General features: G+C 47.9%; 5 protein-coding genes, 1 long non-coding RNA gene and 1 pseudogene across 7 annotated transcripts in view; all 7 read right to left on the bottom strand.

Annotated features, from left to right (window-relative positions):
- LOC136542494 (protein FREE1-like) overlaps window positions 1-5,655 on the bottom strand; it is a 6,689-nt gene extending 1,034 nt beyond the window's left edge. The window contains exons 1-7 of one of the 2 annotated variants that reach the window (XM_066534965.1): window positions 4,687-5,655; window positions 4,384-4,470; window positions 4,149-4,280; window positions 2,103-2,237; window positions 1,655-1,720; window positions 1,458-1,568; window positions 473-565 (exon numbers count right to left, since the gene is read on the bottom strand). In XM_066534965.1, coding sequence (XP_066391062.1) covers window positions 473-565; window positions 1,458-1,568; window positions 1,655-1,720; window positions 2,103-2,237; window positions 4,149-4,280; window positions 4,384-4,470; window positions 4,687-5,487 — 1,425 coding nt within the window. In that variant the 5' untranslated portion in view covers window positions 5,488-5,655. The remainder of the gene's footprint in view (window positions 1-472; window positions 566-1,457; window positions 1,569-1,654; window positions 1,721-2,102; window positions 2,238-4,148; window positions 4,281-4,383; window positions 4,471-4,686) is intronic. The other variant, XM_066534964.1, reaches the window with a different exon arrangement.
- Window positions 5,656-32,278: 26,623 nt separating this feature from the next.
- Window positions 32,279-32,683, bottom strand: LOC136544466 (uncharacterized). The gene has a single exon (XM_066536622.1). The coding sequence runs from the start codon at window positions 32,681-32,683 to the stop codon at window positions 32,279-32,281; it is 405 nt and encodes a 134-aa protein (XP_066392719.1).
- Window positions 32,684-35,315: 2,632 nt separating this feature from the next.
- Window positions 35,316-36,651, bottom strand: LOC136542492 (uncharacterized). The gene has a single exon (XM_066534962.1). It carries the CDS (start codon window positions 35,845-35,847, stop codon window positions 35,512-35,514), a length of 336 nt encoding a protein of 111 aa, XP_066391059.1. The 5' UTR covers window positions 35,848-36,651; the 3' UTR covers window positions 35,316-35,511.
- Window positions 36,652-36,809: 158 nt separating this feature from the next.
- On the bottom strand, window positions 36,810-41,407 carry LOC136542493 (adenylyl-sulfate kinase 3-like; annotated as a pseudogene).
- A 3,745-nt stretch (window positions 41,408-45,152) lies between these two features.
- On the bottom strand, window positions 45,153-45,583 carry LOC136547012 (uncharacterized). Its single transcript, XM_066538979.1, has one exon. It carries the CDS (start codon window positions 45,581-45,583, stop codon window positions 45,230-45,232), a length of 354 nt encoding a protein of 117 aa, XP_066395076.1. The 3' UTR covers window positions 45,153-45,229.
- A 3,096-nt stretch (window positions 45,584-48,679) lies between these two features.
- On the bottom strand, window positions 48,680-49,547 carry LOC136547011 (small ribosomal subunit protein uS15y-like). Its single transcript, XM_066538978.1, has one exon. The coding sequence runs from the start codon at window positions 49,454-49,456 to the stop codon at window positions 49,001-49,003; it is 456 nt and encodes a 151-aa protein (XP_066395075.1). The 5' UTR covers window positions 49,457-49,547; the 3' UTR covers window positions 48,680-49,000.
- A 3,287-nt stretch (window positions 49,548-52,834) lies between these two features.
- LOC136547010 (uncharacterized) lies at window positions 52,835-53,116 on the bottom strand. Its single transcript, XR_010781463.1, has 2 exons — window positions 52,951-53,116; window positions 52,835-52,865 (listed from the first exon to the last, which is right to left on the bottom strand). It is a non-coding gene; the product is annotated as an uncharacterized lncRNA (long non-coding RNA).
- Between the last annotated feature and the right edge of the window lie 18,013 nt (window positions 53,117-71,129).

The following is a 71,129-nucleotide window of genomic DNA, read 5'->3' as shown; positions in this document are numbered from 1 at the left end:
AAAAACCAAATTTGGATCTGAAAATTGTCCATCCACAATCTGGTCATGCTTTGGCAAAAGATTATATAGGACACATCAATAAGGAAATGAAATCCTGCCATATTTCTGGCAGTGAACCAAATGCTCCCCCCCCCCCCCCCCCCCATATCTTTTTATAAGGCCTATTAGGATTTCAGAAAATTTTTGAAGGCATACTAGACCATTAGTTCCTCTTACAATATATTATCAATTATATGTGAGGTATGGTACAAATCTATTGATGCATAACATTGGCACTAAACATACATATATTTTGACAGTTGACAGACTGATGGTCAAACTTTACTATGTTTGTCTTTATTTGAATTCTAATATGCCTAACATTTCTGAAATGTAGTACTTTCACAACTCTTGGCTTCAAACCAAGCATGCACAATTAATTCAAGTGCACAGCCACTTAAACGAATATATGACAGGAAAAGCAATATATTACCTTCAGTTTTCTTGCAAGATCTTCATGACTTTGCACAATTGCAGATCTGTTGGCAGCTTCCGTAGCAATGCTAAGCCTTTGAGTGACCTCGGCCTGTATGACATAAGAACTACTATGAACAAATGGCATGCAACTTCACCAACGGAAAATCATAGTTTCCATATAAACCTATCAGAAACTCCTGAACCATTTGATGCAGCTAGGAACTTAATAAAACAGAACTTACAAGTAGCAAAGCAAGAATAGACAAGATGTATTTAAGTTGATACTTGATAAGGCTAGGGAACTGGCTGTTTATTGATGGGATTATTCAACAATGGCTAAACCTAGCAATGGCAGCAGCGGTAGAGCTAGTTCACCCTCCCTGGGAGGCTCTGAACAAGCCGACTCTACTTCTGCTTGACTCCCCTAATCAGACGGCCCTTAGTTATATCCCTTAATGGCCGCGGCTGAGCACTAACAAACTGTGAACCAATCTCCTATTTTCACTCTCCAGATCCTAACTTGTAGCAACAGCCCCCCTAACAGATAACTATGGCCCATAATTAGCCACTAGAGGCTGCTGGCGCCTTCTATCTTCCTGCCGTACTGCTTCCCAATGAAAGCGTCCACAACAATACTAACAAGTAACAATCCAGAAATACATTCTTAAACAAGAATTAGGAAGTAATAATTAGGCAGAGAGAACTGCAATAACCAAATAACCTTATCTATATAGGGTGGGCCCACTCTGAAGTAACATTATGAAAGAAATCAGCAAGACACGCGATATATATAACAGGCAATCCTGGTTCGAAACAGCTAGCAACGAAGAAGTGATGACTAAACTAACAACTACTGGGTAATCTGTTCTAATAATGCTAGTGCCCATAAAATTGGAGTTGAAGCAAAGAGCTAACGGTATAAAACAAACATTGAAGCAAAGTAATTCCAATCAATGTAAGAATAAAGAAATTATAAGTAACAATTGAGTAGCAGAACCTACCATGCATCTATCACAAACTCTGACAAGTGGAGCATTATCCTCAGCTGTCAGAGCAATTCTTCCCTGACTGCATTTGTCACAAAAGATTTCACCACAGTTCCGACAATGATGCTGCGAGAAAGGAACCCATCTCCAGGCATTAGAATTTTACCATAAGAGATAATGAATGCAAGGACAAATATGCTAATATAGATTACCCTGCGATTGAAAGGGCTAAAATCAACGGCACACGAGTGGCACTTCTTGGCAACCTCATCTGGGACCTATAAGGTACAAAATTAAATGTATTGCAGAAACTTAACAAAATTACAAGTGAAGAAAAAAAAATCATAAGATTAGAAAGGGTGATACATTGATACAATATAATAAATATTGTCAAGAACTTGGAATAAGATCAATAACACCGACATATTAACATATAATTAATAGAACTGAAGCACAAACATGAGCTGACAAAATGTTCAATGAAAGGTTAGAAAATACAGATAGCCAACTATATGCATGTAGCAGTAGCAGGGAAGCAGACATTCTTATAAAAAATAACATGCAAACAATATAAGCGATGAAATAGCTTAAACCACAATGGTTCCAAGAATATTGAAAGTATAAGTAGTCAACGCATAATACAGCTCAGGCTCAGCATACCCAATGGTCTTTCACTTCATCAACAGGTTTTGTAAACATCCAATCAAAACCTTTCTTTTTCTCATTTGATTGTACTGAAGGTTTGCCAGTTTCCACTGCTCCTTTGCTTCTTGCATCTCCACCTATCTCCTTAAACTAATTATACGGAAGCACAAAGTTAAGAAGTGCTGCTCAATTCATCAAAAGGCAAAATTGCTTAAAGCATTGCATGAATAAATAATCCACTGAACAAAATAGACCGCCAGGAAAATAATTTAAAGTTTTCTGCAGCCTATATTTGTGCTGAAAATTACATAATAAAAAACAGGACCGTTTCTATAGAAAAAAGATTAAAATCCATCTGATATCCAAGTCATCCAATTTGTATCCCTTTTAAAGGGCGTACCCAGTGCAGAGAGCTCCCGCTCTGTGCGGGGTCTGGGGAAGGGTGTCAGTGGCAAGCCTTACCCTCACTTGTGCAATGCGAGGAGACCGTGACTCGAACCCGGGACCTTCCGGTCACAGGCAGTAAGATTCTACCGCTTGCACCAGGCCCGGGAACTAAGTTATACATGATCCAATGAGTATGAAATTTTTACTACAGTTCAAGCATACAATAATTCGCCCACCATAAAAATTTCACCACAATTGGACCATAGAAGCTACAACTATGAATTATTCTAATTAATTACAGAAAAGCATAGATCTAAAACTACAACAAAAACTTTGTACTAAATCATACCATATTATATGTTCACTGTGTAGATCTACTCATGTGGAGTTCAACAGAATTGGATTTTCCATTTTATGATTTTTCTGTGATTTACTATGATTTTTCAAAGATTCAGCGAAAATAAATAAAAAAAAAAGACAAAACTACGGTCACTGTAGCAAAACCACCGTCCAAAACCGCTTGGGGGGTTATTTGACCGGTTTTGGAAATTTCAAGGGGTTGAAAATCCGGTTTTATAGTTTGGGGGTGAAGTAGTCCACCTTGAATAGTTGAGGGGGTTATGTAGACTTTTTCCTTACAGGTTATGTGTTACGTCTCATTTAGCAATGTGGAAAACTAGAATACAATTTTATCTGCTTTATAGAAGTTTATTTGGAAACTATTTAAGTTTTGTTTTCTCCTCTAACTACTATTCCTATTGATTACTTTTGGTATTGAGGAGATATAAATTTATACAATCCATAATCAATAGGGGTAAACCATGAAAAGAACTAAAACATGAACTCCTTACTTAGTATATATGTGAAAGATGATAAACATGTTGGACTAGATGAAGTTCCATCTTAAAATTGATGCATGCTAGCAGATAGGATTAAGGCCCCGTTTGGCAGAGCTTCCCTTCACTAGTGAAGCCAATTTTTTTGGCTTCAACTCCACGAACAGCTCCACCAGTGGAGCTGAAGCGGTTTTAGTAAACCATTTGGCAAAATGGCTTCCCTGTGAGAGCATGTTTTTAGGGGCCTGGAGGAGGAGCCGGGAGAAGCCACTTTTTTTGGCTCCATCCCACCCCAAATCACTGTGAGAGCATGTTTTTAGGGGCTTCACCAGTGAAGCTATTTCACTTTACCCCGTTTGGCAGAAAACGGCTCCTGAAGCCGGTGGAGAAGCCCTGCCAAACGGGGCCTAAATCTTCCGGCTTCTCATTACAGATTTAGTTCAGATATGAAGCAACAACAAAGACAAATAAGACTGGAAGCAAAAAGATGTATATATAAAGAAACTAAGGCATCATCACAGAAGCATCTTGCTAGTAGGAAATATGAGGCTAAGGGCGCATTTAGTTCCGAAATTTTTTGGCTTTTGGCTACTGTAGCACTTTCGTTTGTATTTGGCAAAAAATGTCCAATTATGGACTATTTAGGCTTAAAAGATTCGTCTCGCCAATTACAGGTAAACTGTGCAATTAGTTATTCTTTTTACCTACATTTAATGCTCCATGCATGTGCCGCAAGATTTGATGTGACGGGAAATCTTGAAATTTTTTTGTTTTTGGGTGGGAACTAAACAGGGACTAAATACTATCAGGGACAGGAAAAACAGTGTTGCTGCAATACCTGCACTGTTGCTGCTGTCACAGTGTCAAGCATAGTATTGGAAGTATAACTGCTTGACTTCAGCCTAATTCTCTTTGGTTCAACATCCACTGATGTCTTCGCCCAGAATGCAAATGTAGTTGCATCCAAAACCTAAATTAGCAGAGCAAACAAACAATAATATAAAAACTGTAATGAATTTGTGTTGTACAAAGATACAAATATCGTCTTCATAAGAAGAAGTTGGCCAACTCACCTCCCATCTTGTCAGTGAATCAAGCAGATAAATCCTTAGGGTCCTGCTTGTAATCGGATCAAGCATGCGAATTCCATCGAGACCAATCTGCAACACCACCGTCAAGACATTACATGTACCAAAATGGCAGTTGCTTTTATTTGTTATAATTTATAAACAACAAATACTAGATGTGGGTTCAATGAGTTACAGGAATTCCCAAGGAAAATTAGTGAATTCTAGAATAATATCATCAAGACCTCCCAGTCTTCAAACAAATGTTGCCAATGATGCATAATTTCATCAAGATTATTATCACTGTACCTGGCAAAGCACATCAGTAGGGTTCCCAGCACCCTCTGGCAGCAGCTTAACCCGAAACTTCTGTGCACCACCACTCGCATCCTCATGTGTTTCGGCCTTTGGAAGGGCCTTTGCGATCACCCCGTAGCTCCCACCCTCTCCGCCACCGCCACCGCCACCACTGCCCCACGATTGCTCCTCCCATCCAGATGGGGCACTAATCGACCGCCCATAGTCATCAGATGGGGCACTGATAGACCTTCCGTAGTCATCAAACAGGGCGGATCCCGACCGCGCAGGGGCCGTGCCGCGCGCCCCGTACGGCTCCGAGCCACCGCCGCCGCTGTACGCGTACGCGCCCTCGTTCAGGTAATCCTCGTTGTCGTACCCCGCGGCCGGCGGCTGGTACCCGCCCCCGTAGTACGGGGCGTCGTAGGGCAGCGGCACGGGGTTGGGCTCCGGAGGCGGCGGGGCCGTGGTCTGGATGGGCGGCGGCGTGTAGGTGTAGTACGCCTCCGGCGGGTAGGTCGTGGGGTTGGTGTTGTAGGGCGGGTACCCGGCGCCATGCTGGGGCTGGGGCGGCGGCTGCGCGTATGCCGGGGCGGAGGGTGGTTGCGAGTAGGTTGGGGCGGAGGGCGGCTGGTCGGGGTAGCCGCTGCCGAGAGAGTAGGGTGGCGCGGAGGCGTAGCCCCCCGCCACTGCACCCGGCGCCGGGGCGTCGGTGGCTGCTGGATAGGGGTTCGAGCCGGGAGGCGCGTACTGGTGCTGGTAGTAGTGGCCGGAGGGGGCGGAGGACGCGTAGTCGCCGCTCCCGTGCTGCATCTCCGGTGGCTGATCGGACGGGGGGCTTGGGCTCGAGGCCGGTGGCGCCTTCGCCGACGAGGGGGATCCCCCGACGAGGTGGACGGCGAATTTGATTCGATTCGTTGGGTCTCGTTCGCGTTTGCGTTTGTTGCACGGGGAAAGGAAGGCGGAAAAAAGGTGGGGTTGCTTCGGGAGGGGGAGGTTGACGTGTTGGTTTTCAGGCTATCCGCTCACTCGTTCGTCTCTATTTTCATATCTTAAAAAAAATATTATATTCTAGTCATCGAGATTTTCTATTTTACTCATTTTTCTCGTACCCGTCTTATCTCTATCTCATACTCTATACCCACTATTTCATATTTTATTCCCCTCCCTCCCCTTTCTCTCTCTCCACTACAGTGCGCTATAGTGTTTAACGCGCCTCCCTCGCCTGCGCTGTCTGTAGCGGTGGCAGGCCCGGTCGGTACGCTAGCGCGCGCGTTGTAGGCGCATGGTACGCCACCGCTAGCGTACCGGCCGTTTTACCAGGCAGTGGTGCAGATAGCCTCAGCTCTGGGATTTTTTATTCGTTTTGGAGCGTGACGTTCGTGATAACCGTTTGATTTGGCCGGATGGTGGAAGTGGACGGTGGTGATTGATTTGTGGTGGATTCAGTCTCGCTCTTCGCGGGAGTTCGCCTGTCGCGTCGTCGTAACCTTTTTTTTGCAATTTGGCCCTTTTTTTAATAAAATTTACGTTTAACCCCATGGGCGACGTTAAATGATCTTTAGACCCCTGGGGTTGGCGCCGTTGCCTATGGCGTCGAGATAACACATCTCGGCGCCGTAGGTCTTGGCGTCGAGATGCCTCATCAGGAAAAACGGGGCATCCAAGTGGCGCTGACGTGGCAGGTAGGTCGACGCCACGAACCCTAGAGCCGAGGTCGGAGCCACAGATCTTGGCGCCGACCTCGGAGCCATAGGTCTCGGCGTCGACCTCGGAGCCATAGGTCTCGGCGTCAACCTCGAAGCCAAGATCCACAGCGCCGAGCTCGGATTCAAAACCCACGCCAAAGTTTCCCTAGCCAAGGCTCCTTTCATTTCTTCCTTCTTGTTCTTGGGTTTTTCTCTCCCCAAACCACCAAATCTCTTGAATCAGGCAATTTGATCTTAGAAAGTTGGATTTGATCCATAGATCTTCAAGAGCAAGGTATGTTCTCTCCCTCCTCATTTTTTACACATTGGTTTTGTATATATTATGTGTATTTTGCAACCCTAAATACATTAGTACTTATTGTTTAAAGTGATTATTAATTTTTTGTATTATATAATGGTAGGACGCCAAGGCATGGTAAAGTTAGTAAACCAAGGTAATCTTTGTCAATCGTGTTATATTATTGGTTCATTTATGTGCAACAAATAAAAACTCCTAGGTTTATGGTTTAATGGTTATTGCTTTCGGTTCTTAGAACAAAATTGGTTTATTTGTTGTTATGGCCGGATGACCGGAAATGTCTTTAACCCATTGCCTCTGTCTAGTGGTGTTCCATTGTCCATGTGCTTTTGCGGTGATCCTTACAAGGTAGTGAAGTCCGATGAAGAGGACACGTATAGACAGAGGTATTCGATGTGTGTCAATTTTGTCTTTGAGCCTACACTTCGTCAGCGCCGCATTAACAAGATGGTGGGAAATTGATGTTGTGTAATAATTATTGAGTCTGTCTACTACACAACCATGTGTTTTATGCAGTTTCAACATATATTTTTTTTTCACCATAAGATTAAGATCCAACAACATTTACACTTCTTCTACCTCCAGCCTCCAGCCTCCACAGATCATAGATCATAAAAAAATCTATGGAAGGACGAATCATAGATCCACCGCCGCCGCCATGGCCGACGCGGGTGCCACCGCCACTGCCATGGCCGGCGCGGGTGCAAGCGTCGGGGTGAGCTCGCCGGTTGCCGTCGCCGACGCCGGTGGTCACCGGTGAGAAAGAGAGAGGGAGAGATACAAAAAAATCCATGTGTTTTTTTGCTAAAACACACGTATGTTGTATAGCATTTCTATAATTATTTTGTCATATAAAGTCATGCATAATTTATTTGGTGTGTAACATTTGAATGTATTGAAAACCCTCCACCGCTCTGTGATTTTGAGCACTGGATCGACACTGAAATCAAGGCAGAAGACAAGAAGTGGATACAGAAACTCTTACGGTGGGAGGCAGAGGACAAGGAGTTGATTGAGAGGAGACACAAAGAGGTGGCTGTAGAAAAGGAGCACAAGGAAGAGGAGGAAAGGAGGCGTGTTGCTACGTACAGGGAGGAGAGGAAGAAGAAGCTTGAGCGTGCGCGCTGAGCGAAATCAGCGATGGTGGAGAATCCTGATGCCCTGAGGAAGGGAAAGTGGCCTCGTTGCACTCAGTAATCTCCATGACTTACAAGTTGTATGGTTTATTAATCAACAATGTTGTCTAGTCTTGGACTTTTTATTATGTTGTCATGTACTGCACTTTAATTATGGACGTACTTAGGATATTTACTGCGTTATTTAGTTTGTCGGCATATACTTCTATTATCAATGTGTCGTGTAATATGCCCTAATATTGGACTTTTCCTTGTGTTGTTGTTTTTATTATTTATGGTCATAATATTTATTTTTATATTGCAGAGGTAGTGAAATGAGTTCATATACTGCAAATAAAACATAACGAACTAGTGCATTACATGATTCGACACACACAACATATGAAATGGCATGTGAGAACATGTGTCAAACTAGGGTACAGAGGTCCTCAACTAAACCTAACATGCCTTAGGTGATTGAAGCGAACAACAAGCACATGAAATGGCATGAGAGAACATGTACCAAACAAGGGTACATAGGTCATTCGACTAAACCTAACATGCCTTAGGTAATTAAAGGAATCAACAAGCACATGGATGTGGCATGTGAATAAGATAGGTTCCTCCTAGTAGTGTGGCCACATAGCAAATTGTGTTGCACCTTCTCCATAGTATCCTCCCATTGTTGGTGGTGGTGGTGGCGGGGGTGGCGGCGGAGTCCCCTGTTCTTGTGATTAGGGCAGGTCTAGTATGGATCATTGCAGAGTGCCTCCCGTGAACCAGTACCATTGTTGTTGTCGTCGTCTTCATCGTCCTTGTAATCGCTACTAACTTCCCTTTCTAGCTCGAAGATACGGTTCTGCAGGTAGTAGATGTACTGCTGATGCGGATAAATTAGACGATGATTGACCCACCTAGTGAACCCACAATTTTCTTTGGACTCGAAAGACTACATTAAGTATGTCATGTAAGTTGTAGTGCAATCGAGAAACATATTTAACAAACAAATAGTAATAGTAATTATCCATGCTCGCGGGCATTTGAAGAAGCGGCAGCCTCCATCCATTCCCTCGGTGAACATCTGCACTAAGCAGTCCTCACCATGCATGCATTTGTGCCAATCTTCTTTTCGGTTATCGTATCATCTGAGAGGACACTCTTTGATAAAATCACTCTTGCTCTCGGGGGGAAATTGACTAACCGGTTCCTCAAAGAAATCAGGACCAAGAGACCCTCCCACACTATAGGAGTTCCCTTCATCCCCCCTTCCCCCCCCCCCACTGTTGAAACCCTTTCCTCTAGAAGACCCTCCAGACATTCGTACTCCAATGAAAATAAATACTAGTTTTGGTTTTGGTTAGCAATGCATCCCGCAACACATATATATATAGGCGGAGACAGGTTTATTATCCGTTGTATTGTGTTGTAACTGTTCTTGGAAAGCCTACTTAGAATCACTGAAAAGTCTACATCAAAGGACACTGAAAAGCCTAGATTTCTTGACTGAAAGCCTACTCAAATTCACACTTCAATCACTGTTTCAAGGCAGACTAAAAAGCCTATTTCAAAGCTCAACTGAAAAGGCTACATTCGTATGCGCAATCAATGCATCTGTAAAACTCTGTGTATGATACGACGGTGACATGTTAAATCACTATAAAGGCTAGATGCTATAGGTGTACTGCACACATGTACTTTAGCTAGAAAATTTCGGTAGAGTTTCTCCTATTTTTTGATGCAATCCATACACAAATATGACATGAATATATAACCTCAATACAACATGTTCAGATATACAAATATATACAACATTCATCTCAAACCATATACATGAGCATATTAATAGTGTACACAATCCATAATTATAGTCCATAAAGTTCATAGTAGTCCATACAGTCCATAATAATAGTCCATACAACACATAATAGTTCAAAATAAAAGTCCATAATAGTCTATAATAACTTCTACCACAAAATCCTACTACAAAGTCTACCACAAAGTCTACCAAATGCCCTCAATGCCTTCTAGTCTTCCCCTTACCCTTGTGGCTAAGAGAGTCGGTGCCTAGAGTCAAAGGGTCAAGCGGACGGCGTCGCCTAGTGCCTGCAGGTTGCGTAGGTTGAGTCGACAGAGCATCCTATAGCTGAGATGGTCCAAGCTCCTCATAACCACGCTCCTCCTCATCCTCGTCCTTGCCTTTGTGGCCCTAAAAAGTATCCACAGCAGCACGGGACGAGCTCTGGCCTCCCGAAGAAGTACCTCCATGAGTTGAAGTACCGAGCCATACACTCATGTCCGAGAGTCCCGTGGCTGGTGCGTGTGCCTCCATCGTCGCTCTAGTCCCACAACCACAATGAGCAGTAGCACGGCCCAGCCGACGTGCTAACCTCTAGAGTTCAAAATTTTATTAGTCACGCACAATTCAATATGGTTTGCATGTCAAACTAGTGGATGTTGCTATTCAAACTTATTGTAAGTTTCGTGTCATTGCCCTATCGTGCACGCCTGTTTTTTAGAAGTGTTCGATGTCAAGCATGGACTATTTTAAAGTGTTGTCCTGCAAACAACGGCATTAACCGTTACACCGCTAAAATTAGAGGAACCATGGTCTATATGCATTGCTATTAAGTGTTCATTCGCTAAAACTATAGATATCATGGTCTTTATGTGGTACCAGTAAGTTCTAAATCTCTTAAAACATGGCTATCTTGGTATTAAGTGTTGATTCACTAAAATTATAGATATCATGGTCTTTATGTGTTACCAATAAGTTCTAAATCACTAAAAACATAGCTATCTTGGTATTAAGTGTTGATTTGCTAAAATTAAAGATATCATGGTCTTTATGTGTTACCAATAACTTCTAAATCTCTAAAAATATAGCTATCTTTGTATTTAAATGATGGGATTAGAGTTGACATTATCACTCAGTCCAAGATCGGTGTAGCCTCCATCTGTGTCCCTGCCCTCGTTGCAAGGTCACACGACATATCTTCATCATCCGAGGACTCAATGTCAGCATAGTCTACTTGGGTCCATTGCCCCTTTAGCTTGGTCCTTGTTGCAGGTGTGTACCAAGATAGGTATGCTATGAAGTTGTTGTTCATGTGCGGCTGGTTGTTGATGTACAAGTTCTCATGTAGGAGGTCCCACTGGTCGATGTAGTCACAACTCACAATGGAAGGTCTCGAAGTCCGTCTCCTTTTTCTACTTCTGGCGATCGATCCTGTAGGTAAACATAAATGAATATGCAAATTTTTAGGCCCAAACACGATATCTTAACAAAATAAAATCAATTGAAGACAATAAACTTATAGAGGATAACATTACGCATGTCTTAAAAAGCAAATAATTTTTTGAACAGTTTGAAGATGCTTACTTGCGTAAGTCTATGGATGTCGTGAATGGCTCCATGGGTCACTCCTGCCTCAACCCAAACTAGCGTGCAACCCTGTGTGGCAGGTGGAACTCAACCACATAGAAATAGTTCAGCGGGCACCGCATCAGGTACAGGTCTTCGTCCTCGCTGCACATGGTGCTCAACCCAATGTGCTGGAACTGTTGGTTGTCGTACGGCTCCCAAGTAACCTACGAATGATTTATTAGTGAATTAGTGCTTACATTGCAAAACCAAATTAGTATGTCAAATGCAACTAACTCACCATCCCCAGCGTAAAGTGTGTCAAGCTCATTGCCGAACTCGATGTAGGCGCATTTGCTTTAGGCGAAGGGACCCTTCACCTAGTCTCAAAGGTACGCATACGTCGAGTGACGTCACGTGCCAGGCACCTGGAACCAGTCATGAGGAGGCAGAACTGTGGGCTGTCCCACCGGTAGATGTGACCACATCCAAAGCTAAAGCAGTTAAACATAGCCTCCTAGCGAGGAGTTCTGCAAACTTCGGCGGCACGCCTCGCAAAGCTGGTAGAACAGGAACCCCAACACTCTAGAAGCCCAGCTATAGCCCCTTGCCGTGTCCCAATCAATGAGACAAGGGAGGTACATCCACAACGTGGTGTCTCCCGTCCTATTGTAGAAGAGAACACAACCAAACAGGTGCATGATCCATGCCCTGCAGTAGTAGGTAACAGTCTACTCATCTACAAAGTCAGGACACTGACCAAAGTTCTGCCTTAGCCAGCTGATGTGTACTTCGGAGGTGCGAGTACTCAGTGTCTATGGAGGAAGCTCTCTCCCGAGGAAGAGCTACACATGAGCTCTCCAACCACTAGTAGCGCACCGGCTGATAACTGCCCAACCTCTTATACGGAGACCGAGGAACTTCTACACGTCCTGAAGAGTAACAATCATCTCACTGCAAGGAAGGTGGAAGCTATGAGTCTCTAGCCTCCACCTATAAAACAAAGACCAAGTACTATGATCATGTGCTCATCGATAAGCGAAAATATAAGTGTAAGTGGATTAGTTCATAGTTATTTTACCTGTCGACTAGAGCTAAGATTGTCGCGGGGTTGATGGCGGGCAACCAACGGCGAACCTAGAACGATACAATGTCCAGGCCATCCCTCTCAAGGAGAGGAGTGTACCTATCATCGTATCACTTGTCCTCGAACCTATCATGGGTTCAAGGATGAAGAGGGTGTAGCTCCTATAAACAACGGAATTTATTAGATTAATACATGAACATAAATACATATGCAGTGCAAAAAAAATAAAGAAGCGGAACTGAATAAGTTACCTCCCCCTCTGTGGTAAGTCGTCCTTAGTGGTGCTCCTCGTAGTATGGATCCAGCAGGTGGAATGGCTCCATCTTACAAAAATTTGAGAAAGTCCAGATTAGTTAAATGTAAAGAAAAAAATGAACTCTTCCATACTAGTAAACATGCTTATCAAATTGGACAATTAAAAAATGAAGTACATTGAACAACATTGACAATTCATAAATGAGGTTCTAAAAGGATCAAGATGCCAAGGAGGGGGTGAATTGGGCTAATTCTAAATTTTCTTGCAATAATTAAAGCCTACGGTTAGCCCAATTAACCCCTTGTGCCTAGAAAAGTGTTTATATTAATCTAACGCACAAAAGACTTGCAACCTATGTTCCAAACTTACTCTAGCATGGCAATTCTATGAATGTAACAACAAGTATTGAATTGCTCAAAGTAAATAGAGAGAGAGGAACGCGGTGATGTTTTGCCGAGGTATCAGAGAGTCACCACTCCCCACTAGTCCTCGTTGGAGCACCCGCATAAGGGTGTAGCTCCCCCTTGATCCATGCAAGGATCAAGTGCTCTCTACGAGTTGATTCTTCGACACTCCGTCGCAGTGAATCACCCACAACCGCTCACAACTTGAGTTGGGTTACCCACAAGCTCTGCTGGGTGATCACTAAGCTCCCAATCACCACCAAGCCGTCTAGGTGATGGCGATCACCAAGAGTAACAAGCACGGACTCTCACTTGACCATGTGAAGCCTAATGAGAACGATGGATGCACACTTTGCTAATCTTGATTCACTAATGTGGCTACTCTCTTGGATTCTCAAATCTCAATCATCTCACTAGGACCTTGCTCTTCTTGGCACTCACAAACATGTTTCTCAGCTGTTGTGATGAGGACATCCTCCACTATTAACCGCTGGCAAAGACGCAACAAAGGGGCCAAGTGGCCTAGTTGTAGTCGGGCGGCGACCGTGTGAGCCTCTGAATAATCCCACATTGCTTAGCTTGGGAGGAGGAAGCCACCTTAAAAGGGAGAGCCACCCTTCCCCTATTGGACTAGTCTTTTAGGGACATTGGGCCTTTCCCCGAGTGGGTGTGCCTGAGAACTGTTGGGGTCTGGGTAGCCTTAATTTATTGGGCCTCGGCCAACCCCACTTGGGCCAGATGCATCATTTGGTATCAGAGCTGGGCCCTTGTTTAAGGGGGTGGGAATGATGAGGACATCCTCCACTATTAACCGCTGGCAAAGATGCAACAAAGGGGCCAAGTGGCCTAGTTGTAGTCGGGCGGCGACCGTGTGAGCCTCTGAATAATCCCACCTTGCTTAGCTTGGGAGGAGGAAGCCACCTTAAAAGGGAGAGCCACCCTTCCCCTATTGGACTAGTCTTTTAGGGACATTGGGCCTTTCCCCGAGTGGGTGTGCCTGAGAACTGTTGGGGTCTGGGCAGCCTTAATTTATTGGGCCTCGGCCAACCCCACTTGGGCCGGATGCATCATGTTGGAATGAGCAAAAGTAACTCCACACACAAGTGGAGCTTCTATTTATAACAAGGGCTGAAAAACGAACCGTTATGTGCCTCTGCGGGGTGACCGGACGCTCCGGTCAGTTCAACCTGCACACCAGTGATTAAGTGTTGACCGGACGCTCGCAGCGTCCGATCATCACTGACCGGACGTGTCCGGTCGCATTTAACCCTCACTGGAACCTTACTGTACTCGACCGGACACTGAACCCCCAGGGTCCAGTCAGTACTGACCGAACACGTCCGATCGTAGATTTTCCCTTCCGAAACCTTACTAGAGTCGACCGGACGCTGGCCCTCAGCGTCCGGTCACTCGACCACTCAGCTTCCGATCACGCCAGACGCAATCTCCTTGGTCAAATGAACTAACCAGACCCTGCAGCCAGCGTCCGGTCTGACCGGAGCCAGCGTTCGGTCAGCATTTGACCCTCCATTCACTTCTAACTCTCGATCATATGTGAATAAAGTTTGCTCCAAAGGATCTTAGGCATATGTAGGAGCTACCTAGTGCTAGTTTTAATAAGTGTGCACCACACCTAACTCACTAGACTCATTTAGGTCAAGCTACCCGTCCATACCCCCCTTAATAGTACGGCCAAAGGAAAAACAAAGTCCTAAACTACTCTAAGTGTCTCTCCAACTCCAATCGACACTTAAAACTAGTCATCCTTAACCTTGACGTCCATCCTTTGAAAACCGAAACAATTTCCATCGTAGGGGCATGACCACCTTGATTGCCCAATTGATCTCCATTACCATGACCTAACTTAATTGCCTCTACAAAACACACATTAGTCATAATAATCTTGTATTGTCATTAATCACCAAAACCCAACTAGGGGCCTAAATGCTTTCAATCTCCCTCTTTTTGGTGATTGATGATAATACCACCTCGAGTATGTGAAAGAGTGAGGTTTTTGACATGCTTGGTTCATATAAGCTTTTGTCAATAAGAACAAAGTAGTTAGGCAAGCTTATATGACCCAAGCCAACACGATGTACTCAAAAGATATGAAATAAGAATGAGGACAAGTGGTGAAGCTCATTTGCATCGGAGTAAAGCGCGAAAGCAAAAGCAAATGAGCATAACACAAGTGATATGACATATAAAGGAATTCAAAGTAGAGAGCACAGATGTCATATATTACAATCACATAGATATTACTATCACATAGATATAATAGTATGCATGAAGGTAGACACACGAATGCATAATAGTAATAGTGTATCACACAAATAAAACTCCAAATGTATATAATAGACTAATAGCTAACTAAGCTCCCCCTAAAAGTCGCTCCCCCTGAGTCTACATACTCAAACCCTCTCCCCCTTTGGCGTCAAACACCAAAACCTAAGGGTCGGTCAGTGGGGCTACAACGGACGAGCCAGGCGCTGAGGTATGAGGGGCAAGCTAGAACTGGGCGCCATCATCATCTGACCCTGAGCTCTGTACTGACTGACCCTCTATGGCTGGAAGCATCACTGAAGCGGTCTGGGTCTGAGGGGGTAGGTGCTGCCTGTGATGTTGCTGGTATGTCTATCGTAGGATCTAAAGATGCGACAGAAGAAGGGAGCCTCTAAGTAGTCACGTCAACGGGAGCTGCTGTAGAAGGACCTGGGACATGCATATGTGGCGGTGTAGGCATCCCTATCAACTCGCTAAAAGATGCTCCAAGACTCCTGGAGACTGACGTGTTAGGCACAAATAGCGAGGGTGACTGATCCGGTGTGAAGCCCGTCTAAAGTGGTGTGAACTGCGGGGCTACCACTAGCGAGGATAACCACTGGGACACTTGTACTGTGGGAGAAGCAAATGGAGCTAGAGGTTGTCCCTGACTCTGAAGCCCACTAGGCTATACTGCTAGAGTCGTCATAGTGGTAGTAGGCTGACCAATCTAGGGCGAAGGCTGTGGCTGTGGGGCCCCAATGGCTGTCACTACATGCTGCATGAATCCCAAAAGTTGCTGCTACATGAGTAACTGCTACTGATGCATCTGCTGCTGCTGCTGGAGGACCTGCTGCTATCGCTAGAACTCGTCCTAACGAGCCTGAAACTGTGCAAAGTTGGTAGCGATCTCCTGAGCCTGTCTAGCCTGATCCTGCTGCATCCGCTCAAGGATAGCAATCAAAGCGGGGTCCATCTACGGTGCAGGTGGAGCGGAGCTGGAACTATCGGCCTCTGCATCATGTCTGCGTGGAGGCATCTGAGGAATAGGTAGGTAGTTGTCATCCGAACTGTCACAAGACTCACTCCTCTCCTCCTGAGCCTCAAGCTGCTCCTCCTCAGTAGCTGCTATGTTCCTGATAATCTCGTCTTGCTGAGCTATAGACTCTAGTATATCTGGATGACGGCGAGGCTGACTGGGTGCCTGTGGCGTGCTATGCCTGATCCTCTATGCCATGTTATAAGCAGGAAATTCGGTGGTGGCACCTCTGTACTCTACAACCATATCTAGTGACCTAACTGTCACTGCCTTGAGGATAATGAAAGTGATCTAGTGAGCATAGGGTAGCTGCCGGCGACCCTTGAAGCCCTCAACTATCGTGTCCTCCATCTCAGACAGAAGAAGATCCCAAATATCAAACACTATCTGCTGCATCAGGGCGTTGAGGAGCCATAGCTAGATACGAGTCAAGCCCTCTCTGTATCCCATCCTAGGAAGCAGTGTCCTCCTTATAATAGCCTCTAGTACTCGAGCAGTCAGAGTAAGGTCACTGGGGTTCCTGCGCGAGCCCTCGCCAAAAGGCTCCTTGAAGCAGTGGCGAACCAAGTCCGTAGGGGGCACATTGCCACCATGAGGATGCCTGGGAGGCTCTGTCTGTCCATAACAAACCTCATGTAACTTGATGGGCTGCTCTTATAGCCTTAATATCTCACTGACCCTCTGACTCATTAGTTGGTAGTCTCCGCCTCTTAATGCAAAGTGAATATATCTATGGTGTGGGTCAATATAGAGAGAAGCATAAAACTGACGAACCCAAGATGAAACATATACTCCAGTCCATCCAATCAAATCTGTCAGCCCCGGCAGATATGCAAGGTAGGGGTGAATATGCTCTCCAGCTGCTGCGACTATAGCCTCAATGCTGCAAACCCGCTGAGATCTGAAAATTGCCCCACTGTTCAGATATGCATTGTAGAAGTCTTCCTAGAGCGGTGTGTAGAATCCCTCAGATGCTCTCTCATCCCTCCTTAGAGGAAACCATACATCAAACTCTGCAAACCTTAGCTGCTAAACCTGCTTGGCCGTGGTGGCCCTCAAGTCAAGGTGGGTCACTAGAGACAGACCCTATGGTCTAGGCGGTGGACATGATCCTCTGCACTGAGTGGCTGGCCTCGGTGAAACTGGGACATGAGTATGACCAGAGTGGCGTAGCTGTGGCTGAGGTGCCAGCTTTGTCTCCTCGGCCTGTTGGACTTGCTCACCCTCCTGAGACTGCTGTGACGGCTGTCCCTCCTATGTCTCCTGAGCTGGCTGAGGCTCCTGAGTCTGCTGTGGCACCTACTGTGTCTCCCCATATAGCTGACTCTCATCAATAGCATGATGCCTTCCTGCAACCGTGATAGTCCTAGGTGTACCACCATGAAGGCACTCAACTAGCTCGATTCTAGCCCTTGCTTCCGGTGAAAGCGGCTGATCTGCAATGACAACTCCACTACGGGCACCTCCTCTCTCGGCACGCTCTATGGCCTCTGCAACTGCTGCTGCTCTCACTGTCTCTGCATCAGGGTACTTACACTTCTTTGATGCAACCTTCTTCATCACCTTGCCTTTAGGACCTATAGGCAGGCGAGGTGGAGGCCTCTGATCATCATCTCCTAGACCACCACCAATATTCTTGGTACAAGCCATCAGATCTGACTAGAACCACTACCGCTGACAAGATCAACTGTCCACTAACACTTTCGAGGCTTGGCCTCGATCCGTACTTGCGAGCTTGGCTCCGAGTTAACTGACAACAGCACCTGTCACCTCAACAGCACCGACTCGCTGCACAATGGAATAGATAGATATACGAATAAATATGATATTTCTAATAGATGCAAAACCCTAAGAGAGCAAGCAATTTAGATATGGAATTGAAATGCGGGCATGCTACCTGACGAACCGGCGATCCGAAAAGAAGAGAAACGACTCATGGGGAACCACCGAATCTAGGGTTAGGTAGAGCAGAGAATTGAAGGCCCTAAATGCAATAGAGATCAATGTGGTGATGAATAGCTAGGTCACAACAAGATTGCGATATGGATTGCTAGGGCATGGTAGGGCCTTACCACTGCTGTAACAACAGTGCTGGTGAAGAGGATGAGCTCGACTGCGTGGAAGCACGGCGGCGCTGGACTAGATCGGCGAGCTCGGCTTGACCGGCGGTGCTGATGCGGAGCTTGCAGCGGCCTGGGGAGCTTCGGCAGCGCGGCGAGGAGCTAGGTGTGGGCGCGGATGACTAGGATGCGGTGGCTGCGTTGCACGCGAGCTGGCGGCGGCGCGGAGCTCGGGCGTTGCGTCTGACGGCTTGCGGCTAGGGCAGGGAGTGGATGCGGGATGAAGTATGGCACGCGGTCAAATAGGGTGGCCCCAGCGGATCAGAAAAGGAAACGAAGAAGAGTTCTGAAACCGTACGAAATCTACTGACCGGACGCTCCGGTGGTAGCGACCGGACGCTACCACCCAGCGTCCGGTCGATTCTAGAGAGGTTCAATTCCTCTAAAATCATGATCGGATGCGTCTAGTGGACACCGACCGTACGCAGCCAGAGGTCGGTCACCTAGCCTTGATGTTCTTCACACGACCGGACGCTAAGATGTCTTCTGATCGGACACTAAAAGCCAGAGTCCGGTCACTCCTTTGCAGTGAGTTCACCTCCTGTGAACTGACCGGACGCTGGACTGCAGAGTCCGGTGCAGCGTCCGGTCACTCTTTTCCAGCAAATCCTCAATGATCCTTCGTGCTGCTTGTTCCCAATTAAGTCCCAACTCAAATAAGATCCAAATAAACACCAATTGGGACTGATGTGAGTGATCTCTCTCAAACCCTCATATTTTTCAAAATATTTTGCCTTAGGCTATAATTCTTTTTAAGAAAATAGGCAATAAGAGGGCAAATGGAACAAAACAACAAAACAACATCTAAGCATATGCAATACTTGTAAGTAAATCTAGTTGCTTGTCAAGTTTGATCCAAGGTTAAGCTTCTTCACACGCTTTTCGGCGGTTATTTTAACCATGTTAGACAAGCCCTATATGCATTTCCAAGAATTAATCATGTTGTATATTACAATGCAATGCAAGGGACAACAAAAGCTTATCTTTTAGTGAAGTTACTAAAATCAAGTACATTGAGCTCATTCTGCAATCTACAAAATGTAGCCTCATCTAGCGGTTTAGTGAAGATATCCGCTAATTGATCTTCGGTTCTTACACCTTCTAGTGATATATCATTTTTAGCAATATGATCTCTTAGAAAGTGATGGTGGATATCTATGTGCTTGGTGCGAGAGTGTTGAACTGGATTATTTGCAAGTTTTACCACACTTTCATTGTCGCACAAAAGAGGTACCTTTTCTAGAACTACACCATAGTCTAGCAAAGTTTGTTTCATGTATAATATTTATGCACAATAAGCACCCGCGGCAATGTATTCCGCTTCGGTGGTGGACAAAGCCACACTATTTTGTTTCTTGGAGGACCAAGACACAAGTGATCTACCAAGCAAATGGCACCCTTCGGATGTGTTTTTTCTATCAACTTTGCAATCGGCATAATCCAAATTAGAATATCCAACTAGTTCAAATATAGCTCCTTTGGGATACCATAGGCCAATGTTTGGTGAGTGCTTAAGATACCTAAGGATTCTTTTTACGGTAATAAAATGTGTTTCCTTAGGATTAGCTTGAAATCTAGCACACATACACACACTAAACATGATGTCGGGCCTAGATGCGGTTAAATATAACAAGCTACCAATCATGGAACAGTAGAGAGTTTGATCAACTAGGTTACCTCCCTCATCTAGGTCAAGATGTCCATTAGTAGGCATTGGTGTCTTGATTGGCTTACATTCATCCATCTTGAATCTCTTTAGAAGATCTTTTGTGTATTTCTCTTGAGAGATGAAGATGCCTTCTTTCATTTGCTTGACTTGAAAACCAAGAAAGAATGTAAGCTCACCAATCATCGACATCTCGAACTCCTTTGACATCAATTCACCAAATTTTTTGCACGAGTCTTCATTTGATGATCCAAAGATGATATCATTAATATATACTTGACAAATGAAGATATGCCCATCAAGCTTCTTGGTGAATAGTGTGGTATCGACCTTCCCAATGATGAAGCCCTTCTCAATGAGGAAGTCCTAAAGGCGCTCATACCAAGCTCTTAGGGCTTGCTTAAGCCCATATAGTGCCTTGGACAACCTATAAACATGATTAGGATATCTAGGGTCTTCAAACCCAGGAGGTTGATCAACATAGACTAGTTCATTAATAAAGCCATTTAAAAATGCACTTTTCACATCCATTTGATATAGTTTCATTTCATGATGTGATGCATATGCAAGTAGGATACGGGTTGCTTCTAATCTTGCAACCGGTGCAAAGGTCTCTCCAAAATCCAAACCTTCAACTTGGGAGAACCCCTTTACAACTAGTCTTGCCTTGTTTCCTCACAACAACACCTTGATCATCTTGCTTGTTGCGGAACTCCCACTTTGTTCCAATGACTCTTGCACCTTTTGGTCGCTCTTCAAGAGTCCAAACTTTATTGCGAGTGAAGTTGTTCAACTCTTCATGCATGGCATTGATCCAATCTGGATCTTTAAGAGCTTCTTCTATCTTGGTAGGCTCATAGCAAGAGACAAAAGAGTGATGAGCAATAAATGAAGCAAGTTTTTTAGATCAAGTCATTACACCCTTTGATGGACTCCCTTATGATGAGATCTTGTGGATGATCTTGTAGGAGAGGTGTATTTCTTCTATTGACCACTTGAGGAGGAGGTTGTGGAGCATCAACATCTTGTGCTTGTACCACCATTTACTCATGGGAGATATGAGTATCTTCATTTTCTACTCTTCCATCTTTTTCACCATCTTGTGGCACACTTGATGAAGAGGTTGATCAATAATTGTATATCATCTTCATCATCTTTTGGCTTGATGTCTCCCACCAGAATATTCTTCATAGCCTCCCTCAATGGTTCATCACCTATATCATCAAGATTCTCATGTGCTCCTTGGGAGCCGTTAGATTCATCATCATATGTTTCTTCAACCAAGCCGGTGGCATGATTAAATACTCTATATGCTTTGGACTTTGATGAGTAACCAACAAGAAAACCAATATCACAACGTCTTTGGAACTTCCCTAGGTGTTGCCGCTTCTTATAGATGTAGCATTTGCAACCAAACACCCTAAAGAAGGAGACGTCCGACTTCTTCCCATTGAGCAACTCATAAGGTGTCTTGCCAATAAACTTTTGAAGGAATAGGCAATTGGATGCATAGCATGCGGTGTTGATTGCTTCCGCCCATAGAGCTTCGGGGGTGTTGTAGTCATCAAGCATTATTCTTGCAAGAATGATCAATGTTCGGTTCTTCCTCTCAACTACACCATTTTGTTGAGGAGTATAAGTTGCGGAGACTTCATGTTTGATTCCAACTTCATCACAATAGGCTTCAATGTTTATGTTGTCAAACTCTTTGCCATTATCACTTCTAATCTTCTTGAGCTTCACTTCAAATTCATTTTGTGCTCTCTTGGCAAACTTCTTGAAGCAAGATGCAACTTTGGATTTGTCATGAAGAAAGAATACCCATGTATACCTTGAATAGTCATCAACAATCACAAGACAATAAAGATTTCCTCCCAAACTCTTATATGTTTTTGGTCCAAATAAATCCATGTGAAGGAGTTCTAGCACTCTTGTGGTTGACATGAAAGCTTTGGTTGGATGAGTATTTAGCAACTTGCTTGCCGGCTTGACATGCACTACAAAGCTTGTCCTTCTCAAACTTCACATCCTTCAACCCTCTCACCAACTCATTCTTCATTAGCTTCTTGAGTGAGCTCATCCCAATATGAGCAAGTCTTCTATGCCATAGCCACCCAAGTGTTGTTTTGGTGAATAGGCAAGTCTTCAAATTTGCATCTTCGAGGTGAAGTCCACTAGATATAAGTTGTTGTATCTAAATCCATTGAATATCACTTGATTATCATCTACCTTAGGATACAACAATCTCCTTCTCGGTGAACAAGCATTGGAAGCCAAGATCACACAATTGTCCAATGGATAGCAAGTTGAAGCTCAATGAAGCAACATAAAGCACATTGGAGATGGAATGATTATTTGATATTGTCCACTTTGCCCAATCCTTTAACCTTGCCCTTTGAGTTATCTCCAAATGTTATTCTCTCTTGTCCATCTACCTCTTCATCTAGTGAGGTGAACATATAGAGGATCACCGGTCATATGTTGAGTGCAACCACTATCAATAACCCAATGACTTCCACCGGTCTTGTAGTTCACCTACACACAAGAGATTCAAGCTTTAGGAACCCAAACTTGTTGAGGGCCCTTCACCTTCTCAACAAGTGACTTAGCCACCCAAATCTTCTTAGGTCCTATTCTTGTTAGGGGGTCCTAAGAACATGACTTTCATCTTTCCACTAGAATCATTTCTAAGTATGTAGTGAGCATTGAAGGCAAAGGGTCTAGCAATGCTTGGGCAAGGGTTGTGGCGGTGGAGTTTGGCACTCATGAGCAAAGTGGCCTTCTTGTCCACACTCAAAACATCTCTTTGGCTTTGGCTTTGGCTTTGATTATTATTGTTGAACTTGAGCCTTCTTCTCTACACTCGCCACATATCTAATGCCACTTCTATCCATCTTCATGATGGTGTTCATGAGTAGCTCACTTTGGAGATGCTTGCCTCTTGCAAACTTGCTCAATCCCATCTTGAGATGCTCTTTCTCCATTTTATCTTCTTGTTCTCTTCCTTGAGAATATCATTGTTCTTCTCTTCCTTGAGCTTCTTGTTCTCTTCTTTGAGCTTCTCATTCTCAAGGATCAACTCTTCATCATGATCAAGAGTTTTCTAGCATAATGGTGTTGTGGCTTTTCATCTCTTCAAGATCTTTCATGAGCTTTTCATTTGCATTCTTGAGCTTGACATATTCATCATAGTCATTGCACTCAACCACTTTCTTGCCTTTGCCACTAGATCTTTGCTCAATGCTCTCATCAATCAAATCATCACATGATGTAGCTATATTCAATCTTAACAACATGGTTAGTAGCATCATGTGGCTCATTTGGTAAAAATTCTTGAGCAATAACAAGAGTATCATAATTGATCTTTAGAGTTGTATGTTCATCTTTTAGCTTGTTGTGGCTAGTGATGAGCTCATTGTGCACCCACTCAAGTTTATCATGTTTATCTTTAAGCTCTTTCTTAGAAGATTTGAGCTCCTTGAGTTTGGATGATATAGCATCATTTGTCTCTTTAAGCTCAACATTAGCCTTTTCCAATGTATCGCATTTTGCTAAGAGTGAATCATTTTTAGCATCAAGCTTTTCATTTTTAGCTCTACTCTTTCTAATGATCTTAGTGTATTGTCTTAGTATTTTGACAAGATCATCATATGAAGGTGAATCATCATCATTGCTATCGCTATCATCATTCACTAGCTTGCTCATTATCACTACTATCATCATTATTAGTTACCTTATGTTCACCCTTAGCCATAAGGCATAGGTGTGTAGAGGATGATAGGCGATGGTGGCGGTGAAGATGAAAGATCAATAGCAATGGCGGCCACCTTCTCATTTTCACTATCATCATCGGATGATCCACTAGATGAATTAATGTCCATGAGCCAATCACCGATGATGTAGGCCTTTCCACTCTTCTTCTTCTTGTGGAAGTCCCTCTTCTTGTCATCTCTCTTCTTGTATGGCTTGTTCTTCTTCTCATCTTCATCTTCGTTACTTGAGTCATCTTTCTTGCCCTTGTTCTTGTTCTTGAACTTGTCTTTCTTGGGCTTGGTGCATTGATGTGCTAGATGACTAAGTTCACCACAATTGAAGCAATCTATTTCAGAGATTGGCTTTCTTCTAGAGCTTGTGAAGAACTTCTTCTTCTTGCCGTCGAACTTGATGCCACTCTTGTTTAGCTTCTTTAGCATTTTGGTGGCTTTCTTCACCATGAGAGTAAGATCTTCATCTTCATCTTCTTCATCACTTGAGCTCTCATACTCAAGTCTTGCTTTGCCCTTATCTTGGCTAGCTTTGAATGCTAAGTCCTTCTCTTTCTTCTTGGTAGAGGATGAGCCATCTTGTGGCGTGATGTGCATGTACATCTCATGAGTATTGATCTTTCCCAAGATTTGTGTCGGTGTAGTGGTGGAAAGATCACCTTGGTGTAGCACGGTCACAATATGCCCATATTTGTCAATAGGGAGGACACTCAATATCTTTCTCGCAACGTCAGATGGTGACATTTGAGTAAGTCCAAGCCCATTGACTTCCTCTACAAGAATATTCAAACGTGAATACATCTCATTAGCACATTCTTTGAGAAGCATCTCAAATGAATTTAGCTTTTTAATTACAAGATGATAGTGTTCCTCACGCTCACTCTCGGTTCCCTCATGGAGCGCACAAACGTCCGACCATAGTGCATGGGCGTCTTTATGGTTCCTTACGCGGTTGAACACATCTTTGCAAAGGCCTCTAAAGATGGTGTTTCGAGCCTTTGCATTTCACTTTTCATAATTAACCTCATCGCCTTATAATTGTGTAGCATCCCGAGGTTTTGGGAAGCCTTGTGAGGTGGCTCTAAGTATACCAATGTCTAGAGCTTCTAAGTACGCCTCCATGCGGATTTTCCAATATGGAAAGTCATCTCCCTCAAAGATAGGAGGAGGTCCATCCCCATGAGACATCTTGCTCTAAGCGATTAAGCTTAAAAACGTAAGCACGAGGCTCTGATACCAATTGAAAGGATCAAGATGCCCAAGAGGGGGGGTGAATTGGGCTAATTCTAAATTTTCTTGTAATAATTAAAGCCTACGGTTAGCCCAATTAACCCCTCGTGCCTAGAAAAGTGTTTCTATTAATCTAACGCACAAAGGACTTGCAACCTATGTTCCAAACTTACTCTAGCATGGCAATTCTATGAATGTAACAACAAGTATTGAATTGCTCAAAGTAAATGCTCAAAGTAAATAGAGAGAGAGGAACACGGCGATGTTTTGCCGAGGTATCAGAGAGTCGCCACTCCCCACTAGTCCTCGTTGGAGCACCCATGCAAGGGTGTAGCTCCCCCTTGATCCGTGCAAGGATCAAGTGCTATCTACGGGTTGATTCTTTGATACTCCATCGCGGTGAATCACCCACAACCGCTCACAACTTGAGTTGGGTCACCCACAAGCTCCGCCGGGTGATCACCAAGCTCCCAATCACCACCAAGCCGTCTAGGTGATGGCGATCACCAAGAGTAATAAGCACGAACTCTCACTTGACCACACGAAGCCTAATGAGAATGGTGGATGCACACTTTACTACTCTTGATTCACTAATGAGGCTACTCTCTTAGATTCTCAAATCTCAATCACCTCACTAGGACCTTGCTCTTCTTAGCACTCACAAACATGTTTCTCAGCTGTTGGAATGAGCAAAAGTAACTCCACACATAAGTGGAGCTTCTATTTATAACAAGGGCTGAAAAATGAACCGTTATGTGCCTCTGTGGGGTGACTGGATGCTCCGGTCATGTTGACCGAACGCTCCGGTCAGTTCAACCCGCACACTAGTGATTAAGTGTTGACCAGACGCTCGCAGCATCCGATCATCACTGACCAGATGCGTTCGGTCGCATTTAACCCTCACTGGAACCTTACTGTACTCGACCGGACACTAAACCCCTAGGGTCCGGTCAGTACTGACCGGACGCGTCCGGTCGCAGATTTTCCCTTCTGGAACCTTACTGGAGTCGATCGGACGCTGGCCCTCAGCATCCGGTCACTCGACCACTCAGCGTCCGGTCGTGCTAGACGCAATCTCTTTGGTCAAATGAACTGACCGGACCCTACAGCCAGCGTCCGATCAGCATTTGACCCTCCATTCACTTCCAACTCTCAATCATATGTGAATGAAGTTTGCTTCAAAGGATCTTAGGCATATGTAGGAGCTACCTAGTGCTAGTTTTAATAAGTGTGCACCACACCTAACTCACTAGACTCATCTAGGTCAAGCTACCCGTCCATACCCCCCTTAATAGTACGACCAAAGGAAAAACAAAGTCCTAAACTACTCTAAGTGTCTCTCAACTCCAATCGACACTTAGAACTAGTCATCCTTAACCTTATCATCCATCCTTTGAAAACCAAAATGATTTCCATCGTAGGGGCATGACCACCTTGATTGCCCAATTGATCTCCATTACCATGACCTAACTTAATTACCTCTACAAAACACACGTTAGTCATAGTAATCTTGTATTGTCATTAATCACCGAAACCCAACTAGGGGCCTAGATGCTTTTAGGTTCATTTATTATTTACACATGACTAACCAGCCAATGGCATGTGCGTGAATTATGCCCAAGTCTCCCATATTTGCCACATTGGTTCTGCTTGGGGTTAGTAAGAAAGGGGGTTGCTCTCCCTCACCTTGTTCTATCGAAAACCTAGTCCACGACCATCTTGTGTGTAACAACCCAAAAATCCATACACCAAAAATACCAACTACAAAATTTTTCTCAAAACTCCCATGTGATGATGAGTGTCATGTATAGAAACCCAACCTAAGAGATGCATTAGGTCTAACCCCAACTCAAGTCAACACATAAGCATGGCATGCCATTTGTTGATTATGACTATTTAATTTCTAACAAATAAAGTGATGCATACATTTGTTAACTCAAATTGTGATTTGGATTTCCATTTGTTTTATGTTATGCTTAACAACTCTTTTAAAGAAACACACCATAAAGTAATTACTATTCAAACCAAAGGATAAATGTGTAAAAAGAGAAAACTAATTCTATTTTTATATATAACAAACTACACCTATGTTGATATACAAAATAGCTAAATAAATTCCTAATATATATAAAAGAATGTGGTGGGCCTCATATCTAAAACTCCAATGAATTTGGTGCACCCATTTTGAATTCAAATACCCAAACCAAATTTGAATTCAACTCAAGGAAGAAGAAAAAGAAAACAGAAAAACGAAATGAGGAAGAGGGCCTCGCAGCTGGCTCAGCCTGCTCGGCTTCGCGGCCCAGCCAGCCCAACCGCGCCCACCTTGCACCGGCGCGCGCGCGTATGCGGCCCACGAGCTGGCCCAGCACGCCTCAACCGCCCGCGCGTTTCCCCGTTTCACTTGCAGCCGCTGCCACCGGGCCCCACGCGTCAGCCACACTCCAGCACAGTGTCGTCTTCCTCACCCACGCCTCAACCGCCGCACGACCATGACCCGACAGCGATGGCAGGGGCAGCCCAGGGGGTCACGCTCGGGGCATGACCCTGTCCCCCTTGCGCCGCGCTCACGCAACCCCGCGCCACCGTCTGATGCGGTGCACACGCCTCCACCACACAATGCCATTCGCCATGGGAGCTCGGAGATTCGGCTATAAAGCCACGGCCCTCGATTGCCCTAGCGCTCGTCCCATTGCCCCGCCACAACTTGGTGGCCAACCACTTCACACTGAGAGTAGAAGGCTGAGGAGGAGTTCGAGAGAGGAGGGCGGAGCCACTGCCAGGAGGAGGACCGGGAGCACGCCAAGGATTTGGAGCACCGCCGCGGATCAAGCCGGAGCGGACGACACTGCACGGCACTGCTTCCGGAGCTACACGGCCACGACCCGTCACTGCACCGCCATCCTCTCACCCTCAACACCGACGGTGAGCTGTTCACCGCTGAGACCTCCTCCTAAGCCCCATGGACACGAGCACGCACGGGCACACATCGTAGACACGCGCACGGCCATGGCGAAGCCACCGCGGCCGCATCACCGTAGTAGAAGTGACGCCACCGCCTTGGCTGGCTCCTTTTAGCCGCGGAAGACGCCACGCTCATGATCAGGGTAGACATAGGTCACTGGAGGACCCCGGAGGCCACACCGCGCCACGGCTGGAGCACCGCCGCCACCGCGTCGACTCCACCGTGGCTAGGTCCACTGGGAGCGCCTGGCGTCTCCTTGTCTCACCCGTCCTGTTCGCTGGAGCCACGGGTAACTCACGCGCATGTCCACGACTGCCCTGACCATCTTGCCAAGCCCTGAAGAACCGACCACCGCTCGTCGGTGTACGAGGACTGCCGCCGCCACAGCCAGCCAACTGGAGCCATCCAGCCACCACGTTAGCTTCACCAGGGCACCCACCATGGTAAGGCCAAGATGATACTCACCTTAGTTGAACACCCGCACTGCTGCGGAAGCTCACCGATGAGCACCGCCACGCCGATCCGCCGTTCGCCGTGGCCAACGCGCTGGAAAGCCCCGGCCGCCACCTAGACTCCACTATAGTGTTCGCCATGGTCGGGGAAATCTTTTCCCCACCTTAATTGAACACCAGCACCGCCATAGGGGCTCACCAATGAGCTCGCCGCCGGCAGAAGCATGCCGGGGAGGAAACAGAGGATTCATCCTCGCCAGCCACACACGCGCGTGCACCCGGTTCACGATGACCGCAACGGAGGAGATGAAGGGAGGACTCGGTCCACCATGGACCCTGTCTTAGGTCCATGGACCGTGAACCTACGTCCACCATGAACCATGCACCGTGAGCCAGCACTGTGGATGAAGCCTAGTAGAGGCCCATGGCTATGACGTGGCAGCATCACAGCTTGCCACGTGTCCGGCCCGGCCTGGTCCAGACCGGCCTAACCCGAAGCCCACCGGAGCCCGTTTGAGACCCAGTCCATGTTGACCATTGATTGGTCAACATTGACCATTGACTGGTCAACGTTGACCGCTGACCTGGCCCCACATGTCAGTGGCACAGACACTCTAGACCCACACGTTAGATGCTGACGTCACGTGGGACCCACATGTCAGTAGCAACACAGCCAAGGTGACGTCATGCTGATGTCACGGTGATGTCAGCTCCTGACGTCAGCAGCCCTGGCCCCACACGTCAGTGACCTGACCCGTTGACTGTTGACTCGCTGTTGACTTGATGTTGACTTTGGCCAGACCCACCTGTCAGTGACCCGAAAGCCCTGGTCCCACCTACCGGACTGATGACGCTGATGACGTCATGCTGACGTCAGCTGGACCCCACCTGTCAGTACCAGAACCGAGACGATGATGGCATGCTGACGTCATGCTGACATCATGCTGACGTTAGCATGCCACGTGGACGAGCCACAGCGTGACACATGTCAGCCCAGGATTAATTCAGCCTTTTCCATTTTTAGAAATAGATTTAATCTTCGGAAATTCATAATTAATTCATACGACCTCAGAAAAATATGAAACTAGGACCAAAATTCATCTGAAATCGAGCTCTACGCAATGAACCCATGTTTGAGTGCATTTGGCTCTTTTGAATTTTCACTGCTTCTTTGTGCTATTCTATAGATGTCGCTAACGCGACTATAATGCGATCGTTTGCAAAAACGGAGGAGAATCTGACGGACGAGGATCATGAGTACCGTGAGGAGTATGGAGATGACTACACTAAAGGTGCCACATCCCACCCAATCCCGTAGCACCTATTAGCATGGCTAATATATAACTACTATTGCTTTACTTTATTGTTGTATTCACACTATGATAGGACTTGCATGGTAGCATGCTTACTTGATGGCCTCTACCTTGACGCAACCTTACCCCTGCTCACCCTACTGTTAGGCTAGTCACATGCTCGATACTATATTTCGTTGCTCATTACTTCTACTACGCTTGCACTACATTGATACGTGGTGGAAACTGGTGTTATCTGGACTATGGAGAGAGTGCTGCGTGTGTGACTTAGGTGTGTGGAGGGTGAGGGTTGTGTCGATCAAGTTGGAATATACGACGAGCCTGGGGCAAGTCATGCCGTGTGGTGCTACCTAGGCACCCCTAGAATGGATACCTGTGGTGGGTAAATGGTATATGAGGTGGTCCTGGGTGTGAACCTATGATGGGAGGAGCCCAGGGTGGAGGTGTTGTGGTGGCATGATAAATAGAAACCCTAATGAAGACATTATGGCTTGGTCATCCCTAAGGACTTACTAGTACTCAGATTCACCGGGAAGCCTTACGTACCACTCGCCCTATATGGTGCGGGACGGCCGGACTACTTGGTAGGATATTGCCACTACTGCTAGGTTGATAGCGGATAGTGCGAGGGAGGTACGGGGTGCAGAGGATCCCCCACACCCTTCCGAGACTTCATGGAGACCTTGTGGACCCGGCTCATGACTCACAATTTTAGCCATCCCAGACTAGACTTGGAGTGTACCAGGGCTAAATGATACAGTGGCATTATCCTAGGCTAGCAAGCGACCGGAATCAGCCCAGTTGACGACGGTCAGCAAGGAAGGCGGATCTTGTGGTTATATAAAACCTCTATAGAGTGTATGGTTGATCGATCGATACATGTACCGACTTGTCGGCTATAGACCTTTCCTGGGTTTTGCTTAAACTAGATAGATGAGATGAGTCCTTCTCTTCTTCCCCCGTGAGAGAGTGTCGGTCGTAGCCAGGGGCTACGGGCCTTGAGACAGTGCCGAGAGGGAGTTGGCCTATCGACTGAGCGATGGTATGGTTATGGTATGGTTATGGTTATGGTATGGTGATGGTGTGGAGGTGGTGGTATATCGATCCCAGGATCAAAACCTGGCTCTGGAAAGGGAATGGGGTGGAATGTGTGTGGGAATGGTGTTAAAACTTGACCAACTATTAATATATATACTTGATATGCTACTGCATAGGAAACCCCAGCCTTATAGGTTCCTTTGATTATAACCAACTTGCATCCAATTTCCACAAAGCAAATGCTCATAGGGTTGGGAGTGGCCAGTATAAATCGTACTGATAAATTTTGGCACACAGGTTCTGCTGAGGAGTATAGCTCCGAGGAGTTTTGATGGTTGAGGGGTTCGTGCCTACGCTCGAGTTTGGCGATCTTATCTTCAAGCTATTTCTGAATGAATGCTACTTTTGATTCCACCAATGCGGCGATATAATAATTTATGTAATTCCGCACTAATTGTACTATGATATTATCGTTGTATGGATATGATATTCGACTAGAATTTGGGTAATATGATCTACAACGGTCTTATTACACTTCGACGCTGTGGATTTCCCTTCGCGGAAATTGGGGTCGCTTCATTGTGTATCGTCCTCTTTCTGATTCCACGTTTGTCCCAATGTGTACCTAGGTCCGTAATGTACCTCGAACCAGTGTACTATGGCCACTGCCCCTCGTCTAGGTAAGGCTCGAAACAGGGAGACCAAGTAAGTACAAGGCTGTCAACACTGAACTCCCACGGTATCTTGGTCTCGTAGGCAAAGTTGCGATACTGAGATGCTGCAACATAACGAGAACAAGGAAGGTGGTACTGTTTGGTTCTCCCACATCTGTATGAAAAATTACTAAGTACCACAATATAACTCCTTGATGGTCGGACCTCACCATCGGACGTTGTACCACCCCTTTTCGTGACCTGGTACTTGTTGGTGTTGTGATCAAAACATTTGACATCATGTGTGAGAGCCCTTTCCTTTGCCTTCTCTAGATGCTTCAAAGGTTTAGGTGCCCATGCCTAATTATTCCTCTGTAGTGCCATTGCTTGAGCGTGTCTCTCATTAAACCATGCAACCAACCTATAGAAGGTGAATGATATAATGGCATTGACGGGCATGGCACGTACACCCTTAAGCACACTATTAAATGACTCAGCCATGTTACTAGTCTGAAACTCATACCTCCATCCACCATCGTCGTAGGCTCTTATCCATTTTAGGTTCTCTCATCAATCCTCTCAGCCACTGCCTACCTTCTCCATTTGTTGTCGTTTTAAGCAGCTCCAATTTCTCCTTAAAGAACGACACCTCAAGCATGCGAGCAACTTCCTCGAATAAAGGAAAGTTGTCCTTCGTACTATCATTTCGAAGTAAATTCTCGGCAAGGTGAAGAGTGCACCAATGGTGGTTGCAAAGGTGCATATCCTAGAATCTGCTCCTATACGACACTGAGTATGCCCTGGTGTCTATCAGATATGACACCAACTTCCCTACTAGGCCCAATGACATGTATCCAAACAAGACGCAAAAACTATCCCCAGCTGTCTTTGTTCTCCCTCTCCACCAAAGCAAAAGCCAAAGGAACCAATGCATTATCGACGTCACAGGAAATGGCTACCAATAGTGTGCCCATGTACTTGCCAAGCAGAAAAGTACCATCAATGGATAACACTGGACGATAGTGCCTGAAGGCCTCAACACACTGGGAAAAGCACCAGAATGCATGGAAGAATATCTGCCTCCCGTCCTTCCATGCATTCAGCTTCGGGATGTACTCGTAATGCATGCCTAGATTGGCTACTTTTGTTGCATTGAACATTGCAGGCAACTGCTCGTACCCCTCCTCCCAGTCCCCATATATCATCTTCCAGGTCCATTGCTTTGCCCTCCATGCTTTCCCATACTTTATGTCATACTTAAATATCTCCTTAGTCATCTACATAATTATTCTGACCTTCTAGTTGGGTTGATCCTTCAATGTTGTGTACAACCTTCTGTCAATGATGGTAGAGGTCAACTGTCGATGCTTCTAATTTAGATCTTTCTGGGTACAAGTGTGTGGACCTACAATTTTGGTGATCTTAAACCTCCCTGTGGCCTTCTATTTTCGAGCACAGACCCTCCAATTACAATTTGCATTCTTGCACACCACTGTGTAATGGCGCTCCACATAGGAGTGCCTCACCTTGAATGGTCTTTTACATCTCACAGAATATTCCTGTAACCACCTTCTCAAGGTGGGCAAGTCCTTAAAGACCATGCCCTTCTGAATTTCCACGATGTCACCAGTCTCAGGAGCCTCTAGCAGCTCATCATCTCTTCCTTCTCACAAACACCCGATGAGCTCCATTTCTTGTTCGCTCAAAGGTGCAACTGGGCGGTCATCATTAGAATCAACGGCTCTTGTTGTGCCATAAGGCCCCTTATCATCCGCAATATTAACATCCACACTGTTAGAGGCTATAAACCCTAGGTCCACGTTGATTGATGGAGGCACATGAGGACAACCATTATTATCAGGATTGTCTCCTGCAAGCACAAAAATGGATAGAATTGAGACAAAGGAATAGAATGAAGGAAGAATAACGAAAGCGAAAATGTTACTACGTCACTTACTTGGATGATTCTGGATCAAAGGGATCTCCTGAGGGGCAGCAACTCCATCATCGGACCGGCATTCTGCACGAACATCAGGACATACTCCAACCTCATTTGGGGTGGATTGAGCATGGGCACCAGAACCATATCTTCCACATCCACCTCGCGGTTGGATAACGGAGTGTTAGAAGGTGCCGGATTCTCTGGTTCTAGAGAGAACCCATGAGGGGGTGAATACCCATTAAGGGGTGAATACCCATGAGGGGTGGGATTATTGGACAACTTCTGCACAACCAAATCCAAACATTGAAACTCATTCTTCATGACAGTTTTGACATATTTGTCCCATTGAGCCTCTGATGTAATTGGGACCAACCATCTAAAAATACGGCCTGATTTACCATAGTGAAGTATCCCCTCAATTGAGATGCCATCCTCATTGAATTGCAATGAAACTCATCACGAGCACTACCAAACAACTCAAAAAACAACGATCGATCATCGAACATGAGAGGCACCCTTTGCATTCCAACAAAACTGACATTCCCAAACTCATCTTCCTCCACACTTCCTCCATGATACAGGGTGACTACGTTATCCATCTAGTTGGTATGCACAACATCAAAGTTATTACAAATTTAACTAATAAGGGTATAACTAAATTACATATGTAATTAAGTATCCCACTGTCTAAGTAAATAAATAAGTATCTAAACTACCTAGCTATCTATCTAACTATATAAGTAATTTTACTAACTACAGTTACTATAAGTACTACCTATATATAACTTAATTACCTAACTATCTAACTTACAAATAAACTAAATAGCTAAATTAACTATCTACAAAAATACATAAATAATAACTATCAATCAAACAATCTATCTAAATTACCTAAATATATAACCTCTACATAACTAAATTGTCTCACTAAATACCTAAATTAACTAACTAAATTACATCACTATATAACTAAATTAGCTAACTAAACTATATAAACTAACTAAATTGTAAAACGAAACTACAGAAAATAAAAAAATTACCTTACCTGAGTTGGTTGACGGTCGGCCGAGGGAGAGGGGTGGCCTCACAGGGCGGCCGAGGCGGGGAGGGGGGGGGGGCGACGGCGCTGCCAGGCGCGGCCGTCGGTGGTCCTATGGCCGGCGGGGGCTGCCCTCGCCGCCGGCGCGCGAGGGGGGGAGGAGGATGGGGTGACGAGGGTGGCCGAGGGAATGAACAGGGGCGCGGAGCTCTTCGGAACTAGTGTCGTGGCCTGCTGCGGTGGCACGGGCGGCCGGAGGTGGTGGCGCGGGCGGCAGCCGGAACGACGACAAAGAGAGAGCTCGTGCCGGAGTCGAGAGGAAGACGGCGCGCGGTATAGGTATAAGACCTCGGTGCCAAGATCTGTGGCTCCGAGGTCGGCGCTAGGGATCTTGGCTTCGAGTTCAGTGCCAAGATCGGTGGCTCCGACCTCGGCGTTAGGATCTGTGGCGCCGACCTACCTGCCACGTCAGCGCCACTTGAATGCCCCGTTTTCCCCGGCCAGGCATATTGGCGCCGAGACGTGTTACCTCGGCGCCGTAGGCCACGGCGCCGACCCTCAGGGTCCAAAGATCGATTTCCGTCGTCAAGGGGGTTAAACGTAATTTTTCTTAAAAAAAAGGCCAAATTGCAAAAAAAAAAAAAAATTGGGTCGTCGTAACTGGCTAACTGCTCGTCCCGTCCGACACGGCGAGTTAGCGCGTGGACCGAACTGGGCTAATAGGCTGACATTGTCTGAGGCCCATTTTAGTTATCGCCGGGCCTCTACAAGCATGGGGGCCTTTGAACATGCAACAATTTGTCCAGATTTTCTATATTACAGATGTCCACTAAAAAAGAAAAAAAATCACATTACAAAAGATGTTACATTATTAAAAGTTGCTCCCTCTAAAAAAGGTAAAGTACTGCGAAGACTGATGAAAGCCAAATGAATCATTTAGATTTTGCAGCTCACAAGAAACCTGAATATTTATCTATATCAAATCATTGGATATATACAGAGGTCACAAAAGAATTGGGCGTACAAGTTACACCTAATGGATTCTCCTGCACAAAGAAAAAAACAAACACAAGCACGGTCGTTGCATTCCGCAACCTATACAATTTATTATTCCTCGTCGGCAATCAGTCCTCCTCCGGCGAAGACATCGACGACGAGTAGGATGAGGACGACGAGCTGACCGAGAGAGACCTCCGGTAGGTGTACAGCACCGCGTCGGGCACCCGCGCCACCCACCCGCCGCCGCGGCCGGACCCTGGCAGGTAGTACTCCGGCAGCGGCAGGCAGAAGAAGGCGAAGAGGAAGTCCCCCAGCCACACGAGCTCCCGCGCCGGCGGCAGGAACAGCGCGCGCAGGACGTCGTCCGCGCTCACCCGCCGCCGCCCCGGGCGCGGGGGCCGCTGGCACAGCTCCGCCGGCACGCGCGCCGCCGCCGCCACGAACGAGACGCTGAACACCATTTCGTTGGCTAAGCTTCCGATCCTCGCGCGCCCGGGGGTCGGTCGGAGGCTTGCTTTGCTTGCTCGGTTTGGCTTCGTCGGGTTTTGTGTCGCGTTGCCGCGCGCGGTGTAAACCTGGGATAGGGCTTTTTAATCTGGTTGCGTCATTGCGTGGAGTGGGAATGTGGGAGGCTGAGAGGTGAGAGCCGAAGCGAAGCGAGCGCGCGGGAATTTTTACGTGTGCGCCTGTGCGGGCGAGGGTGATTCCCGTGAGGCAGGGGCGATGGCCAACCGGCGGCCCGGCGCCCAGAAGTCCCCGCCGCCGCGCGCGCGAGGAAGGCGCACGGCCCGGCGGTTTTGTGTTGGTCGTTTTCTCGTGTGCTGAGAGTGAGCGGGGTTTCCTTGGACTGCTGTACGCCTGTACGCAGCTACCGGGACATTTTCTCGTGCTGACGCCTAGCGGTGACAGATCCTGCTGTGCCCGGATGCATAGAACAGTAGACCACGGTAAAAATCGCACGTTGCAGCAGCACGCTGATGTAGTACTTGGCCAATTCCAGCGTACCGCCCTACCGGGTCCAACCTGTCCGCGGACGCGGAGCGCCGAGCGCATTACTCCCGTGAAATACATACGACCTTTATCGCAACGCTTGTTGATGCTGGCAAGCAAAACCACAGATCGAGCAAGCGAGGCAATCTAGTCATGACCAAAGTCCAGGTTGACTGAAGAAAAATATTTGCATTACACTAGTCGAAGAATTTTAGGGCTAGAATATGGTTGACGTCCTGGTACTGGTAACCTGCCACATGCAACACGCCACAGTCGGATGTTTCCGCGTGTCAATACTGAAACCTTGCCACACGCGGATGTTTCAGCGTGTCAATGTCAATACTGAAACCTTAACACGCTGTACATCTCGGCGCTGCAGAAAGTGGAGCATAATAAGAAGACAGCTTCTATTAACATTAGGTGCACCTTCCCCTGACAATGATTGCCACATCGATATTGCCCCCAAGTGGTTATCAGAATCGCAATACAAGTCATCTGTTCCAGAAGTCAAAGAAATCATGAACCATCTAGGCTCATCTGAAAGAAACTGCATGGAACTTGTGGCAGAGGAAGTACAGGAAGAAAATACTAGGGCATTGAGATCAATCTATGTAACTATATGGTAATAACTGCCGCGCTTTTGACTTATTCTGCGCTAGTCTTATTGAAATCTTCCCCGAATGTTGCTTGGATTCAGCCTACTCGTGCAGGAATCCTTTCTCCTCAAGATAAGTAACCACTTGCCCTGCCATGTCAGAAGGCGAAGGGCATACACCATCTACTTCCTTGATTTCAATCTGCAAGTAAAGCAAGGGAGTCAACGTGTATAGGTCATAAACAAAGAGTACTAACTTGATACCAGCATAGAAAAGAATCAAACATGATTTCGCTTTTATACCAGGTAAGCAATTTAACCATCTTTGTCAGCTATAAATATGACACTTTTAGAATGTTGTGAAGATTCTCATATACTTATTAGTGCCGTGGTGTAGCCAACGTTTGCTACCCACAACTGTCCTTCTATGCAAACAGCTAAACAGCCTGTTAAACCTACAAAACTCACCATGTTGCAATAAAAGAAAATGATAAAGCACACTCTCTTCTCTTAATCCGACCATGCATTTCCTATGACATTGAATCTCGAGTTTCAGGCTACCAATTTTTGATATGGACCAAAACCAACAGTTACATCACTTCAACATGTGAAGATGACAGAAACTCTAATATAATGATGTACCTCGCAATTCAGTGGTGCATCATAAGGGTCATCTATTCCTGTAAAACCTGCAACAAACCATGTTTAAAACTTGAAGTGTGACTAAACTCTATATGAGTTAAAAATGAAGATAAGCCTGCCCACAACGGAATTTTTGCAGTGAACATGTTTCTGTTCATATAAGATACCTTTTACAGTAGATGATTAATGGTTAAAACTTTCAGGCTTACTCATTTTCTTCTTTTCCATTTCTCGACTAGAGAACACTTTGAACTAACTTACAAATGGGCGTTTTGACACCTGAAAAGAAAATATTTAAGGGCCCTACCATGCACTGGCATCTAATAACTCCATGGTTCAGGTCTGGTCCAGATTCAAAACAAAGTTCAATTTATTTAAATTCAGCATTCAGAAGTAACATGATCAATGAGTGAGCAAATGTGAAAAAAGAGTATAGTAACAAAATAGAACCTACAAGTAAGCTTACACATTTTGTAGCTGCAACACCATTGGTCATTACAGTATAGCCAAGGAACCAAATAGAAGAATCTAAACATAGCATGTGGCCAAAAATCTGATTGCCCCAAGGCTACATTTGTAGTGTATTATCAGGTCCAGGTCAAGATCATTTTTGTCTTAGTCTAAAGGTGCTGGTGTGAGTGGCTGTTCTAAGGTTTCTTATACCCTTTTTCTTATTCTTAATATAATGATACACAACTCTCCTGCGTGTTAGAGAAAATAAAATCATTTTCACATTGACAGTACATGCATCATCAAAATTTGACCGTCAATGCAAAATCATATCAGAACTAAGGAGCTGCTTCCCAAAGAAAGCATAATTAGACTTAATTAGTATTTTAAATTGTTCTTTAGGCAGTGAACCTAACATTACAAAACAAGCCAGAAATGTGATTCACATTTAAAAATATTTCAGGTTTGATCCAATTTTGCTCTGCAGGAAGCACTAAGCACTTTAACTATTTCCATTTTGGACACCAAGCATCATATGAACCTTACCCTTTATTTTTCCTGCACGAGCAAGCTTATAGAGGCCCTTTGGATCCCTTGCTTCACACAATTCCAAGGACATGTTCAAGAAAACCTGCAAAAGTTCACAGGTCTTTGGCGGTAAACCCATGAGGTCGCTAAGTTCACTAAATATAAAACAAATAAAATGGATCTCTTACTTCAATAAAGCTACCATCAGACAACAATGCACGGCAAGATTCACGGTCTCTCCTATATGGAGATATCAAACTTGCAATACATACAAGGCCTGCGTCGGAAAATAACTTTGCTACTTCACCTGTCCAAAATAGTTGAAACAAAATGTGAACTGCAGAATGCTGGAAAGATAAAATAATGGCAAATGCAGGACTTGTTTATCATTCTTTTACTTTCATGGGAGTTTCTTTAAATATTATAGACATATCTATGTTGGCGAGACACTTTACCAACTCTCCTTATATTTTCAGCACGATCTTCAGCTTTAAAGCCAAGATCCTTGTTCAGACCATGTCTTAAGTTATCACCGTCAAGGACATATGCAAGCTTCCCTCTTGTGTGGAGCTCCCGACCTAATGTACATGCCAACGTACTTTTACCTTGGCAAGATGAAAAAAATGAAAAGAAATTAGATTAAAAAAAAAACCATCTAAAAAACTAAAAGTTTCGATTGGAAACACAAATGGCATTGGAGATTTATCATTTAATGTAGCCATCCTTTGAAAGAACAGAAAATAGATTCTGATTTTTTTTTTTTAAATGCAATATAAGTCCTGAAGATACTGTGAAGAGGGAATGTAGTGACAGTAAACAGAATAGGCATATGCCATACAAATTGGGGAAAAAATATATTACAGTTCTTTTGGAAACTTTGCATATTTACCTTTTTTAGACCAAAGACCATTGGTCCCGATTTATAGAAAGCAAAGTTTATGACCTAAGTCAGCAGGGGAAACCCCAACCTAATTTTTTATATATTTTTTTATTCCAGACCTGTTTAAATTCGCTCCCACGGGGAGTCGAACCCAGGCCTGCTGGATGCTACCCAGGTGCTCTAACCACTAGGCTAGAGACCCTTTGGCATAGAAAGCAAAGTTTAGTTCTGCTGGGGTCACCAGCTTACAAGAGATTCATCAAGGTGCTCAAGGCACTTCCCCTCTAAACTAAACTAAACCAATCTTCAAGAGACCAGCAGAGTAACCGCCCAAAAGAGCATCAATACATGTCAGCAAACTATGTAAGTACTACACAGCTTCAGTGCGCATATTTACCTTTTAAGAGCCTGAAAGTTATTTGTATGAATTTAAGGCAAGTGAAAATAAGGTGTGTAAATTATCCAGGCCAAAATGAATAGGTTTCTTATTGATAAATCTAGAACAGAGTTGAACTTATTTTCTTGAAACAAATAAAAGTTTTGGCCAAATTCGTGAACAAGATGGAAATGCACGAATGCAGAGAGAGAACTAGAAAGCCATTAGTCACCAACTGCAGTTGACATTATCTTAGCTTGGAAATTTAAACAATTGCATCAACAGTGCAAAAAGCACACAACAAACCAGTTCGAGAGAAAGCAAGGTTTGCTTACCTGAACCACTAAGGCCTGTAATCCAGACAACACAGCCTTTCTGCTTGAGTAGCTTCTGGCGATCAGTCTTGCCAACTGGGCAATCATGCCAGAAGATATTTGATGACTTTGGCACAGTGGATGACATTTTCAAAGCTTTCCCCTCAACTACAGTGTCCAGTTATATCATTCAGAAAACAACAAGAAAGGCTCCATTCTTTTCAAGGAAATGAAAAAACATGCAACTTCTGGCCCATCAATTAGTAGATTCTCTTCTCAATTAATAGCAGCTTTATTGAACATTTTATAAACAATAACAGAACAGATTGCTACGAGCAATCTATACAAATGAATTAGGCTGTGCTTTCTAATTCCTCGAGTCAAAAGTCACAATAGTAAATAGGAGTACAAAGCATGGGGTTAGGTCAGTAATCAGACAAACAGATCTAAACCAGTTTGGAAAATGAACTGGTAGGCAGCTTGTTGACGCGCAGAATTGTTTAAACCAATTCTCCAATCCTTCCCTTTCTCTAGACCCTTGATCCGGACATCGCGTCACTGTCACACTTTTGGCCCCGTGGCCTCCTCGGTCCTCCTCACGGCCGCATAAAAATGTCCACAACCGACCATCATTGCGCTCGAGGTAGAGTTACAAACCCAGAATAAGCATTTCGCCACCAACTCAAGACGATCAAGTGCAAAATTTCGCGGAAGTGAAGGAAATATGATTATGGGGTCCACTACTCCGAATAAATGGGACTAAATCTGGAATTTCGCTCAAATTTACACGCATCCGGCATCCGCATAACCCGATCAGCTAACAGCAAGCACATTGGATCGAATCGTCTAGGGGGGAAAGAGGAGGGTGAGAGGCGATACGTGGCTAGACTAACCTCCTGCGTGCTCTGGCTGCTCCTCAACAGATCGGTCGCCGGTGCATTCGGCGAGGGGGCGTCCCTCGCAGCCTCCTTCGCCTGTTACCCTCGTCCTAATTCCAGCCGCTGGGAGTCTCGGGAGGAGAGGGCGGGGCAGAGGCAAACCTAGATTCGCCGCGGGGCTCCAGTTCCGGTGCGCGACCGTGAGGCGCGGGCAACGACCAGGGGAGGGAAAGGTACCCCCGCCGCTGGAATCGACACGAGGATCGCGAGGGCACCACCACCCCACGCGCCGCGTTGCGGTGGAGGAGGCAAACGGGAGGCGGACAGTGGCACGCGCGGGGTGGGCGCGCCGCGAGGCGTGCGTCCATGGGCAGTGCGGTGCCTGGTGGGGCTCCGTTGCTGCTGGCACCGACGTGTTCTCTCACGAAGGGCTCTTTTGATTTGTTGCTGATGCCGAGGGCTGGCCAAGGCCCAAGAGCCTTCTCCATGCTGATTTGCTTATGTTTCTCCCAAAAAAAATATGATTTGCTTATACTAAGTAGAATTCTAGATTGAAACCAAACTAATATTTCTTAAGATCTATGAAATTATAAACTTATGCCTGTACTATAAAAACGTATTTCATAATTAATCTAATAATAATCATTCGAAAATATAAATGTTGCTATTTCTTTTTAGATTTGATCAAATTTAAAATTATTTGACTTCAAAACAATGAGAATTGCCCCTTTATAAGACAGAGTGGGTACTTGTCTTGGCTACAAAGAAGTCATGCACAACGATGGAGTCGTGGAGCACACAACCCAGCTGACATATTCGACCGGTAAAAAGGATGTCAAGCTGACTATGTCAACTATTAGTTTTTTTTAAAAAAAAGCGTTCACCTTGCTTGTTCATTTTTTCAAAGTGCTGTGACAACCAGGCATATTTGAAGAACATGCAAGTTAATCACAAAATCCGTCTGATTCAATCTTATGGTGTTGTTCAAGGAAACAAACTAGAAGAACGCCCCACGCATTGCCAGCCCTCGGCATCAGCAACAAATCAAAAGAGCCCTTCGTGAGAGAACACGTCGGTGCTAGCAGCAACGGAGCCCCACCAGGCATCGCACTGCCCATGGACGCACGCCTCGCGGCGCGCCCACCGCACGCGCGTGCCACTGTCCGCCTCCCGTTTGCCTCCTCCACCGCAACGCGGCGCGCGGGGTGGTGGTGCCCTCGCGATCCTCGTGTCGATTCCAGCGGCGGGGGTACCTTTCCCTCCCCTGGCCGTTGCCTGCGCCTCGCGGTCGCGCACCGGAACCGGAGCCCCGCGGCGAATCTAGGTTTGCCTCCGCCCCGCCCTCTCCTCCCGAGACTCCCAGTGGCTGGAATTAGCACGAGGGTAACAGGCGAAGGAGGCTGCGAGGGACGCCCCCTCGTCGAATGCACCGGCGACCGATCTGTTGAGGAGCAGTCAGAGCACGCAGGAGGTTAGTCTAGGCACGTATCGCCTCTCACCCTCCTGTTTCCCCCCTAGACGATTCGATCCAATGTGCTTGCTGTTGGCTGATCGGGTTATGCGGATGTCGGATGCGTGTAAATTTGAGCGGAATTCCAGATTTAGTCCCATTTATTCGGAGTAGTGGACCCCATAATCATATTTCCTTCACTTCCGCGAAATTTTGCACTTGATCGTCTTGAGTTGGTGGCGAAATGCTTATTCTGGGTTTGTAACTCTACCTCGAGCGCGACGATGGTCGGTTGTGGACATTTTTATGCGGCCGTGAGGAGGACCGAGGAGGCCACGGGGCCAAAAGTGTGACAATGACGCGATGTCCGGATCAAGGGTCTAGAGAAAGGGAAGGATTGGAGAATTGGTTTAAACAATTCGAGTGTGATGTGAGTTAGGATTATTCTGCGCGTCAACAAGCTGCCTACCAGTTCATTTTCCAATGGGATTTATAGCTGGGCTGCTGCTTCTTTATATGAGTGAGGAGGATGCATTCTGGTTTTTAAGTAGCATTGCAGAAGGGAGCTGTCCATGCACCAATGGAAGGCTTGTATCGGGTAGTCGTTATTATCTTGCAATTACATTTGGATTTCCAGTTGTTATAATTTGAGGGCTTCATAATGCTTGTTTCATGGCTGTCTTTATTGTCTATCCTATCTGACGTATATAAATTTTAAAGTACTAAGTAGTAAGTAAAATATTTTCCTGGCTACTCGTATTCCATCAGTGTTCATCTTCAGTTTTGAGTGATTTGTAATTCTGGAGATGCAAAACTGTAAAATTTCTTCTTTTCTTTGAGTAAACTTACATACTATAAACTTCTACTGATCTGTTTTTACCTTGGGAACAGGCTGGTTTGCCGCTCGTGCAGCAATATCTGTCTCAGTTTGAGAAATTAGGTATGAAGCTCATGCCAAAATTGGGACAACACTTTGTTGAAGAAATGATGAACCCAAGCATGTATGCCAGCCAATGGTTTATCACAGTTTTCACATATTCCTTCCCATTTTATCTAACTCTTAGAGTTTGGGATGTGTTTCGTTATGAGGTTAGAATCTTATCCTGCCATATGTGTATTTCGTGTTCAGATTGCATCTTGGTTTATTTGACTTTTCTCTAGGCAGTATTGCTTCATAAATAGTATACTCTCTTATATCTGTACAACTCCTTTCATTAGGAAACCCCACTGGTTTACATAAAGAGTTTTGACTTAAGATATACTACCTCTGTGCACGAAACATACAGGCAAGATGTATGTGGGGATACAGTAAAGAAATGGGCATGGTGCACGAAACATACAGGCAAGATAAGTAAGGAATAAACTAGAGTACACTTGCCTTTTCAAGCAACTTCGGGCGTTTGGAACGCCGGTAGTAATGCCTGGCTTCAGGTGGCGAGCACGACGAAGAGGAGGACTGTGCCAGTGTGGACACCGTTGCACAGGAGCCGTTGAAAACTTGAAGAAACCGCTGAGAGGGGATCCGTGGAGGCCGAAGGCGATGGCGACGAGCTGCAAGGCGGAGCCGTTTGGCACCGACGGAGAACACCCGGATCTGCCCACGAGGCGGTCAGAACCGGACAGGGGGAAGAAGGCGGGCTCGGATCCGGGGGCGGAGTGGGGCGGTACTGCGCAGCTGGCTACGGCGGCTGGCGGCGTGGTGTCGAGGAGAAGGGGCGACAGCGATGGGGAATGACGTTGAGCAAGGGGAGGATGACGCCGTTGGATCCGACGGCGGAGTGGGGCGGGGGTGTGCCGTAGGCGGTCGCGGCGGCTGGCGTCGGGACGAGAAGACGGGGCCAGAGCGACCCCAAACCCTAGGCGCGGCGCGATGGGGATGATATTGAGCGAGGGGGGGATGCCGGCGTTGGATCCGTCGGCGGCGTGGGGCGGGGGTGCGCCGCTGACGGCCACCGCGGCTGGCGTCGCGAGGAGAGGACGGGGCGAGAGCGGCGCAGAAACCTAGGCGCGGCGCGATGGGGAATGCAATGAGGGAGGGCGCGCGCGGGTGTGGTCCTCCGCTCGTGAGTCTGCCGAACGGCTGCGGGAGCTGGCTGATTTCGTTTCCTGTAGCAGCAGGTGCAGCCCAGCCGACATCAGCCAACCGTGGAGCAGCCGAACGGGTTGATATAGAGTCCAGCCCACATTTGCCCATGTCCTACGTGAATGATGCATCGAAATCCTGTCCTTGGTTGATTCAGCTTAGAAACAGCTTGATTACTCATCAGCAAGGCGGCAACTAAACAGTGTGAATGATGTGGCCAGCCTGAACTACATTGGCGCACATACATTATACTGTAACGTCTAGACGAAGCATGAAGCGACAAAGAACGGTACTCAAAATAACACGGACTGAAGACGAATCACCCAAACATGATCGTGCCATCTGAATGAAAAAGAAAAAAAGAAAAATTCCAACAACGGAAACTAGAGCAAGGGCTCCTTGCTGGACTTGATCTCTAGCACGGAGTAGATCTTTATACTTTACACAGTAAAACTCATGTTTTCCTCTCTTGTTCCCGCCTCCCGGCCCGGCCTCGCTGGGCGGTCGTCGTTGCTCCCCCGGGTCGCACGCACCCACGCACGTGCCACCGGGTCGCTGCTCCGATCCGCACCGCGCGCAGGGTCAGGCGGTCAGCCGGCCGCAAGCAGGCCCGCCGCCCGCAGCAAGCTCAGCACGCAGACATGCACGCTGATGCTGCTACTCGTCGGCGCCCTGGTCGAAGTTGAGCGCGTAGCTCCGGGAGTCGTAGCTGAAGGCCGCCAGCTGCTGCTGCTGCTTCCTCCGGCGCGCGCCGCCGCCGCCCTTGGCCATGATCTCGTGCGCCACCGCCTTCCACCGCAGCTTGGCGCGCGCCGACCGCGCGTCCTGCGCGGCGGTGGCGCGTCTCTCCTCGCCCTGCTCGTGCTGCAGCGCCCTGTACTCGAGCCGGCTCGACGACGACGCCCGCGACAGCGAGCGGCCGAAGCAGCTGAAGCCCTGCGGGACCAGCTCCTCGTCGCACGGCGGCGCCATTGGCGCCGGCATGGACGCCTGGTGCACGAGACTGGCCATGGACACAAAAATGAAGCTCAAGCAGGGGAGGGACGGAGGTCGCCGCACCGGAGAAGAGGATACTATAAGCCGATGAGACTTTTTTTTGCGAGATGCTGAAAACAGTACGCACCCAACTGTCTGAACGATCGATCACAACCATTTATGCAGATTCGCAGGCTGGGAAGCTGTTGGATCGGCGATGAACTGTCCGATCAGACGGCCATGGCAACATGTCCGGCGATCTCTGGTTTATACATATACAAATGGTGTGCTCGATTTAATAACATGGCAAGTGTACCAGCAACGTCCTTGTTTATCCTGCACTTTGCGGCATCAGGGAATTCTTGCCCGGCTTTGACCAGAACATGCGAGTACGCTCTCAGTCAATTTGTTCTCCATCGTATACCACATCAGAAGCAAGGGAAGGCTAGACTAGATGGCATCTCGATCTGTCTGACTTGACCTGACTCAGCAGTACAAATATGTTTTTGCTAACATGTGCATCAGACATGAGTACGAAAGCATGGTCTACCAATAAGATGAACTATCCGAGATCAAAAAAATAAGATCAACTATCCAAGCCAAGGTTCCCGAGATAACTAAGCCAACTACTAATACAGTATTACAGTCACAGTGGTTGGGTGGTCCAAAACATAGAGAGATGTTGAGCAGCATCTCTCCCAGAAACTAATCTTCACATCAAGCAAGATATATGGAATACATGCAAACCAACTATCCAACCAACTGAACTGAATCATTCACCATGATATGAGTTTCTCGTTCCTTCAAAGTTGAAATCGTACACAAGAGGTTGAACAACTGAAACCAAACACTGTAGCAGTGATCAAAACAGTCCAAACACTGCAACTATTTGAATCCTGTTCAAGACCTTTGCGAATAATAAAAATAATGGTATCAAATCCAAACAGCAAGTGCAGTCGTGCAGACGATGCCCGTGATCAATTCAAATCAAGCATCCAACTGCATCGAAAATCATGCTGCATTATTTTGACCAGTGGCATGCATGTGACAACAATTCCCAGCGCTACAAGCACCAGCCAACAGTGTGTCCACATGATAAAGCGCGGATGCTTTATTTGATCAATCATTGTCACTCATGGATGGGATTAGACTTTCTAATTAGGCACTAAACTTATATGCAACCGCTAATATATGTGCAAGCAAGTGATGATAAAAAAATGTCTGGTTGTTACAACTGGAAGCACCTACACTTAAATTGGACTAAAGGGATTGTGTATCAGATTACCAGATCTTTGAGCTATAGCTGGTAGCAAGGACACACTCATTATGGTCAAAATACTGCAAAGTCTAACTAGATGGTTTGCCCCCAGATCCATAATCATTATGGTCAAAATATTCTCAAAACAATTTCATCCTGAATTCTCAGTGGGGTGGTAGCAAGGAGATAATAGCTATCCTATGCCTGTTACACTTGATCCTTTGCCAAGGAAACATCCCAAGTAAGCGGACCTGACCCAAACAATAAACATGAACTTAGCAACTTAAAAATCACCTGGTTATCTCAAGACACTACAATATGAAAGCTAGCCAAAAGCCCAAAACAAACAAAGTCGACTAAAACCTTGCCACCCAATAGTTCTAGGTTCCAGCTCGATAAAGCAAATAGTCACTCAACAATCAACATTGCATGAGACAAGTTATGGAGTTACAAAGATTCAAGCTCACTATATACAAATTATATACAGCTTTGAGATCTAAATTTAGTGGAACAGGATCGGTTACACCACTGCTCTGAAAATAATAACCTTTGGAGGTTTAGTCGTATCCCTCACAGAGAATGTACATGATATAAATTCAACCAACAAAATACCAGTCTTGAATCATTTTGAGATAAAATTCTTAAAAGGAAAATATAAATAATTTCCCTAAGAAAACCTAGTGGACTGTTAGTGAAAACAGAGACCATCGAGCATTCTAGCATATCTAACCATGTTTGCTAGACCCTCAGCAAAGGAAACAGCCCAATCAAGAAGTAGACACGCTCTGAACATAAATACTGCTTCCGTCCCATAATAAGAGCCATTCTAGCTTTCTACAATTGTCCCAAATTATTTTTCATTCTCACACCTTTTCCACTCATCCTTAATTCACATGCCCACAGCTAAAACAACAAATAATACGGGACGGAGGGAGTATATCACTAACCATTTTTTAGAGGAAACAACACTTTAATTAATCATGAGAGATATTCTTAGTAACTAGGACAGTACAGTGCGGAATTACATCAAGCACATAGCTGGCTTCTGCAGAGCACATGGACCAAGAGCAGCCAAATCATGAATAACCCTATTACATTCTCTAGATATGCAATCTACTTTAACAGAGTTAAAATTTGAAGCCAGGAACCAACCAGACATGACAGATGATAGGTAGGAGCCCAAAACAACGATATTTCAATTAAAACCTTGCCAGTCAATGTTTTTATTTTTAGCTCTAAAGTGAAAGTATTAATACTCACCCTAAATTGCATGATAGAATGACAAGGAAATCTCAACTTCAAGGTCACTTGATTAAATTACTCTGAAATAGAAATAGAAACACCATTGCATGATCTCCTGACATGGAACTAAAATTAATGGCACCTAGAACCAAAGAGAGAGAAAAAACACCATTGCTCTGACAACTTTTTAAGCTTCTTACTTGTTAGCTATTCCCCTCTCAGAAAATAAATTACAGAAAAACATAGCATGATTCATGACCACACATCAATAGAACAGGGAATGCTACTTACCAACCAAAGATACTTGTTGGGCAGCAGGATCCAAATCCTTAATATTTAGTTCAAATTGGAATTACATCCCAAATTTCTAAGGCAGCACCCCTGAATGATTCTAGAACCTAAACCAAAAACTTGATATAGGCAACCAAACATAACACTCGCACAGATCATTTGAAACTATGGGATAAGGAAACCGACATCCATAAGTATCATTGTGCCCTTGGAGGCTCCTCAAATCTCAAACAATGTAGAATAGCACACTAGCTAAGCTATACCAAAACTTGTAACGTGAACTAATTGGTGAGACCAAGATAGAAAGGACGAAAAGGTGAAACCAAATACCAAGTCTCTTGTTTCATTCTAAACTTTTGATGAGAGCATCATCCAACCTACTCAAGGTTAAGCCCAACTCCAAACCATTTTGAATAATGCAGCTTCAAAGGTCAAAAACCTGATCCAGTCTCACAACTGTCGAGTCTCAAGATACATACCTATTCCTAGGTGCATCGGGTAGATAAATTTAAGGGAAGACCTCACATAGTAACATAGCATAAAGTACTACTACTATCACTTAACTTCCTTAGGATTAAGACAAACTCCAAAGCTACCACTATCATTTAACTTCCATAGGATTAAGACAAACTCCAAAGCTGTAGAGAATCAATTCACAGCCATCAAGCCACCAGAGCACTCGCGGTGGTGGATTCGTACTTCAAGTTGGGGGCGATCTTCTTGGTGCGGCGGTAGTAGCGGATCAGGCGGTGGACCCTGCTCTCGACGAGGATGAGGCGGCACTTGGCGTCCACATCCGTCCGATTCCTGTCCAGGTGCTTCCTGATCGCGACGGCCTTCTTGATGAGGAAGTAGAGGTCCTCGGGCACCTCTGGCGCGAGCCCGCGGGCCTTGAGCATGCGCAGGATCTTGCCGCCCGTGACGCCGTGGACCAGCGGGACGCCGTGCGTGTCACGGAGCAGCGCACCGATCAGCGACGGCAGGTGGCCCTTCTTGGCGGCGCGCACGATCATCTCCTCCACATCCCCAGCGGTCGACCTCAGCCAGCCAGGGGCGACACGAGCGTAGGGCAGAACCGACGAGGACATGCCCTTCCCGGTGCCGTACATGCGGCCCATGGCGGCGGTTGCGGCGAGCGGTGGGCGCCGGCGAGCAGGAGAGAGAGCGAGTGACAAGTTGGCGGCGGCGAGACGGAAACCCAGAAGCCTGGAAATGCCAAGAGGCTTACCCGCTCTCTATGTTAGTGGTGGGCTGCTGGCGCATTAACGATTTCTGATATTGGGCCGGATCACACGGTGAAGCCTAATATAAGCCCAACCTAATGCTGACTCTTGGTCTCGGGCTCTCGGCCCATCTAGCGGCATCAAGCGAATAAACCCACGAAATCTGTCCATTTTAGTTCACCTCAGATTATAGAACAACATAAAGTTTCTCCCCAACTTATCAAGCCAACCTAATAATGGCTGTGCTATGTGAAGAAAAATTAGAGAAAAAAGATTTTCTCCGGGATTCTACGCCTGCATATTTTTAGACCAAAAGCTTGGTCATTGCTTATTAAAAGAATATCAAAGATCTGCTACGGTTTCCAACTTACAAACTCAGGTACAGGAAAACCAACACAAACCTATCCTCTAGCTTAAACGATTAAAACTAACAAATTAGAACGTGCTAAACACCACTCCCAAAAACTCCGTACTTCCAGAAAGAAACAACTTTGTAGCCGCTGAGGACAAAGTCGAGCAAACAACAACACAAATGGCCTACTCGCTACAGATTTTCTAGTTGCAGCTGCAGGCTATGGCTGCAAACAAAGAATTGATATCTACTGTAGCTACTACATCAAACAGCCACAGCCAAAGAAGCTGAAGTGAGCAAGAAACAATTTCAAGTCTTCTCCCTGCATCAATGAAGAAAGTCCCCTTTCAGCATCTTGAGCTCATCTTCAAGACTTCAAAGCTATCAGATAACACCAGCGTCTCCATCGGCTTCCGAAGCGTCTCCACCTATTCATATTGCCAATTTATTACAATTTTTTTAGCTATATGTTGATCAAAATCAATTAAAATCGTAAACATAGTTTTTTTTACTTCTCCACCCATTCTAAGGCTACAGCCGGTGTCTGACTCACGGCAGACCATCTTTCTTGCGTCTTTATGTCAGAACATCATCTAAAATTGCAGATAATATGTTCTTCTTAAGATAAGGGCAGATCTAGTGCCGAAGACTCTCATATGAGTAGGGTCTGGGAAAGAGAAAAACCGAGGCAAGCCTTTCCCTGTAAAATTTACGGAGAGGCTGCTTCGAACCCGTGACCTGGTGACTCAGTGAGAGCTCTCACCACTGCAAAAAGCAGTGTAACGTTTTCTCTCTCTCTCTCTCAAACAAGATCACTATACTTGCCATGTGAGAACTTGTTCATACTTTTTTGTTCTTCTTCCTCAATCTTTTTCATGTTCTTCTTCAGATATGTTTGAAGCTTCACTATTCTCACCCTGGCCAATATATATGAAAAGGTAGAGTCTAATAAATACTCTCTTCATTTCTAATTGTAAGATATTTTAGCTTTTTTACATACATAGCTTTTGCTATATAGGAGTATTTATATATACACTATGTCGATATACATGGTAAAAATAATAATGTATCTAAAAAAGTCAAAACATCTTACAATTCACAACCATATATACTATACTTTTGTCCAGTTGAAACTAAACCTAACAACTGAATAACTACTATTGCTAACTAGAGGGCCAAAATAAACATCCGCTTTAATCCTCATGAGATGTGCTAGGAAAATTATAAATCTTAAAAATTCTTTAAATGATAAGAAACATCTAGTCTTTAATTTGTTAGAGTCTAATCATCATCGCTAGCTAATAATAACCATCGAGTTGTCTATCTATATCTATATCTATTATCTATATCTATATATCTACTAGGTAGCATGCCCATACGTTGCTACGGGATAACTAACATTTTATACTAAAAACACACGGATCGCACGATAAGATAACAATACTGTAAAAATTAAATACCAACGTTAAAGTGACATTTAATCCAAAAAGCAAAGTTTATGAATTTTACACAGTCACGGAGTGCGCGGCGTCGCAGGCTCACAGACTCTACTTTATAGACATTTCCGTGATGCGGCTAAGATAACGTTTTATATTGACAGGAAGAAATCTTCGATATCCATTTCTTTCGTGCTCACAAACTAATGACCCTGGTGCAACAATAGAAAATACAAAGGAGCTATCCTCGTGAATGCGCGGAACTAACGCCACTACGATCGTGCCATCCCACGACCATTGGTATGGTGTTGTTTAACACTATTGTTCACTATTATCGCTAACTTGCTTCGTTGGTTTTATTCAAGTAATTTATGTTTGTAATTATGCAGGTACTAATTCGGTTGATCCCACATTGGCACATGAGAAAAGTGGGAAAAGTCGACAAAACTCATGGTTTTGAGAACATACACGTGTAATAATTATGAATGGTTACAAAACGAAATATTATGAATAAAACACTGAAAGTGTCATTTTTATAACCATAATATAACACATGTTCAATTTTTATTATGCCATCACACAAGTGTATATACAACATCTCCGTGTAGAGTCTGATAAACCATTTAAAAATACCTAGGAACAACAACAAATATGGCATTAGTGAGATATTATTTGTACAATATAAATTGAATGAAAAAAATGCATTGTATGCGTTAGTAATGTTCTGTTACCTCGCCTATGGCGTTAGAACCTCCTTACATACAATATTCTTCGTGAAAGTTCCATCTGCTATTGGGGTCTTCTTATCCTTATTATTTTTATTTGTCGCGTTCTTATTTTTCTCCCCTCGGCATTCTTTTTAGCATTTTTCTTCTCTATCTTTTTGGCCTCCTCTTGTGCCTCCGCATCAGGCGGGAGGGCAAGGATCTTAATATTGGTTCTTAACGTGGCTCTAAACATCGCAACGTACAACTGATCGTGAGAGAACACCGGTGTGGGTACACACCCATGTTCGGGATAGTTTGGCCCTATGACTTGTTGACCGTCATGGCAAAGCTCAGCCTAATAGGAAACTGTTTCCTCTTAAACTAGAACGGGAACATCTCGTCATCAGACGGGCATAGCGGTATTCGAGGAAGGAATACCCACTTCCCAGCATGCTGCCCCACCACGATTTTAGCGTCGATTGTATTTCTTCAGAACCCCCGCACCACTAGCCTTGTACCGTTGCATAGCCCATTGGCAGGGTCAATATTCCCAAGCAATATGACAGGACACCCGAGCTTGAGCTTCAAGACATGGGGAGGCAGCCCGTTGGGGGTGAAACTGTTAAGGAACTCCGATGGATAGTAGTTATGTGGATCATCTACCACGGAGTCAAAACTGTGATACACCATCTCGCCGCCCTGGAACATATCAATCATTTTCATATTGATCATGTCCACCCAATCGTTACGTGTAGATAAAATCGCTCTGGTGGTGATGTAGTCTTTGTCCGCCATGTTTGCATTTAGATCTAGAAAGATGATGTCGATCAATGTATGAAGATCTTTCTCGACATCTCTAGAGTATGGGACACATATCTCGTCTGGAATACGTACATTGCCATCTCCGTTAACCTCTTCTGTTCCACCACCAATGCACAATAGATAATCTGCAAACCACGGGTCACTCTGAGCCCTCATGTTGCGGACAAGCTTTAGGTGGCGCATGGATTCCCAAAGATACGACCTTCGTAGAGAAGCACCGACTATTTGAGCTCTGGATCCTTTCCGCGCAACAGGGAAGACCTGTCCGAAATCCCCACCAAGGACAACAGTCTTTCCACCAAATAGTAGGTTTGACCGACCCATTATATCTCATAGGCTGTTGTCTAGTGCTTCCACATTTTGCCTCTTTGTCATAGATGCCTCGTCCCAAATTATGAGAGCTGCTTGCTGCAGCAACTTGGTAGTACCACTATGTTTTGTGAAGCTACAACAACCGCCCTCTTGAAGAGTGAGGGGTATCTTGAAACACGAGTGGGCTGTCCTCCTGCCTGGCATTATGGCTGCTGTGACTCTAGATGTACCTATAGCCACGGCAAGCTTGTCCTGGCTGCGTAGTTTTGCGAGAAGTGCCCTATACAAAAATGTCTTTCCCGTCTCACCAGGTCCATCCACAAAGAACAACCCGCCTTGTTTGCTACAGACAGCGGCCATTATCTGATCATAGGCAGACCTTTGCTCGGCGTTGAGTGAGTCGCATAATAGCACATCTTTGGGATTCTGCTCAACGCTAGCTTCCTCAAATATCTCACGAGGAATATGGCTGGCATCGTCGTATGAGTGATCAATATCTGGAAGAGGAAATGACCTTATGTCCTTCCCCATAGACTGTAGCATGTTTCTAATGTCTATCAAAACCATTTGTTGCACCAGATCTGTGGATGGATGATTGCGGCTGTAGTCCTCTGACATTGCATCGTAGTGTTTTTTCCACAACCCCATCACATCATGCGGCTCACAGAATACCAATATTGTTGCAAATAGCCTCCGTAGAGAGGAAGGCATCTAGAATAAAGTAGCTTCAGTTAGACATTCATCCAGTGTATTGTCTTCTTTGATTAGACCCCTCCTTTATGTAGCTTCACAGAACGAAGGTAGTAGCACGCCATCAACCGTCCTCAGATCGGAGAGGGCATCGGGGTCCGAGGTACTGCTGTGGACAAGGCCTTCCGATCGGAGAGGGCGTCCGGAGGCTAAAGCGAGTGCTCTGATCTGGTGGACCCGAGGGGTCATGAAGTGGGTGCTACGCCCTTGGGACCATAACGTGGTGACAACACATCCGTCACCTATGGAGGTCGCGAGTCCTTTCCTGGAGCGTAGTGGTTGTCCTATGTCTACGTTGGGTTCCGTGTCGAGGGCCGAAGGTGGTGCCTACAACTCTATAGGGCGAAGAACATGCACCTGCAACATTATTCAGGCTCTGCTACGCCTGGAAGGGTCTAAAGCACACATCCCATCGTTCCCTGGCAGTACTTTTCCTGCCGAGGTGCAGGGTATGGTCCTAGAAGACGTGGTTGACCCGAACGTCTTATCCTACTCTGTACCTATCATCATGAGGGGGTGGGAAGAGGTTGACAGGCGAGACGAAGCCAGTCCTTGGATGTCGGATGAGGCGGAGTCTATCCCTAAGCCCTCGGGCGAGGCGGAACTGGCCCTTATCCCTCAGGAGAGACCAAGCCTAGCCCTCGGGGGTCGGGCGAGGCGGAATCTATCCCTAAGCCCTCGGGCGAGGCGGAGCTGGCTCTTTTCCCTCGGGAGAGACCGAGCCCGGCCCTCGGGGGTCGGGCGAGGCAGAGTTGGCCCAAGAGCGTCGGACGAGGCGAAGCCTAGCCCTTAGCCCTCGGGCGAGGTGGAGCTGGCCCGAGGGCGTCGGGCGAGGCGGGACCAAACTCCCATCATTTGGGCAAGGAAAGCAGCGGCGTCCTTGTCCGTCCAGGAGTTTTTAACGTTTGATGGTTATTGGTTCCACCTCCTAGAGTACCCCGGTGTTAGGTCCCCGACAGTAGCCCTTGAGCCCCCGGGTGATTCGGACAGAATCGCTCCAAGGGTGTCTTCGATTTTGTCGGTAGTTAATTTGCCAGAGGGTGCGCGCGAGCGCACTCAATGGGTGTAGCCCCTGAGCCCCCAGGTGTTTTGAGTAGAGTCGCCTGGGGGTAGTATCGGACCCTTCGTGGGTGAGGCTAAAAGACTTGGTTTTTCATTGACGAGATATTTCAGTCAGTGTCGGCCTGGCTAGGACCTGACTGTGGATCGTGGCCCTGGTGACGCTCGCGTCCTTGAGTCTCAGTAGTTTGAGGGCCTATCCCTCGTTGGGATGGGCCTTTGGCTTTGGGACCCTAGGTGGGCCGGAGGAAAAAAGCTCTGCGACCCGTGTCCCCTTGATGGAGGAGTCCCGGTCCGCCGGGGGAAGGCGAACCGTTCGGTGCGATTTTTCGGGAAGGGATAGGGATCGTGTGCGCGTATCCCGTGAGGTGACACGGCGGTGCGCGTGGCAGGCTCGAAGATCGAGGCTGACGGTTGCCCTTCTCGCATCCGTCGCCCCTATAAGACCATGGGGTTCGCCCCCGGGTTCCGCATTTTGCCTCCTCGCCTTCACATCCTTAGCCTCCGCCGTCAATCGCCTGCGTCTCTCGCACCCGTACTACCTCCACCGTCAAACTCACTGCTGCCTTCTTCCCTGTGCTGCTCCTGCCGTCGTAATGGACCCAGGGTACAAATCCAATATCTCTCGTCAGTGCTTAGAGGGCCTCATCCACCGAGGCCTCCTTCGCCGTTGACCGCCGCTATGGAGTGGCGGCTGCCCGGTGAGGAGGGGGAACCGGAGCCACCCAAAGGGTACATCGTTTCTTTTGCCCACTTCCACGAGCAAGGATTCACCATGCCCGCCCACCAGTTCCTTCGGGGACTGATGGACTACTACCAGGTGGAGCTTCAACACCTTTCCCCCAACGGGATTCAGCACATTGCGGCGTTCATCGCCCTGTGCGAGGGATTCTTGGGGATAGATCCCCACTTTGACCTATGGCGGTACCTCTTCGCCGTCAATCTCATGAAAAGGCAGGTCGGGAAGCAAGATCTGCACGTGCCGATGGGGTGTGCCAGCATCCACCTCCGCAGCACCTGGGTGGGGGCATATCCGTTGATGCGTCTGACCACCTCCAACAAGGGGTGGCATTCGCAATGGTTCTATGTTAAGAATGACGTCGCCGCTCCCTTGCTAGCCTTTACTGGGTGCTACATCTTGGAGGCCCCGGAGTCGTGGGGATGGGGCGTTAAGGCCAAGGAAAAGAAGAATCTCAACGGCCTTCTTGCTGCCCTCCGAACCCTGAAGGAGAGGGGTGTGAAGGGGTTGGGGATTATTGGTGCCTACCATGCGAGGAGGGTTGCGCCTTTGATGGCGCATGTGCTTCCCCTGTATCAGATGGTGCCTAAAGCGTCGTTCGAAGGGACGACGCTTGCCGACGACACGTTCCCTCCTTCTGAGGTGGCACAACATATTAAGGAGGCGATGGAGCCCACGAAGGACTCTATTGGTGCCATCCTCGACTTTGTGTACCCAGTGTCGGGACATCCCCCGATGCGGCCGGAGCCAAGATTTGTTGATTTTGTAAGTTTTCTTTTTCCTTGCTCCTCCTTTTGCTTGAAGTTTTTGATCCCCTGACGCTAACCGTGGGATAGTGGGTTCAGCTGGGGGACTGTTCTTCAAGAACAGCCCGGTTGTGCTGCCGAAGGACCTAGCCCGAATGGCAGCAAACCGCACCCTAGCCGGTTGGGACAAGAAGATGAGGGAGCTCACAAAGAAGAAGGCGATATGGAAGCAGCAAGCTCGCGATCGAGGAGAGGAGACTAGTAGTGATGACGATGACGATGATGACGACGACGATGATGAGACGACAGTCGGCGTGGATTGGGGTGACCTAGTGAATGAGGACTCGCTGTCTCTGCCGGGACCCCTTCCATTCCACGTGGAGGGAAGTGAGCCCGTGAGGACAGTGGAGCCAGGCCTGCCTCTGGGTCCGGCGGGAGCCAGAGGATCCACCGTCATCTACGGGGTGCCGGCGGCGGATCGGTGGATGGGAGGGGATGGATCCGAGGCTGTCCCCGAGGTACTGTCGGAGGGGGGTGGCTCCAATGCCATGGCCCATGAGCTGATGGAGGGGGACGGCTCTGGCGCCGCGCCCCATGAGCCGATGGAGAGGAGCGGCTTTGGTGCCGCACCCCCAAAGGCAAGAGAGACGAGCCCCCCTGCGTCGGAGCAGGGGGCAGGCTTGAAATGGTCCCGCCCACATGAATTGGAGCAGGGGTCTGGGGGTTCATCCCCAAAACATACCCGTCGACCGAAAGCTTCAGAGTACGTCGCCGATTCCCCTCGTTCTCCTCCTTTATTTTTTCCATTCCAACCTTATGCTCTTTTTCTGTTTTGCAGATTCTTGCGACAGGGCCGCCCTTTGGGACCGACGCCTAGAAAGAGCCTTGCCCTTCAGGAGGGACGGATCACGCTGCCCGACGTCACCCCTGTTCCGGGTAGGAGTGACGCTGCCGCTGTGACCTCGTTGGCTGATCTAGCGGCGTCCGCGGTGGCGCCCGTGCCCTTGGTGGTCATCGAGCAGGCAGCCACGACCGCGATAAGCTGGGAGCAGCCGGATGCGGCCGCGGTGGCGTTCGAGGGGCTGGCGCATTCCGTGCCCCCGGTGGCCCCTGTGACGGCGCTAGACACGGGTCGGGCGGAGTCAGATGCCACCGCGGTGGCGTCTGAGGGGATGGCGCAATCCGCGCCACCGGTGGTTCAGGCCGTGGCGCCTGAGGCAGGCCGGGTGGAGGAGGACATGGCCGGTGGGTCTTTGGTCGTGATGATGGTGGTGGGGAGGACCCAAAGGGAGCCACCTTTGGCCCTTTTGTCGGGAGGCAACCGCTCTCCCGTGAGGGGAGAGCTGCCGCTCCAGTGGATGGCCACCGAGGACCCATCATTGGCTTTGTTCTCGCTTGACGATGCTGCTGAGAGCCTAGAGTGGGAGAACCTGGACATCAGGTTCTTGGCTGCATTGAATGCCTTGAACGAGGCCACTGGTGCCTTGCGCGAAATCCTCGCTCCTTCTAGCCAGGTATCCACTTGATCTTCTTGCTTGTTTTCTTCTTTCTTCACATATTTTTTGTGTCTTCTGATTCCGGTCTTTTTTCAGAACATTGTTGCTCGTAGCCAAGACAAGTCCTGGTTCCTTCATGAGCAAAAGGTGGAATGGGACCGTCTTACCGAGGAGGCTAGGCTGCGAGGAGATGTAGGCGCGCAACTCGCTGTCGCACAGCAGCGGGAGGACGAGGCGCGTCAAGATGCGGAGGAGGCTCATGGAATGTTTGAGGATCTGTCGGTGAGGGTGAAGCTGGACGAGGAGGAAACCGCCAGGCTTTGAAAGGAGCGGGACGAGCTACTATAGAAGGACGCCGCGGCCAGTGAGCGGGCCGGCGAGCTCCTGGCGGAGTTGGAGACGGAGCGAGATCTCAAGCTTAAGGCTGAGGAGAGGTCAGTGGCGTTGCAGCAGAGGGCAGACCGGGCCATCCGGGAGCGCGACGAGGCGCGTGGGGTGGCCGACTCCCTCCGGGCGGATCTTGGGGATGCGGTGAGCCAGAGGTTGGGCGTTGAGAATGTTGTTACCAGGTTGGAGAAGGAGCTTGCCGAGGTGTGAGGGATCCTCCGGGTCGAAAGCGATGAGCACGACCTTCTACAAACTGCCGTCGGTGTTGTTACCGATGCCCTAGAGGTGGCACAGCCAGAAGGATCCAGCTCGCTTGTAGCTCGTGCCGCGGGAATCACGGCACGGGTAGGCCAACTTGAGGAGGACACCTTCCATGCTGGGATCACCCAAGCCTTTGCTGTCGCCCATTCTGATTACGATCAAGAGATCAACCTGAAGGTAATGAGTCATGGTTTTGCGCCTGTTTATGATGACGATGAGCTAGACAAGATGGAAAAGGCAGTGGCTCCCCTCGTGCGGAACCTTGCGGACCAGCTAAAACAAAGAGGTTCTCCCTTCATAGAAGTAGTTAGCTTTGATAAACACTTATTTGTAATATGTGAACAAGTGTCAGTATTTTTGTGTCCTGGAAACGGTTTCGTAATTTTCGTTTCGTTTGTTTAATCTTACCTTCTTCTCTTTTTTGTGATGAAAAGAATTCGACAATCGACCCTTCCATTTGTTAAGACCGTAGGGCCCAAAGTTTTGTGGAGGAAATTTTAAGTGTGCTGGTGAGCAAAATTACCGTAGCTATCGGGGTGTGGGCTCACGCGGGTGACCTGGGTTCGATCCCCGGCAATGACACCATCTTACCAGTCTATTCCCCTGAATCTTGCCGCTAGTCTTGATGCGAGGAGGAGATCTAATGTAATGTTTTTTCGAAAAAAGAAAGGAGGTACCCGTACCTTTATCAGCCCCCGAGTGAGATCCGACCCCTTGTGGTTGCTAGGGTCGGATGTTACTGGAGACCGAAGCGAGGGAGGCGAACTTACGTTTGTATTTACTCGTACCTCTTACCTAGGACTTTGATGATCGCTGCGTGACCGTGCGTTATGAGCTTGCTAACGGGGATGTTCAGACGGAATCCGATCCTGTTTGCTTCGCGGCGGGGTCAGCGAAGCCCTCGGGTGGCGTTCCGTTACTCCTTTGCCCGCCTTCCAACAGATTCCCCCTCAATGGGGTTTCTATGGGCTCGGCTAGAGTATGGATTGAACGAGAAGGTTGAGATGACCCTATTCGCCTTAATGTGGGTCGGGCAAAGGCCGTTGAGGCTCATCTGTGTTTTCTCCCCTAGCTCTTGTTTGATGCGAGGCGGCCTGGGACCCTTTGTTGGTCAGCCTTCGAACCTCGGTCTCTCGATCTTGGATCGAGCGGCTTGAACCCCTGAGCCCTTTAGGGTCTTGTTAGGGGTCGGCCGTGTTTTCGTGCGCTACCCCATCCTCGGTTTCCATGACCAGACGGGCCGAGTCGACGACACTTGCCTTGATGGCTCGGGTGTCGCGCTCAATGAGCTCGCTAACGGGTATGTTCGTGTGGAATCCGGATCCATCATTCGCTGACGGGGTCGGCAGAGCCCTCATGTGGCATTCCATTACTTCTTAACCTGCCTCCCGGTAGATGCTCGAGCCGTTTGCTAGGCTCAGGTGGCCCATTGGCCTCTCCTCGTTGGAGATTCTGTGGGTCCGGCTCGAGGTTAGAATCGAACGAGAAAGGTCAAAATGTCCCTGTCCCTTTCTGAACGGGGTCGAGCAAGGCCGCTGGGACTCATTTCGATTTTCCTCCCCTGGCTCTGTTTGACACGAAGCGGCCTCGAGCCCTTCGCAGGCCGGCCTTCGAACCCCGGTCAGGCGTCACTCATATTGAATGAAGCGGCTACCGCTTCGTGACGTGACATGAAGCGTTGGGATGCAAGAATTTGCATATGCAATGTTTGGACGTGTGAATTTAACATATAGTTTAATCGAAATGAAAGCGGGGTCGGTAACATTACCTTGGTGGTATGAGCCGTGGGAAGTTCCTACCAGACGTGTCCGAGCCAGGTTTGGGTCCGACGTTTTCGACAAGGCCGGCGTAACCTGCATAAGTATCGCTACTTTTGTTTTTGTGATTGATTTTTAAGCGATCTGCCAGCCTTCCCCCCGAAGGGGGGCTCCGCAGGTGGACCCCTCCAAACTCCTTTCAGGAAGGCGGGAGCCGAGGCTAGTAATGTGAGGAACTGTGAATGTGATTATGCTGGTGGACAAAAACACCGTAGCCATCGGGGCGTAGGGTCTGTTGGTTCGTCCAGTTGTATTCATCGATTTATTCCCACACGTCGTGCTTCCGGTTTTTTAAACATAAGGAGGGGTCGGGCTAAGAGGGTGTTTAAACAAATAGGCACCCTCGACAGCCCCCGAGCGATGTATGTGCCCCTGCCGTTGCTGGGGTCGGAGGCTCGGTAAAGATTTCAACACTCAAAGTAAGTAAACAGGGGTGCTTATCTTTCAATTGGTCGTTCGTTCGTTGTTTTGCCTGGGCCACCCGATCGACCCAGGAGGCCCGTTGGGCTCCCCCTAGAGGGAGGTTCCATTGTTGGGTCATTCCATGGTCCTGCCTAGGGAAGCGGAGAGTCGCCTGCAGGTGAGCGTGCCCCGGTTCTCGTGTCCAGGGCGCATTAGTGGCAGGCCATGCCTGGGTGATGTTCTGGCTTACCAGGCGGCGTCCCGTCGATCAGAGCATGTCCCGTTGTTTCCGGCGCATCCCCTCAGATTTCTGTCAGCATTGATTTTCGCATTTGTATTGAATAGGGGAAGGTAGAGAGTTTTTCGTCCAAACCTTTTGCCTTTCCTTAGCTGCTAAGTCCCCCTCTTTAAATAGGGGGAGGGGGAAAAGAGTTCTCACCCCACCTCCCCGCCAGCCTCTGAGCCACCACCTCTTTTCCTTTCTTCTCACCGAATGCATCGTCTCCTAAGTGAGAGAGGGTAATGTCAGGGAGAGAAGAACTCATAAGTCCACCCGTGGTTTCGGAGCCCGATGTCGAGCTGGAGGTTATCCAACGTAGATGAGATGACGTAGTTTGCCTGTGCTGAGGAGGGGTCGCCGCTGCCGAAGGAGAAAAGGCGTCGGAGGGCGATGAGCGTTGTCGATTTCGCCACCGTTGGTTGCGGCCTTCCTTCAGCGGGAGGCGCTTTCTGCCCCGACGCCGTTGTCAGGGTTGCAGTTAATGATGATGGCGTAGTCCTCGGGCATCCCGGTGGAGGCGCCGTTGTCGGGGTTGTGGCCGATGATGATGGCATAGTCCCTAGGTGTCCTAGCGGAGGTGCCATTGTTGGGGTTGTGGCCGATGATGATGGCGTAGTCCCTGGATGCCCCAGCGTTGGGACACCACAGTCACCGGCGTGGTGCTCATTGTTGCAGATGACGGCGCTTTCAAAGATCCGGTGAAGTGGTGGGATGTCGCTGATGGAGGGCATGGCACGGCGGCCGCAGTAGATGAACTGGTCCGTGTACATGCCCGAACGTTGCTGATGGAGAGCTTGGCGCGGTGACCGTAGTAGTACTCGTAGTAAAACTAAGCAGAGACTGTAATTGAATAAGTTTGGGGGAACCCCCGAGTGAACAGTCATTTGGATTTTAGGAGTACACTAGTCCTTTGTGTGATGAAATCACTTTGTAAGTGGTGAATTTGTGCAATAATGAACAAGTTTTCATGTTTTGTTACGGAAAACAGTAATAGTTTTTCAGTTCCCTCTTTTTGTGAAGAGGTTTCGATGCCTTCCCATGGCCCAAGTTGCAAAAGACTAGGAATGCGGGTGAATTAGTTCTGATTATGCTGGTGAGCAAAGAGGTTGTAGCCGCTGGGGCGTGGGTCTCCCGCAGTCCTATCAGTTGTACTCAGAACTTGTTCCCAAAATCTTAGTTTTTAGGACTTGTTATGAGAAGAACCGAAAAACTTAGATGAAGATTTGCAAAGACAACGCAGGAAGTGTTTGCGGAATGTGCTTGTATTATTTGTATCAGCCCCCGAGTGAGGTCTGGCCCCTAGCGATTTGCAAGGGTTGGATGTCACTAAAGATCGGCAATTTGTAAGGACAAAAACTGATAAGAAAAAACATGCATTTGTTTAAGGGTAAAAATGACATAGCTACTCAATGTTCTAGGCGTTGGTGAAGACCTCGCCGTCGATGGTTTTCAACCTGTAGGCGCCCGGGCAAAGTACTTCCGCGATGACGTATGGCCCCTCCCAGGGTGGGGAGAGCTTGTGGCGGTCCTTGTTGCTCTACACTAGGTGGAGGACGAGGTCCCCGATGTTGAAGGCTTGGTCCCGCACCCGTCGGCTGTGGTACCGTCGCAACGCCTGCTGGTATTTAGCTGAATGGAGGAGGGCGATGTCGCGAGCTTCATCTAGCTGGTCCATGGCGTCTTGGTGGGATGCCTCAGCCCCCTATTCGTCGTATGCTCTGATTCTTGGTGCTCCATAGTCAAGGTCCATTGGGAGAACGGCCTCAGAACCATAGACCATGAAGAAGGGTGTGTAGCTGGTGGCCCAGCTAGGAGTTGTCCTTAGGCTCCAAAGCACGGCCGGAAGCTCAACGAGCCAGCGCGCGCCGAACTTGTTCAACCGGTTGAAAATTCTGGGCTTAAGGCCTTGCAAGACCATGCCGTTTGCGCGCTCGACTTGCCCGTTTGTTCAGGGGTGCGCGACGACTGCCCAATCGATCTGGATGTGTTGTTCATCGCAGAACTGAATGAATTTCCTACCGGTGAACTGCGTGCCAGTGTCTATGATGATGGAGTTCGGTACTTCGAAGCGATGGATGACGTCGAGGAAAAATAGCACAACTTGCTCAGATTTGATCATGGAGATCGGTCGGGCTTCGATCCATTTTGTAAACTTATCTATGGTGACAAGTAGATGGGTGAAGCCCTCGGGCGCCTTTTTGAGTGGCCCAACCAGGTTGAGCCCCCAGACCATGAAGGGCCACGTGATGGGGATCATCTAGAGCGCCTGGGCTGGAAGGTGAATCTACCGAGCATAGTACTGACACCCTTCACAGTGCGTACAATTTGCTCGGCATCGGTTACTACGGTGGGCCAGTAGAAGCCCTGTCGAAATGCATTTCCAACTAAGGTCCTTGGTGCGGCATGGTGACTGCAGACCCCGCCGTGGATGTCGCTCAGCAGAAGTCTTCCTTGTTCACTAGGGATGCAGAGCTGCAGGATCCCGATGTGGCTCCATTTGTAGAGTTCGCCCTCTACAAGAACAAAGGACTTAGCGCAGCGTGCGAGCCGTCGGGCTTCCGTCTTGTCTGCCGGTAGTGTGTCGTGGAGGAGGTAGTCGAGGTAAAGTGTTCTCTAGTCATTAAGAGGGTTGGGTTTTGCCGTTGGACCCTCTTCAAGCTCCATGACCTCGGGGTCGGGCGGAGCAGTCGGCAGATCGGCCCCCGGGGTCAGATCAGATGGGCCATCGTCGGCCTGTTCCGACCCCGCATAGCGCACCAAGGGCTTGTGTTGATCGCTGGCGAAGACACCCGCCGGGACTGGCTCTCGGCCAGACGCTGCTTTCATGAGTGCATCAGCTGCTTCGTTGAGGCGCCTTGGGATGTGATTGAGCTCGAGGCCATCAAATCTGTCCTCCAGTCATCAGACTTCTTGGCAATATGCCGCCATCTTGGTGTCATGGTAGTTTGACTCCTTCATAACCTGATCAACGACCAGCTAGGAGTCGCCCCTGATGTCGAGGCATCGGATGCCCAGCTCGATGGCGATTCGTAGGTCGTTGATGAGCGCTTCGTATTCTGTGATATTGTTTGATGAGGGGAAATGGAGCCGAACCATGTACCTCATGTGGACCCGAGAGGTGATACGAAGACTAGTCCTGCGCCGGCGCCCTTTTTCATCAGCGATCCGTCAAAGTACATTGTCCAGTACTCTTGATCGACGACTGCTGGTGGCATCTGGACTTCGGTCCACTCCGCGATGAAGTCAGCCAGTACCTGGGATTTGATCGCCGTTCGGGAGGCATAAGTAATGCCTTGATCCATCAGCTCGAGCGCCCACTTTGCGGTTCTTCCTGTAGCGTCCTGGCTATGGACGACCTCGCCGAGGGGGAACGACGTCACGACTGTCACAGGGTGTGACTCGAAGTAGTGGCGTAGCTTCCTTTTGGTGATGAGGATGGTGAAGAGGAGTTTCTGGATTTGGGAGTAGCAGGTTTTGGAGTCGGATAATACCTCACTGATGAAATATACAGGGCGCTACACCTTGAAGGCATGCCCCTCTTCTTCCCGCTCTACTACCAAGGTGGCGTTAACCACTTGCGTGGTGGCCGCTATGTACAGGAGGAGGGATTCTCCGTTGCTTGGAGGGACCAGGACCGGGGGTTTAGTTAGAAAGTGCTTAACCATGTCAAGCGCCTCCTGAGCCTTGGCTGTCTACTCGAAGCGGTCGGACTTCTTCAAGAGTCGATAAAGGGGGAGTCCTCGTTCGCCGAGGCGCAAAATGAATCGGCTGAGGGCGGCAAGGCACCCTATGATCCGCTGAACCCCCTTTATGTTTTGGATCAGGCCCATCCTTGTGATGGCTGATATCTTCTTCGGGTTGGCTTCGATGCTATGCTCGGAGACAATGAAGCCGAGCAGCATGCCCCTCGAGACCCCGAAAACACATTTTTCGGGACTGAGTTTCATGTCGTTTGCTTGGAGTTTTGCAAAGGTTTGTTCGAGGTTAGCGACAAGGTGGTCAGCCCGTTTGGACTTAACTACGATGTCATCGACGTAGGCCTCAACGGTCCACCCGATGAGGTCTCCGAAGCTGTTGAGCATACAATGCTGGTAAGTTGCCCCTGTGTTCTTCAGACCGAACGGCATTGAAATGTAGCAGAGTGATCCGAAGGGGGTGATAAAAGACATCGTGAGCTGGTCGGACTCTTTCATTGCGATCTAGTGGTAGCCGGAGTATGCTTCAAGGAAGCAGAGGATTTCACACCCTGAGGTGGAATCGACTATTTGGTCTATGCGTGGCAAAGGAAACGGGTCTTTTGGGCATGCTTTGTTGAGGCACGTGTAATCGACACATGTCCTCCATTTTCTGCTCTTCTTTCGCATAAGAACGGGATTTGCTAACCACTTTGGGTGGTGTACTTCCCTGATGAATCCAGCAGCCAACAGTTTCGCTATCTCTTCACCGATGGCCCTGCGTGTTTCCTCGTCGAAGCGGCGTAGGCGTTGCTTTACCGGCTTGGAGCCTAGGTGGATTTTCAAGGTATGCTCGGTGACCTCCCTCGGGATGCCTGGCATATCTGAGGGTTTCCACGCAAAGATGTCTTTGTTATCGTGGAGGAAGTCGATGAGCGCGTTTTCCTATTCGGAGGAGAGCGCGGTTTCGATGCGGACTTTCTTGCCCTCAGAGCTGCTGGGGTCCACAAGGACCTCCTTGGACCCTCCCACCGATTCAAACGATCCAGATGACCTCTTTGTTTCGGGTGCCCCTTCAACGACTTCCTCCCTAAGGGTGGCGAGTTCTTCGGAGGCAATGGCTGCTATGGCATGGCCGTAGCATTCGACTTCGCACTCGTAAGCACGATGGAAGGAGGTGCCGATGGTGATGACCCCATGGGGGCCTGACATCTTCAGCTCGAGGTATGTATAGTTGGGGACGGCCATGAACTTCGCATAGCATGGATGTCTGGGGATGGCGTGGAAAGTTCCGGGGAATCCTACCACGTCGAAGGTGAGGGTCTCAGTCCTGTAATTGGACTGATCCCCAAAAGTGACAGGTAGATCGATCTGCCCTAGCGGTATGGCCAGTCTGCCGGGTACGACGCCATGGAAAGGTGCTCGGATGGGATGGAGGTTCGTTCGATCGATGCCCATCTCATCGAGCGTCTTGGCGTACATGATGTTGAGGCCACTGCCTCCGTCCATCAGTACTTTTGTGAGTCACTTTGGGCCAATGATTGGATCGACAACAAGCGGTACCTTCCTGGGTGTGGGATGGTGTCCGGATGGTCGGTTCGGTCGAAGGGTATGGCGGATTCTGACCATCAGAGAAAGGCAGGCGTGACCGGTCTGGCCGTATAGACCTCACGGCGTGCGACCTTCTGGCGGTGCTTGGAGTCGTAGGCCGCTGATCCTCCGAAGATCATGAGGGCGCCGTTCGGCATTGGGAAGGCGTCGTCCTTCTTCTCTACATCGTCTATGGCAGGCGCAGGTTCCTTCCCCTGCTCTCCTTTGTTGAGGCCCCCGGACAAGTATTTGCGCATGAGGCTACAATCCTTGTATAGATGCTTGGTTAGGAAAGCATGGTTTGGGCATGGCCCCTCGAGCATTTTCTCAAAGTGGTTCGGAGCGCCCTCCGCAGGCTTCCGGCCACCCTTGCGATCGGCGGCGGCCACGAGCGAGCTGTCGCGCCGTTGCTTCTTGTTTTTTCTTTTGGTGGGACGGTTGGAGGCGCCCTCGCTGGTGTCCTTGTCTCACCTCGCCTTGCCGTCGGAGCGGTCGAAGATGGCTCCAACCACCTCCTCTCCTGAGGCGTGGCTGGTGGCAATGTCCAGGAGCTCCTTGGTAGTCCACGGGCCCCTTCGCCCCAGCTTGTGAACCAAGACTCACAAGTTGTCCCAGATTGGAAGGCTCCTATTATGTCGACGTCGGCAACGTTAGGGAGCTCATTGCACTGCCGAGAGAAGCACCGGATGTACCCACAGAGGGTTTCATCGGCCTTCTAGCGGCAGTTCTTGAGGTCCCATGGGTTTCCGGGGCGTTTGTACATGCCCTGGAAGTTGCCCACGAAGATCTCCGTAAGATCCGCCCAACTTTGAATGGCATTGGACGGTAGGTGCTCCAACCACGCTCGTGCCGAATCGGCCAAGAACAGTGGGAGATTGCGAATAATGAAATCGTCATCACTCGCACCACCGGCTTGACATGTAAGTCGATAGTCTTTGAGCCAACGCCCGAGGTTTGTTTCCCCAGAATATTTAGGGATGTTGGTTGGCGGTCGGTACCTTAGTGGGAAAGCAGCGTTGAGGATGTGTCGGCCGAAGCCCTGAGGGCTTGGGAGGCCAGGGCTCGAGCTTCGGTCCTCGCCGCTGTCGTAGCGTCCGCCACGTCGAGGATGGTAGCCGCAGTGGGCTCCCTCCCCTGCATCGCCATGGGTGCGCCTATGGGCGTCGATGGTGCTGCGCACGTCGCGGTCGTGGCTGAGACGTTGATGTACCGGGACGGTGGTGTGCTGCCTACCGCCTGGTGGTGTCTGGTGAACGGACGCGTCCTTGGTGGGGCGCACCAAGGGCGTGCGTTGGCTAGCGTCAGGCTCACATTGTCGAGACAACGAGCTTTCTGCCTGCTGCGCCGCTGCACGCTCGAGCAACGTGCGAATTTCTTGGCGGGCCCGGTGATCCTCGGACGTCATGGCCTCCGGAAGGCCGTGCAGCAAGGCCATCGTAGCGGCGATGTTTTGGCTTGCCCACGTGAAGTGAGGGAGGGTCCCGTCATCGGTGAGGATCCTCTGGTGTACAGTGCGGGGTGTGGCGCGCGCGCGCCCGCCGTCTACGCGGCGTTCAATCTCACGATTGATGTCTGCGTACTCTCGGACGAGCCCTTGCCCGGCCTCATCGATCTCCAGCTTGTGGGCCCTTAGCTGCTCCATCCTTAGGCGAGATGGGGCCACCGTCTTCTCCCCGGACCTGCCACCAGGGTTGCTTGTCGGGGTGCCCCTCGGGGGTTTGCGCCATGAAGCATTCTCGGGAAGGGTGATGGCTCCCCCTGCTGTAGTTAGAGCCAGAGGACGATCCTAGCTCCTCCGTGAGGAGCCTATGGAGAGTCTTCGTATCATGTTCAATTGTCCCCATGAACTCGCTGTCCATGGACGGCTAAACCATGTGTAGTGCCAGAAGGTGGCCAGCGGTCGTCGCGGCGTTGCGGAGACCGAACGGAAACGCTGTCGGGGCGCTCCGTAAGGGGCCTTCCGGAGAGAGGGTGATGCAGCGTGGGGCCTCCTTGGATAACTGGGGTCCAAGGGAGTCACCTGGCTGGCCTCAAGCCTCCAGTGGCTGAGGCTGATGAAAGGGAGAGACTGCACGGCCGTGTGGGCTAGCGCCAACTCTCCTCCTAGCGTGACGATGAAATCTAGGTCTCCGAAACGCACATGTGCACCCGGGACCCAGCTGATTGCGTGGGTGGCCATCCGAGGCCTGATTTGGAACGCGTAAAGGCCCCTACCTGGCGCGCCAACTATCATTGTTTTGTACAAGCACCGACAAGTAAATTTATAGTGATGCGCGTTAGGCCCGAATGGTGCGCTAAAGGACACAAGATTTATACTGGTTCGGGCCGAATATCCCTACGTCCAGTCTGTTGCTGCTTGTGTTATTAGCACCGAAAAATGGTTCATAGTAGGGGGTACAAACGGTCGAGAGAGGGACTGGTCCTAAGTCTCTGATGAAAGGGTTGAAAGGATGCCAAGAGCTTGGTAGCAACTTGACTGTGTGTGATGTGTGTTGTGTTGTCAAGAGTCGGTCCCTTTGTTGGAGGAAGCACATCCCCTTTTATAGATGAAAGGGATGGCTTTACAAGTGAGAGGGCAAAGGTGCGTACGCTACCTAGCCTTGTTGTTCATGTCTACCAAGCCTTGTTGTCCATTCCGGCGGGTGTGAGAGGATGATAAGCGCCAACAATACTGTCGATGCCTCTGTAGAATGTCAGGATGGCTATAGAGTTCTGCCCCGCATAGGGTATGGACTCTGGTATAGTGGTTTTGACTTATGAGCCTTGCCTAGCCTTGCTCCGCACACCTTCTGGTTCCTATGAGTCCCTGTCGGAGGGACACGGGGTTGGGGTCCGAGGTAGTGCTGTGGGCAAGGCCTTCCGATCGGAGAGGGCGTCCGGAGGCTGAAGCGAGTGCTCCGATCTGGTGGACCCGAGGGGTCGCGAAGCGGGCGCTGCGCCCTTGGGACCATAACATGGTGACAACACATCCGTCACCTGTGGAGGTCACGAGTCCTTTCCTAGAGCGTAGTGGTTGTCGTATGTCTACGTTGGGTTCCGTGTCGAGGGCCGAAGGTGGTGCCTACAACTCTGTAGGGTGAAGAACATGTACCTGCAACATTATTCAGGCTCTGCTATGCCTGGAAGGGTCTAAAGCGCCCATCCCGTCATTCCCTGGCAGTACTTTTCCTGCCGGGGTGCAGGGTATGGTCCTGGAAGCCGCGGTTGACCCGAACGTCTTGTCCTACTCTGTACCTATCATCGTGAGGGGGTGGGAAGAGGTTTACTAGCGAGAAGAAGCCGGTCCCTGGATGTCGGACGAGGCAGAGTCTATCCCTAAGCCCTCAGGCGAGGTGGAACTGGCCCTTATCCATCGGGACAGACCGAGCCCAGCCCTCGGGGGTCGGACGAGGCGGAATCTATCCCTAAGCCCTCGGGCGAGGCGGAGCTGGCTCTTTTCCCTCGGGAGAGACCGAGCCCGGCCCTCGGGGGTCGGGCGAGGCGGAGTTGGCCCAAGAGCGTCGGACGAGGCGGAGCCTAGCCCTTAGCCCTCGGGCGAGGCGGAGCTGGCCCGAGGGCGTCGGGCGAGGCGGGACCAAACTCCCGTCATTCGGGCAAGGAAAGCAGCGGCATCCTTGTCCGTCCGGAAGTTTTTAACGTTCGATGGTTATTGGTTCCACCTCCTAGAGTACCCCGGTGTTAGGTCCCCGACAAAACCTGACAGTGCAGCTATTTAAAATTGATATGAATCGTCGCAGCAACCAAACTGGAGAATCGATGAATACCCATGATGGCATACACCAAGTAATAAAAGCAGGAGTAAACTCACATTTTGTCATTCAGATTCCTGATGGAGTCGGGTTAGAGGGTGGGTTTACACAGTAATAAACTTCAAGTAGGACGTTCCACAAGTAGTCAGATTTACATATTTTTTGTTTTTTAATATTAGGCGACCATAAATTTTCTAGCATAACTGACAATTAGAAAGGCTGGTTTGACAAAACAACAAAGCATGCCCATAGGCTTAGCGTTCTTGTAACCCATAGCTAGGCATGGAAAATTGATTGTCAGGAAACTATAAATATCTTCATGACAGTCAACTTGAACAAATGCTAACCTTAGCAGATTTAACCAAGGAGCTAGTAACGAAATAAATTTTGACAATGATGAAATGGTATTCTAATGTCCAGATTATTTATCAGACTCTTTCAGCAATTGTCCAATCTACATACAACTCAAAGAGCATCCCATGAGTGATGTACAAAAATAGTCCATATTATGGAGAAACAATTAGCATTTTTACAGTGTAAAAATGGCAGAGAAAGAGCAGCATGGATATATTATATAAAAGCATAGTAGGTTTGATTTTGAATCCCACACCGACTTTTAGTTTCCTCATTCCCCCCTTGAGTATATATTCCATGCTAAAATTCAGAGGGTAATTGTGCAATCAGATGGAACATGCAGCATGAGACTGATTAATCTCCGGAGACCCTTTATGGTACTACTTGCTAAAAATCACATGTGCTAAAAATTCTCGACGTAGGTCCTTCTCCTTCTCGATGCAGGTCCATCTACGAGGACACAACCACCAAAGCTTGCTAGCATGGAGACACATTTTGTCAAACATGTTGCCCGCGTTACATTCCCCACTTAGGTGTCCGCTTTTTCGCACAGAAGGGAGAGCAGGGAAGGGGTGGGCATACTCTGGTTGACCACCTGCGCCGCCTGGATGCCGCGCACGGACGCGTGCGCCGTC

Source organism: Miscanthus floridulus, chromosome 3 (assembly GCF_019320115.1).
Source record: "Miscanthus floridulus cultivar M001 chromosome 3, ASM1932011v1, whole genome shotgun sequence".
NCBI classification, from domain to species: Eukaryota; Viridiplantae; Streptophyta; class Magnoliopsida; order Poales; family Poaceae; genus Miscanthus; species Miscanthus floridulus.
The sequence above is the reverse complement of the archived record's forward strand: the minus strand, read 5'-3'. Positions and strand labels throughout refer to the sequence as shown.

Bases quoted from the DNA above. Each gene is read 5' to 3' on its own strand.
- LOC136544466 (XM_066536622.1), bottom strand. From the start codon at position 32,683: ATGACTAAGGAGATATTTAAGTATGACATAAAGTATGGGAAAGCATGG.
- LOC136542492 (XM_066534962.1), bottom strand. From the start codon at position 35,847: ATGGTGTTCAGCGTCTCGTTCGTGGCGGCGGCGGCGCGCGTGCCGGCG.
- LOC136547012 (XM_066538979.1), bottom strand. From the start codon at position 45,583: ATGGCCAGTCTCGTGCACCAGGCGTCCATGCCGGCGCCAATGGCGCCG.
- LOC136547011 (XM_066538978.1), bottom strand. From the start codon at position 49,456: ATGGGCCGCATGTACGGCACCGGGAAGGGCATGTCCTCGTCGGTTCTG.